This window comes from Amia ocellicauda, chromosome 20 (assembly GCF_036373705.1).
Source record: "Amia ocellicauda isolate fAmiCal2 chromosome 20, fAmiCal2.hap1, whole genome shotgun sequence".
Taxonomy (NCBI): Eukaryota; Metazoa; Chordata; class Actinopteri; order Amiiformes; family Amiidae; genus Amia; species Amia ocellicauda.
Genome location: NC_089869.1, coordinates 4213483 through 4285571, shown reverse-complemented (window position 1 = coordinate 4285571; position 72089 = coordinate 4213483). Strand labels below are relative to the sequence as shown.

At 36.4% G+C, this 72089-nt stretch overlaps 1 protein-coding gene across 1 annotated transcript; it reads right to left on the bottom strand.

Annotated features, from left to right (window-relative positions):
• Positions 1-31273: 31273 nt before the first annotated feature.
• Positions 31274-52449, bottom strand: LOC136715919 (kazal-type serine protease inhibitor domain-containing protein 1). The gene is made up of 5 exons (XM_066693330.1): positions 52228-52449; positions 48495-49114; positions 35725-35885; positions 33870-34017; positions 31274-32237 (listed from the first exon to the last, which is right to left on the bottom strand). Exons 2-5 carry the CDS (start codon positions 48997-48999, stop codon positions 32143-32145), a joined length of 909 nt encoding a protein of 302 aa, XP_066549427.1. The 5' UTR covers positions 49000-49114; positions 52228-52449; the 3' UTR covers positions 31274-32142.
• Positions 52450-72089: the final 19640 nt, after the last annotated feature.

Genomic DNA, 72089 nt, shown 5'->3' with positions numbered 1-72089 from the left:
TCACAGCCCACTAGCATGGCAAAGCAAATGGGTAAAGACAGAATCAAGTATGATACTTTCAAAGAAATCCAAATATCCGGCACATAAGATAAGGACCTGAGAACCTGACATCTGAGCCTCCCCCTCGCTGGATGGAAAGAAAATCCTGTCATGAAGCTGGATGTAAACATTCCTCAAAGCCGTGGATGTAAATGTAATTCTGCGACAAGCTCACAAAGCAAAACAGCACAGGATGGGCTGCTGTGTGTAAAGTGATCCTGCTAAGTAAACCCCAGCAGGGACAGAGAAGTATTTTAGTGCAAACAGCTATTGACAACAGCTTGAAAGGCCATCCCATGATACTAGAGACGCTTAGAGACGCTGCAGCCACAGACATGAATTTGCCTAATTTTATTCTATCTTTTAGGTGAGTGAAACTGAAGACTGATTAGATGCACAGGCCACACAGCGGTTTTATTTATCACAAGGTGAAGCCCGTTCAATATCTTTTAGGCTATGTCACATTTTGTCTTCCAAAGATGAGGCAACACTACACTTGTACTGAATTCAGTGTGTAGGTCGATCAGTAGGTGTATGGTGGGTGGTGTATTTTTACTAGAGGGATCAGGTGTAAAAACAATGTGTGTGCACATGATTGACTTGATCTGCCACCTGTTTTGTCTAGTCATTAATAAAGGGAAGGGTGTAGCTCATCATTTAAGTGAAGCTGCATGAGTGAAGCAGTAAAGAAAAGATACAGAAATAATGTTACAGCTATCATTAGCCAACAAATCCACCCAAACCCATCAACAAACATGACCTTGCAATCTGCCCTCTTACAGATGAATCTTAATGAACCCCTCTCTCTGCCCCAAAGCCACGCTCTGTCGTTACTTTACAGAAGTAATTAGCGTGTGGAGGGCACTGAGGTTAAACAAACAGGAGTGGTCCCCGTGTTGGGCAGCTGCTTTAAAGTAAGGAATAGAGACCGAGAGATAGAGAGAGAGAGAGAGAGAGAGAGAGAGAGAGAGAGAGAGAGAGAGAGATGTGGATAAGCAACACAAAACTTACTACAGCTTGGTGACTTGAGGAATTTCAGGTCAGCTCAATTTCGCGGCCTTTCTGTAGTCTTTGAGGATCAGGTGGCTTAACCCTTTGTTCAGGGATTCATTCACCAACCAGTCATCACAGTAGAGGAGGGGTTGTGAGAAAGTGAAGTTACATGGTCTAGCTGGTTAACTGGTGTGGAAGTTAAAGAAAAAGTGTTTGCCTCTTGTGGGGTCTACTTTTTTCATACTGACTCCCATCCCCATTCATACTGATGTCATAAACATGAATAAAATGAATTAAACTGGGTTTAATTAATATGTTTCTGTGGAAAAAGAAACAGGAATGGATTGCATTTAAAGTCTTTCCTTTTGGAATAAATCCGTTTCACACACATTGCAGGAAGTTTTCAGAAATATAAAAAGGCCTACAAAGGTTTCCTCAGAAACACTTTTGCCCAGTAAAAGTAGTACATCTTATACAGGGTTAATTCTACCCAATTACAGTATTTATATCACAATATATTATTATTTTTAATGAAATACTTTTTGGGGGGAATCGAACATTTCTTCAACATTTTAATCTCTTAAAACATATAATTTATCATGGCTGGGGAATAATTGTAGTTCGATGTAAATGTATAGCAGCATAAGTGCAAAGGCAGGAACTCTGTGCAGAGAAAGACACTTTTCTAGAGGTTTTATATATAACATATTTGATGCTTTAATTATTGCAATGACTTGCAAAACATCTCAAATAACTACATTCTGAATTAAAAATTAAATACCTACAATACTTCACAAAAACTGTATAGTAAAATTGAATGTGTTAAAGGATTATACATTTTAAATTCAAAAACTCCCATGTATTAACACAAAATTTGAGAAGAGATAATGCAAACACTTTTTCCACAAAATACAGCCCACACATCAGAGAGGTGACTCAGCCGTCAGCATTGACATTTTTACAAAATACCCTTCAGCTTTTGAAATATATGCAGATAAGAGTGTGTTGAATTACATCAAAAGAAAATAAAGCAAAAAAACTGATTTTAAAAAATATTTTTGCATAAATAAATACAGATACACACAGTCCCCTCTGTTTACAAGAATGTACAGAGATATTTCAAAACCTTATATGACAGCTATGAGGCTTTGTTTCTCATTGCATCAGTCTCAAATGTAGTATCAGCTTCCACACAGATGCATTGTTGCTGTCTTTAAAGCCTACTTTTACATTAAGTAACTTTAGGCAGATTGAGTCAAGTGTGGTAAAACCTCCAACTGGAAGCTAGTTTGTACCTTTAAAATAGGAACTACAATGTTCCATCACTGTAATTTATGTCTGCTATCCAAAATATAACATAAATAATGTGTTTTATTTTAAAATATTACATCAGTTATTTTAGTAGGAAGTTCAGATGTATTATGTTCAGTTTTCTATATTCCATTTGCTGTCTGTGCTTTGTAATTATTTCCATTTATTATGATGTATTGCTGGTGTCAGTAAAATAATATATACGGCTGCCTTTATTGGTAATTGCTGAATAATATTTAATTTGTAATGTCTACAGCAGGTGCCCACAGGCTATCAAAGCCAATATATGTGTTTTTTATATATCAAAACATGCTATTAAAATGGCACTTTCTTATGTTTAACTATTGCTAGGTCGTACTGAAAGCTTTTTTGTGAAGAATAGCACACTCACATACATTATAGCACAAACCAAGCAATATACATTACATATTTTAATATTATGAAGGATATTCTCTAAATAATATTAACCAAAGGAAAGCATACGAATGAAAAATGATAATATACAGAAAAGTTGAAAACTCCAAAGTCACACAGACAAAATTATCAGTCAAGGTTCTGTGTATCTGAAGCAAAACACATTCTGTTCAAGGCCTTGATGTAACTTAGGTGACAGTCTGTAAATGTCTCATCTTATGTTCATTTACAAACTTCTCAATTACAAACATGACCATAAAACAAAGGGATATTATTAAAACGCTTAGCCTAGTGACTGGTGTCTAAGTGAATACAATTTCTGGAAGTCAAGCACACGTCCACTCTTTGGATTAAAATGTTCTGCAATGCAAGGATCTATTTTACTTACAGTGAGATTCTCAATTGATTTGGATGTGGAAATCTAGATGACATTGATCTGCTACAGTTAATGACAGTGTATTGTGGTAGTGAAAAAAATAAATTGTTGCAGTCTGATAAGAACAATTACATGTGAATGAATACATGTATCATTTGGTAGTGTTCTTCATTACAAATGGGACCATGTAGATTCTGAGCTACAGGGTTTGTGCCAACAAATTATTATTATTATTATTATTATTATTATTATTATTATTATTATTATTTTTATTTATTTATTTATTTATTTATTTATTTATTGGCAGACACCCTTATCCAGGGCGACTAAATTACTAAATTAGTCTTGAGTTTACTGTCACAGGGTAGACTTTTATCAAACCATCTATCGGAAAAGAAAGTGGATAAGCAAGGAGAGCAAAGCAGATACAGCTTTTGTGTTCAATAACGACTCTGCTGTTCAAAGTCCCAAGGAAGTCCAGAGGTAAAGTGCATGTGGTTTAAAGCAGTTTTCCCAAATTAAGGGTTGGCTGTGGTCCTCCAAAAGACATACATGGATTTTGTATATCTGTGTCAACAAAATAGTATCTTTGTCCTGGCTCTGCTGTCTTTGTTGGCCTTTGAAATAGGCCACTCTCAGTCCATTTATTCTTCATTTGAAGCCCCATCAAGTCACAGAGCACTACACTGATTTTGGCTGACTTCCGCTTTGAGGACAAAGAAAACCTCGCCACTGCTCCACCCCCTACCCTCTTGCTTTGTTGCACTGTAATGTTAGAAAGACGCCACACTCAGGGGTGAGAGGTTAATATTGATAGGGCTACTGGTACATGGTAAAGAAAACAAGCAGCTTTTCAACAACTGATAAGCTAATCGCCAAGAGGACGGATAAGTCATTGATCACAAAAGAATCAAGGAAAAGGGAATCAGCAACAACAGTCATTAAACAAACTATCTCAGCAGGACTTTAAGCTCTGGGAATACCCTGGGGCATCTCTGTAGGAGAGAGTGCATTCTGGCTTCTGCTTAGATACTTAAGGGATTCCCTTTTGTTTCATAGAATACAAAACCCTGATCTGCATGGCTTTCATACAGTGTATTTTGAGAAATTATCCCCACATTTACATATCCCAGGTCTTTAATAGCCTTCAGCAATTACTCATATTATTTATAAGCATACTTTTGTTTTCTCTTGCTGAGCAAATGTGATCACAAATACTCTGTTTTGTGCACCATATCAGATTGATGATGCACATGCATCTCTCATGCATTTCTCTGAAAACATGAAAAGAGAAATCAATATTATTTTATTCTGGGATATGTGTCAATATCAACAAGAATCTAAGCTCTCTTTTATGCATTCTGTTGAAGGATGGGAAAACAATAAATAAGAATTCATCCATACGTCCATCCATTTTACAAAACTACTTTAACCAGTACATGGTCATGGTAAGCTTAACATGGAAGAGTGTGGGATAGGGTACACCCTACATGGGAGATCAGTACATCACAGGACATACACACACAACGAAAGTGGAAAGTTGTTTTTTTAAATTTGAAATAGGCTTACTTCTTGTTAATGATGTTTAGTACCAAAAGCAATGCATTTCTCAGCAAGTGTCATGAGGCCATTATAACACTAGCAAATTAACTGCAGAAGTATAAAGGAGAAAAATGCTCCCCTTCCACTTAGAATGGCTCTAGGAGACAGCCACAATATTTTTTAACGCATCTAATTAAATCTCACCCTCACACAGGCCTGGTTGGCTGCACTGGGAACTCCACTCCATTTTCCCTCAGTACCACCACCCTTTAATTAAGGGTAATGATATCTATAATGAGGGCTTTATTAACTTTTTCTCCTGAATTACTGACCCCATTAGCTGTTAATGTCACCCAGCGACTTTCCTGCAATCATCACTTTAATCACAATGAACCCTATAGTTTAATGCATGTGAATGTTGCTGGGAGCGGAAGATTCAACATAGTCCAATAAGCCTGGCGTTTATCACTATCCAATGCAAAACAGCTTTTGTCAAGAATTACAACATTTGTATATATTATATTGTATTAAGCAGAAATGTGACACGTTTGGATTTGTAATAGCAAACTTGACTGAATTAAATGGTGTGAGTAGGTTGAAAATAAACTCTTAAAGGTAATTATTTCTTTAACACTGAATCAAAGAAAAAACTCAAAGGCTATCTGTTCCAAATGAACCACCCTCATAAGAATTCTGATTATCTAATTTAATAATTACTCTTAATTTATCTTTTTTAATCATCTTGAGTAATGTTTCCATCCAGATGTCACTTACCCCCTGAGGTAAACCTAAACCTTTTAAAATGTTTTCTTCATATAAAAAGCAAGAAGGATTAATAACTAATTGAGATACACATAACGATTTTAAGTGTAAGCTGTTCTGAAGAACAGTGTGTGGATTTACTCTGGGATTGTGTGAGCTGGATTTCTTAAATTGACTCAGCCTTCCACTCTCTGACTCAAACCAGTGGTGCCCAAGAGCAGTCCAAGAGGGCCATAGGGCAACAAGTTTTATGGGCAATAGTTTCGGTCCTCTGAACTTGGTTGCAAAATCATTAAATAATAATAAAAAAAAACATTTAATGAAAATAATGTGACAGCAAAGCAAAACAAAATGCTGGGGGAAAAAGATACCGAGTGCATCCGAAGAGTCAACTTGGCACCACAACTAATGCAACAATTAGTTAACATACAGAAATACAAACATATTTTCCTTTAAAATATTAAGCATTCAGCATGGCAGGATTATCATGTTTATTATGGAGGGGGGAGGTTCATTCAGCACCAACTTCAATTTGGTAATACAACAAACAAACCAAAACATAAATAAATAAAACAGCAAGTAAAAATTAAGGCCTTAAATATCTTATCACTTATAACAAAAGGCCATGATCCGGAAGCTGAACTTTGTCCCTCTCAAGCCATAAATATCCATAAAAGACTGATTTTGTCATTTACTGTTTGCCGCATCCTATCTGGGATGGAAACTGGAAGAACACACTTGAGAAAGAATTTACAACATCCAGGGGATGGAGATCAGCAGCTGGTGTTTTACCCTTATATGTTAAAAGCCACGGCAAGAAAGACATACGTGATGGAGGCCTAACAACGCCAGAGCCTATTTCTCTGTTGGCATTATTGCATCTTCTCTTCAAGAAAATGACTCTGTTACATTTGTTGAAATATAAACAATTCTTTTTTAAGCTTGGGACTTTGACCTGCTGTAATTTTCACATGTATTTTTGAAAGTCTGCATTGCATGGCAGCTTTACCCATTTTGAAGGACAGTTGCTGCCAGGTGTTAAACAAGGAAGCTGGTATTGGAAGCTGAAAAGGACAGTGGCTTTCTCAAAACTCAAGCTAATTGATGTAATTGATAACCTTAAACTTTTGATCAATGATAGAGGATGCATTTACAGTTGACAATGTGGCGAGATCAATAAGACTAAGAGGTATCTTCATATAATGGGCACATTTAGTATTTTCACACCCAATACATTCTTTGCCATGCACCATGTCAATAGTAGCTTCTGGATTTAACATTACACAACCAGGTTGATTGGGATATTATTTTGCAAATCTGTTGAAACATTTTCTCTTTCTCTTATAACATTTTACCTGTAGTAATACTTTCCTTTGGAGTCCTAGAAGCAGACTCCTTATTAGGCCCCAGATGACAATAACATGAAACTAAGAGGCCTTTAAATAATGAAGCATGAAAGATCCTCTGTAAATCAAATACTTGTAATAGGTTTCTTACTGAACATTTGGTTGTCCTTGTAATTAATTCGAGTTTGTTTGTATTTTCTAAATAATCCAATTGTAGAATAAAGATGACAGGAATGTTCTGGAGACTACTAAATAATATATATTCCTACATAAACACATGGACACACACACATACACACACACACACACACACACACACATTATATATATATATATATGCTTTCATAAGCCCATATATTATTTTCTAAGACAATATGTAAGACATCTTCAGTTTATTATTATACCATATGACATTATATGCATGACATTTTTTCTTAAGTATTTTTTATACATAAAATTGCAGTTACCGTTAAAATGGAAATCTAAATAAAAATAAGACTAACAAATAGATTTAAAAATCAACTGCACTAAAATTCTTTTGTTTCAGGGAATTTAAGATTGTTTCCAAAACTATTCTAGAGAATAACAGTCTAAAGTTTTTATGTGAAAGTTTTGCAAAAGATTTGGAAATGGAAATTTCAGTGAAACATACTTAAAAAAATACTTTTCAATAAATATTATGTTCTTATATTTTACAATAGTATTTCTTACTTAACAAATAAGATATCTTGATAACTTGAAGAAATTAACATATTCCTGTAATTTACATAAATAAGAACACAATCTCTGAGGTCAAATTAAGCCTTTTGCTGTCATGTAAGTCAACTTTCCTTTTTTTGGTTTGATTCTGGCAGCAATTGATTTCCCCTTCATGGCTACAGGCGTGCGCTTAATGACATCTCATTAATTCTCTATTATAAACACTGTCAGCCTCTGACACTTTGCAGCAGGCCCTTTCCCTTCAATAAACTTTATTCACAAGTCAAGTGGCAACAGAATCTACGGTGACACAGCAATATCTTCCAATACCCCAATGGGAGGTTTCTTTTATTTTATAAATTGAACACAACTTTATAAGACATCACCAAAACACAAAAGCAGTCAATTTGAAAGAAATTAAAATGGTCTCACTATGGGAAGTCTTGCTTGCTTAGGACAACTGCCTGTCTGCCTGACAGGTTGAAGATTGATTACCTGGCCTGGTTTTGTTTATAACTTGATCAGCCAAATTAAACCCTTGACTGTGGGGGCCCATCTGAGGTCTGGCTTTGCAAATTCAATTTCAAGGCTCGTTCTTGCTACCTCTCTCCCTCCCTCTATCTGTGTGCATGTCTCACAAACAGGCAGGCTCACTCTCGCAAAGAAGCAAGAGAAGCAGACATACGGCCTCAATCCTTCAGCCAGCTCTTTGGGGAATTGTGTATCAGGTGATCCCGCGCCACCAAATGCTTAAAGGACATTAAGTAAGACATATTAATGTACTAAAGACTTAATGAAGTTCAGGAAAACATGAAGGGGGAAAAAAACTGCTTACTTTATTAGTTTACAGCGGATTAATGGGGATAATCATTAAAGTGATGGAGATAGATTACCCCCTTCAAGCTGCTCTTTTCTTTAGCTCGTCCCAGCAAGAGACAGCGGGCACCCTGGCGATCTGCGTATACCGACTTAATTAAGGGCCTTAACTCTGCCCAATCTAAGTGAGAATGAATAGACAAAATGAAAAGGCATCTCCAAACCAAAGTAGTTGCAGATGAAATTTGGAGGAGAGGCTGACAGTTGCGGGGTTGCTCGTTAATACCGGGGGATGAAAAACTCTGAAATGTACAGAATTACGGACACGTACGAGCTGCAAACGTACCACGCACACAAGTCGCAAAAGATATAAAAAACTAACGCTAACAAACGTATGGCATGACATAGATTGCCCACAACCCCAGTTTGATATTTACCCTTCATTTTTGAGTGGAGCATTCTATGCCAACACAGTTTAAATATAGGTAATTATTTCTAAACCAAATGTAAACACCAGTAGCACAGGCCACCTGATAGAGGCAGTGTACTCAATATGTCATCTAGAACTGAAAGTGAGCTTCATTTATATGAAACAACAATGCAATGACATATTCCATGACAAAAACTCAAATTCAAAACTTTGCCAGACCAAATACCAGCAAGTACTTGTACTGATACCAAAATAAATGGACAAATACCTAAAATAAAGGAGATTGGGGAGATGCACATCTTAAAAAATATTTATGTTTTTGTTTCGTATCCAATTCTGACTCATTACTCATTAGAGCTCTGAAATCAACTTTTGACTCTAACGATGATGGCTTGAGGTACAGTACTGCAAAGCACCAATGGTTTATAAAATACACATTAATTACAATTGAAACAACATTAAATCATATTCAGGATATTTTACTAAAAAAAAAATATATATATATATATATATATATATATATATGTCATACACATTGTCAGTATTTAAGGTGGTGTGTTGAATGGTTTTGCTTGCAACTGTGCCAGTATAAGAGTTAGTACTAATACAGCAGTATTAGTATGTTCCATTTTCCATTTTCTATGTTCCACAATTGATACATAGGCCTACATATACAGTGGCTCTCAAAAGAATTCACCCCCCTTGGAGTATTCCACATTTCATTGAAACATGAAAATCATGAAATTGGAATGGATATAATCAGAAGTTTCTGCCACTGATAACATAAATAATTGAATGCATCACCCCCTTTGCTATGTAACACCTGATTGAGCTGTGGTGAAACCAATTGTCTTTAGAAGTCATATAATTAGTTGAATGGTTGAGGAATTAGTTGAGTCCACCACCTCTGCAATTAAGGTGTGTCACATGATTTCAGGTTAAATACACGTGTCTCTGGGAGGTTCCACAGTTGGTTAGTACAATTGCTAACAAAAACTACATCATGAAGACGAAGGAACATTCAATGCAAATCCAGAATAAGTTTCTACAAAAGCACCAATCAGTGGTGGGATATAAGAACATTTCCAAGGCATTGAAAATCCCCCGGAGCACAGTAAAGTCCATTATTAAGAAATGGAGAGAATATGGCACTGTGAATCTGCCTAGATCAGGCAGTCCTCAAAAACTCGGTATCTGGGCAAGAAGGACACTAGTCAGGGAGGTCACCAAGAGGCCTATGGCAACTTTAAAGGAGCTACAGTCTTCCATGGCTGAGCTAGGAGACACTGTGCTACTGAAACAACAGCCCAGTGCTTCACAAAAGTGGCCTTTAAGGGAGAGTGACAAAACGAAAGCCATTGTTGAAAAAACTCACATCAAATCTTGGCTAGAGTTTGCCAGAAGGCATGTGGGAGACTCTGAGACCAAGTGTAGGAAGATTCTATGGTCTAATGAGACCAAAATAGAGCTTTTTGGCCTCAACGCTAAGTGCTACATTTGGCAGAAACGCTTAAACCACACATCATCCTGAGAACACCATCCAGATGTGCAAAGCTGGTATAGACTTATCCACATAGACTCATGGCTGTAATTGCTGCCAAAGGTTCCTCTACCAAATACTGATGTGGTTGATTACCTGTTTTTGTAATCCATTTAGAACAATTTGCAGATTATATTTTTCACTTTGACATTATGGACATTTTCTGTGTTGATCAGTGGCAGAAACTCCTGATTAAATCCATTCTGATTTCATGTTGTAACACAATGAAATGTGGAAAAGTCCAGGGGGGGTGAAACTAGCTGGAAAAAGCTAATCTTGCTGATTCAGAGGAATTGCAAAATGAGGTTTTCCCAGCTAGTTCCATCTGTGAACTCCTATCTCAATAGTCAGAATTTAGTATCCTTCAGATACAACATAAAGTTCTCAGGCGGGAACTTTGTCATATTAATATTACTACAGATCTGTGCTGTGCATAGTGGAACTTTCTTGAAAGCTTTTAAAATTCTATCCTCTTGTGAGTTTTCTTGTCTGAAAAACCCAGGTCTCACAACAAAATAAAATGAATGGAAATGGAATAAAATGAACAGGAAACATTTGTATTTGTATTTTTTGGTTGAGAAAGTCGAATTGGAATGATGTGTATGATTCTGATGACCTTGCTCACTTTTGCTGTAGAGTAAGTGCTCATACTTGGGTCAAATTATGTGTATTTATATGCTAAATAATAATAATAATAATAATAATAATAATAATAATAATAATAATAATAATAATAAAAACTTATAATATAATTTAATATAAGTGTAATATGATCTGTTCTTGATATATATATATATATATATATATATATATATATATATAAACTAGACAGGAAAGGTAAATCAAAGCATTGGAAGCAGCCAGTCTGACAAGTGTGTTTATCTTGACGATTGATTAAGTCATTGGTCATTTTCTGTCAGTGTAAATTTGAAGACTGTATGTTGGCAAACTCTGGGCTTTCTTTCACTTTTATAGCTGTAAATAATAGTGCTGTGGAGTGGCAAGATTTCATGAAGAGCATTAAAAGAACGTGAAGGTCCAATTCCCATATTGGTTTGTATCAGTACTGATGTATTTTCCCAGACTTTTCAGTTATATCTGACATCTGTTGCATGTTCAACAGTATCTTCAGTTTGAGGTACAGGTATTTGTAAGGAATATTCATGATGCAATTGCCTTCTGCAAATTCAGTCCAAGGTGTCTTTAAGACGTGCCTTTTGCTACATGACATTATCCAGCAAAACCAACCATAGCTAAATGAGTGAAGCTACTTAAGTACTTTTTAAAAATTACAGTTTTTTCCTAGCTTAACCATTAATCTTCGGATACACAAACATAAATAACTCAATGGACAATAAATTAATTTCTATTCTCAGTGATAAATTCTTGTAGCAATCGGCCCAAAACAATTATAAATAGTAGCTGTCTTCACAACCCATTCCTCCATTTCACTGATTCATTAAAGGATAACACATACCTACCCAACCCACTCACTGTATTTTTCCATCTGAAAATAGGCAAACCAGTTACATACAAAGCTATGTTCAAACTGTACTTTACATATTATATTTTAAATTGAATGTCTATCTACAGGACATACAATAGCAATACAACAAAATTCAACAAAATAATCATTTGTAGAATATTATCTGCAGGTTGATACCACTTACGTCATATCAAACGCAAGAACAGAAGACAGAAGGCCTGTCATGTACAGGTGTATCAGTGACCCAAAACAGACTGCTATAGGTGGGCAAATTGATCAGCAAGAGCAACTAACGTGTCAATGGTTGACATGTATAGTACTATAAAAGGAAGAATTAAATGTTTTCCTAAAATCAGTTTTGGCTTTCTAAAAACTCAACTGTGCGAAATTCTCTGTCCATATATGAACACTTTACTAATACTACTAATACAATTATTTTGGTTCCTTTAAATATATGTCACCAATGTTTTAGTAGAGAGTTTGACAACATTGAACATCAGGATGTTTGTTTAAATCAGGAAGGTCTATGATTATAAGACTATCCTATGTACAATAGAATCCACTCACATGTTTTGGATATCTATTGATTTATATATTCACAAAAGAGTGGATGATAGCTCTTACTTTTGTTAATGTTGCTTCATTTATAGATTTATAACCTGCTCAAAATGATCTTCAATTTGATAAAATTAGGAAACAATTTACCAGTGGAGGTTAAACCACTTCCTAAAACAGTCTGAACTGTATATCTGAAATATGTAATGTGTTATGCAGTTGTTACATGTTACAGCCCCTGGGAAAAGTGAACCAGTAAACCCTTTTCTGTATTTATTTACACTACTGGTCAAAAGTTTTAGAACAACCCCATTTTTCCATTTTATATTGAAATGTAAGCAGTTCAAGTCCAGTGAATAACCTGAAATGGTACAAAGGTAAGCGATAAACTGCCAGAGGTTAAAAAAAATGTTTAGGTTACCAAAAACTGAAAAATAATGTACATTTCAGTTATATACTGTGTTACTACACCCTCTTAAGCATTATTATTATCACACAGCTCCTGTGCATAGAAGTTACACTGTATTCCTACAATGGGCACATGGTTTGAAAGCTTATTCTCAGTGCATTTCATTATCAAACACATCCGATTTAGTTTCTGTGTCACCCGCCATCATTCAGAGGTAAACTCTCATTTGGATTTTTTGCAAATAGGCCTGTTTTGTTCAGAACAACAATAAAAACGATGTACAAACAATTAATCCAGAATATATTGTTCAAACACAGAAGTTCAGATACAATTATGTAAAATCGTTGTGTGTTAGTACACTGTAAACAGAGTTTTCCATCTTGACATTTTGAGCACTCTATGGGTGTGTGTTGCTTCTACCAAAACGTGGATGGTCTTGTTTTGATCAGTAGACTGTTCGGTTCCAGAATATGTCACAATTGTCAAAAATGTTTGAGATTTTGTATTCCTACTCAGACCAAGTAATATGGTCAGATGAGTCATCCTTCACCATATTCTGGGCGAGTGCATTTGTGGCGACACCAAGAGAGCGGTACAGGCCTGACTCGTAGAAGACTCCAGAGACTCGTAGAATCTGTGCCAAGAGCATTGAAGCTGTTCTGGCGGCTTGTGGTGGCCCAACACCTTATTGAGACATATTATGTTGGTTCTTCCTTTAATTTGTCACCCATCTGTATGTATGTATTTACATATTTGTACATTTGGAGAGCATACATATAAATCAATGCTTTCTGGTGTTGCAGAAAAAAGGTCTTTTAAAAATGATCAGTTTCTAAAATGGTTTATTCCTTAAAGCTCTCAGCTTGGAAATTGAAATCCTTCAAAATATGAATATTGTTTTTCCTTGCTATGAAAATATCCCTTATAATATTACCAACAATTTTATTGATTTATGTTTTTACAGAAACTGTTACCCAGCTTACACAGTGAATTTGTGTTCTGCATGTTTGTGACTGTACTTTTCCTGAGGTGGGGATTAGGGATGCACTCTGTCTCTTATAGGCCTCTGTTCCAGTGCTATTGGCCAGCCAGCCAGGATATTACATCTCTGAGACAGCAATAAAAGTGTCATCCCATGATGCGTGCAGCGGCTGAGTTGGATTCAGTCCGCGGAGAGGTTTAATTATTGTTTTCCTTTTTCCTCCCCAATTGAAGATGGATCTGACTGTCAGGAGCCGTGACAGATGAAGACAAAGCACAGGTATGGCTTCTCATGAACCTTGGCCCTCATGCTATTTGCCATCGGTGACGAGAACAGAATAAAGATTCATAGCCAAATTAAGGCAAGTGCCAAATGGGCTGCAGACCAGAGATTTTGTAGGGTTAGATATTTTACCAATAGAGGTTGAGGGAAATGATGTGTTGCAACAATTTTAAATACTCTGCAAAACCAGTATATCTTCCTACACTGCATCAAGAATATTCTGATATTGGAGGCCTGCATGCCATTTTTTTCAGTCACCAGGAGAGTTTCTTTAATTAAATGCCGTCGTTTTACACAACAAGCATTAAAGGAAAGTAGAAATATTGTTGCCCAAAGCTCAAGACTTACGTCTTGGGAGGAACATGAAATTATTTCCCATGGATTATACACTATGTGGTATTGTCCAAATATAACATGTTTTTTTAACCTTTTGACAATCTGTTGTTGTTAACTGTAATGGGCTAGGAAGTAAATACATTGGTGTTAACAATGGTACCAATAAGAAAACCAGGACATAAGACTTAATTGTATCTTTAGGCTCCCAAGCATATTTAAAGAGATATCCATTCTACACTAGCAAAAGCACAAATACACAAATAACTAAATCAAAACAGCAGACAGAGCCAAGACAAGAACGAAAAATACACTAGAACTACATACTGCCTAATAGATCAACCCAGAAAGGAAATTAATAAATGTGAATCAGTAATCAGAAAGTGTTTTGTCAGCAACATCTCTAAAATGTGGTTGTCAGTATTTTACATCATGAATATTGGATAGCCAAACCCTTTCTTGGGGGTGGGAAAGTGGGATCATTTATGTCCCCACATAAAACCCAATTGTATCTTTCAGATTGTCATCCTGTTATGAATGAAGGCAAATAACATTATGTGATGTAAACTGTTAAACATGTCATTATTTTTGTTTTTTTATTGTCCAGTCCTTCAGACGTCTGAAAATAACACGTTGAGATTTTGCTTGACTTGGATGTCTTCCGTGGATGTATAGAAAAAGGAAGTGGTTCAAGAGCTTCACACCCTTGTGATGAAACCTAGGCAAACACAAAACCCACTGACATCTGCAACTCCTGCAAAACAGTGTACATTATATAGCATTGAATTACATCTATGCTCTCTCTTGTTTTGTTATTTTGTTATTCTGTTGGAATACCATCTATTTTCCACCCCTTCCCCCGCTTCCAGCTCAGACAACAGTGGCAAATACTGAGTCTTTTATCTGAAAAAAACAAAACAACTATGAGCAGTGTAGCGCTCTTTACAGGCTCTAGTAGATACTGAGCAACCAGTATTCTAGCTCTGCACAGTCAAGGTCTCATTTACTATAACTTTCCCAAAGACAATTTGTGTTTTAACATGCATAACCCCTGGAGACCCCTGTTCTACTCTCATTGCAATCTACAGAAGTACAGATTTGACCTGAAATGTATCTCTGGGACCACGGGCACATCGATGCAGTTATTATACAGCTCACAGGAGGACGTAGCAATAAACAATAATGTGGAATCCTGTGGCAGTGGAAAAAAAACAATTCCTCATGTGGGAGTTTGACATGGTCTACACCATTTACCTTTCCTGAACTACACCGACCTCCCTATACATGTCATTTTATAAATACCACAGGCAACTCCACTGCCCACCCACACATTGTAGCGTGAAATCACTTAAGGAGGACAGTTCTATATTGATGTATGCGTAATTATAATGTCTCCGGGTGCAGAGCAGAATTGTGGAATGGGAATAGGAAATGTAGCATAAAAGTCTTGCTTTCATTTTCATCATCATCATCATCATCATCATCATCATCATCATCATCATCATCATTTAATTGTAGTAGCAGTATCAGACTAAACTCACACAACAATTGCATTAAAATTGCCTCAGATTTGGCTCACAATAGTGTATAACATTTTACAATCATCACATTGGTAAAAATGCAAAAAACAAAACTGCTTGTTTTAATTCTGCTGTTCAAGTCCAGTCAGGTATTCCTTGTGTAAATGGCATTTTACAAAGAGCTGTCAAAGTGAACATACAGTATAGTACCCATATACATATGTAGTGTGAGAAATTGGAGTTTCTGTCTTGCTGATGAGTAACCAGTAACATAAGCAAACAGCAGTGCGATGGGAACAGAAGGGAACACAGGTTTGGATGTCCTCATTTCTCTGATCTGGGGGCAAAGGTGTTGACTTTGATTCTCCTCAGTGTGTTTTTGAGCAGCATTAAATCAGGCTGCAAGCTGTAAAGAATCAACCGGAATTAACATTCGCAAATCTTATGTCTGAATTGGCAGTTACAGTTAACAGTGGCTCTAGTAAGTGTTTGTTCTCTGCTAATTGCAACCATTGTAAAGAGAATGCAAATTAAATAAAGTTTGCACCACAAACTGGGTGAAAATACAGCCTTCAACAAACAGATCCTATTCTTTGTTGAAGAAAAATCAAGTATAATGGCATATTGTGTATAATATATTACCAAATAATAAAATAATCTCTTCTTTACTATGGCTCTTGATCTTGCAAATGGACTGTTTTTGTAAGTGTGGGTAATGAACTGCTGTCTCTTCACCTGAGCATTCTTATCAATGTGTCTTATCACATTCAGGAAATATTTACCTGAGAGACAAATTACAGATGGCAGTGATCTGTGAAATAAGATCAGGTAAGCACACCAGAAGACCCAAACTCTGACAAAGACAGGCATTCAATAGGAAACAAACTAGATATCTCACACTTCACACTCTGTCCCCCATCCCCCTCCCCAAGAAAGCACCATTAATCAATAAGATAACTAATGGCATAAGTTTAGAAAATCTGGGATTGGAATTCGAAGTGATGTGACGAGCAGACTAACCAACTGCAAACTAGATTAAGTGAAAGGAAACACTTAAACCATTACTTAAGATAAACTATCAACAAAAGAACCGTACTGACCTGTAAGTCTCTCGTGAGGTACAGGAAACCCACATGGTTATCTACATAATGCATTCTACATTGATTTTTTAGCAGGTTCACTGACACTTGAGCCAAGTTACAATTGTTATCTTGTACTGACTTTCACTTAGTTTTGGGGGAGCATCAAAACAGAGCTGTACAACGATTAAGTAGGAGAAGTCAGTAACGCCTTAGATTGTGTGGCCCAATTTCAGGGGCAGCTCTAGAACATTTTCACTGGTGTGGATGTAAAATATAATGGTGGGGCTGAGATGGGTGGAAATTGAGCCTTCAAATCACAAATAAAATATGGGAAATTAACTAGGAATGATTCCATATAGCAACATAATAGAAATCTGTCACTTTAAACTATAGATCTCCTCTGTTGCAGAAGACTGAATTATCATTATATAAAACATACAACATGTGTCTACAACAATTCAACACCAACAATTCATAATGGCATTTCATCACAATCTTTTCATCACCAGCGACAATTCATCACCGATAAATCATTATGGGACAATAAATCACTGACCAAAAATTGTGATGAACAGATTTTTTGTTAGAAATCACTACTCATAACCACCAATTAAGGTCACAATATATCATACTCTGTGCTAAAAACAAACTGTGGTATAATAAATCAAATAACAGATACAGTGCATATTCAATTCAGTATAAAACCTGATCTGGTTAGATTTAGGTCCTAAGGATTCCAAAACGCCTTTTATTAAAACCTACAGTTACCCACAGCAGTTTTAGCCTGTTTTTCAACTCTTTAATCTCACCCCTTTTAATTGATAACTTCGTCTACATCCTTGCCTGTAAGCAGACTTCCTACAGACAACTATCATGCCCAGAATGCATCACTCTGTTGGCGTGTTTACATGGGGTGCATTCACGTCGCACAGATTTTTGTCATTCTGCACAGAATCTGCGCAGAATATGACCATTTAGCCAAAGAATGCTTAGACTTTCCACAGAATGTGTGTAGAATTAACGAAGTCTATGTGATGCACCCCATGTGTTACAGATTTAACAAAAGGCTGTTTTGGAGTCATTGTAAGATTCACATTTATTATTAGTATTTCGGTGGGTGTTTTTTGTTATGTTTACTCTTATTTTTTGTAATGTTGGTGTGGCTGAGGGCTTTTCAGGTATTTAGCATACCAAGTCATACCCTACCGCTGCCCCTGCTCAATTTAATATTCAGTTGAAAATCTTGATAATTAAAGTTCACGAGAATGTTAATGTAATATCTATCTATACCACAAATGTAGTCGACTTGGAAAAACAATGGCTCAGCCATCTAAAGTGGGTGAGCGATTTTGTACATTTTGTAATGCTTTTTAGTATAGGTAGATGATACATTATTATTCTATTGATATTTATTTAGCAATTCATTGAATGTTAATAAATTATCAACCAAATATCTATTTCATGAAATAATAAAGCTCATTAATTATATCCTAGACAGTTCCTTTTGAGAAAACAATAAGAAGAACTGGAGGAGAAAATTAATGTGGTAAACTTGGAAGAATATAAAGATCAAATGTTTTGTAAAATTGTTAAATATTATTGTATATTATGTCAAAGTCGGGGGGATGGGGGAGGGTGAGGACGATTAGTACTATTTATAGCAAGTGCTAAACATGTATTAATAATATATATATATATATATATATATATATATATATATATATATATATATATATATTGTATATATTGTATATGTGGTGGTTTTCATTAGTCTGGACTTCATAGTACTCATTGACAGGAGTTGAGTGGTCCCACATTTATTTAGACACTGTCTGAAAATGTTCACTCTTCTCTGCCCAGAATGCTGTGGTAGCTGTATCTGGGAGAGAAGCAAGAATGAAAATAAAATGCCAGCCTTCTAAATGTCTTCAGAAAAAAAAAAGGACAGGCCCGAGCGCTTGATAAACCATTACCGCAGACAGGCCCATAACTCAATGAGATAACTCAGCGTTTGTGTCAAAATGATTTAAACCAGCCCAGTGCACACAGGGCTTTCCTCACTGAAGCTCGTGGTTGGGGCTTGCTGTCACAAGGGCCCGCAGTCGGGCTCAAAGTGAAGCCCGTAGCGCACGTTGACAGTTTGCTCCTCATGCTGCTACTACCCAGGAAAGAAGTCGTCCACTCCAGAGTCTTATCTCCAGCTCAGCCTGCCTGCCAGCACCACACCAGGCCTGGACAAAGAGCAGGCCCTTCCCCTGGGGAGGAAAACATCATTTTCTTACAACTGGAATTCAGCTTGATTTGGTAATGGCAGGGTAAAGGTCATTAAGGTCCATTATCACTTGTGTGCATGAACCGTCATGGGACATAAACATTGAACAGCCTAAAAAAATATTGGTGTTTCTTTTTTTGATTGCCTAAAATCTGTATTTTTTTTATTAATTACATTGATTTATTGATGTATATATGTATATTTTTTTTTTGCAAAGACTTAGGTAATCTCACATTCATTAAAGTTACTAAATGCTATTAATACCTCATCATATTTAGTATGCTAACATTATGTATGGTTAATTGTATGCAAAAGATTTAACTGCAGGATAGCTAAATTGCAGGTTTTCTGTCTGTCTATTTGTCTATCTGTCTTTCTGTCTGTTTATCTATCTATCTATCTATCTATCTATCTATCTTCCCATCTGTATTGTTAACCACTGCTTTTTATTAATATATATATATATATATATATATATATATATATATATATATATATATATATATAGTGTTTAATCAGATTTGTTCCCTCCAGCAGTTATAATTGTCATTGTCAAACCTTAACTGGACCCAGATATCCTGCCCACTCAGCACTCTTTGTGTCAATCTGAAATACTGCATCATTTGGCAGATAAGTGGAGAGAAACCCTCAGTTGCTCTGCCAAGTTGTGGACAGACCACTGGTGATTAACAAAGTAAAGTGGCACTTCTTAATTTTAATTGTTTCCACTTTCTATATAGATACACTTACACTGTGTGATAGAATGAAGGACAGCCACACTTTTATGAGTACTATGTACTCTAAAGAAGCAAGTGACACATCTAATAATGACCCTGACTATCTGATGCCTGTTGAAGCAAACTACTACATATATTTGTTTTAAAATGGCGTTTTTGTCTTTAAGTATAATATACATTATAAAGTTTTTATTAATAATAATAATATGTAAAAAAAACAGTAGTTATGTTGTAGTTACTTACCATTTAATAAAGCATTAATATATCACTAAAAATAATCCAACATAAACATGATAGGATGCTTTTAAAGCATTATTTTCTGTTTTTTCAATGTTATAAATGTATTTCAGGAAGTATGTGTCTATATATATGTAATGAAAAAATAAACCATAAACCAATACATGGGACACTTTGTAATTCTGTTGTATTTTTGTTAGCAGTATTGCTTGGTATTTTACAATAAACTATTAGAGATAAGTGGACATTCTCATTGTGTGTCAATATGGCTTTTAGAAATCTTTCCATAGACACTATCATATGACTGTATGTCACAAACAGATTACACAATTCTAACCACCTACAAAAACAAAATAATCTAGGAAATATTAATTTTAAGACCAGTCAAAAAATTCAGTGCACTCTTTCCAGAAGACAGAATAGTTTGACCCATAGTGTTAACAAAAAAACAAAACAAAGTGGGCTTTAAACTGTATATTGAATTTACTAAATCAATCATACAAAGCAGACACAAATGTAATCTTCTCAGAACACTACAGTAGGATTGTGCTGCAAAAGGCATATGTTTTGAGAGGATGGATGACTACAGCAGGACTCCAGCTCCAGAACCCACCTACCCTTGCACACGCCAGGACTAGAAGGGATGTCAAAGTGTTGAGAAGATGCTACCCATGTTTACACTGGAGTGTCCAGTGGGATCTGTAAGAAAGACAAACATCCGCTTCTGTTTCCAATCCCTGCCCTGTTCTTTGTCAGGGTTCTCTAAACAAGATTAGCTGTCAGTGTTCCAGCTTCCTCTCAGCATCAGCTGCAAGAAACAGACGTCTGTCCTTCAAGGCAGGATGTCACACATTCAACATGCTATCACACTCAACATAACATATATCTTGTTGGATTTCCCATTCCACATTCGCAGTATTTGCTCTCATTCAAACACAGAATCATAAATATGTAGAACATACATGATTAGGTGTGTATATAATTTCTTAAATGTTTATATTATATCCATTATATCTATATTATATCCATTTCCCTTTTCCCCTTCCATATTTAATCTGCACAGGAAAATAATGATATATAATGATATATATACACAGTGGCTCTCAAAAGTATTTACCCCGCTTGGATTTTTCCACATTTCATTGTGTTACAACATGAAATCAGAATGGATTTACACAGAAATGTCCATGATGACAAAGTGAAAAATATAATCTGCTAAATTGTTCTAAATTAATTACAAATACAAAACAGAAAATAAGTAATCACCCCCCTCAGTCAATATTTGGTAGAAGCACCTTTGGCAGCAATTATAACCATTAGTCTATGTGGATAAGTCTCTACCAGCTTTGCACATCTGGACAGCAATTTTTGCCCATTCTTCTTTGCAAAATTGCTCAAATTCCATCAAGTCCATCTTTACACATATTCTCAATTGGATTGAGGTCCAGGATATTGAACTTTTTGTTTTTAAGCCACTCCAGTGTGGCTTTGGCTGTATGTTAGGGGTCATCCAGGCCCTGATGCAGAGAAGCATCCCCATAACATGATGCTGTCACCACCATGCTTCACGGTAGGAATGGTGTTCTCAGGATGATGTGCGGTGTTAGGAATGTTCCTTCATCTTCATGATGTAGTTTTTGTTAGGAATTGTACTAACTGTGGGACCTCCCAGAGACAGGTTTATTTAACCTGAAATCATGTGACACACCTTAATTGCACAGAGGTGGACTTCATTCAACTAATTACATGACTTCCAAAGACAATTGGTTTCACCACAGCTCAATCAGGTGTGTCATAGCAAAGGGGGTGATTCTGTTTTGTATTTGTAATTAATTTAGAACAATTTGCAGATTATATTTTTCACTTTGACATTATGGACATTTTCAGTGCTGTGGCAAAAACTCCCGATTAAATCCATTCTGATCTCATGTTGTAACACAATGAAATGTGGAAAACTCCAAATGGATTGAATACTTATATATATATATATATATATACACCGATCAGCCATAACATTATGACCACTGACAGGTGAAGTGAATAACACTGATAATCTCGTTATCATGGCACCTGTCAGTGGGTGGGATATATTAGGCAGCAAGTGAACATTTTGTCCTCAAAGTTGATGTGTTAGAAGCAGGAAAAATGGGCAAATGTAAGGATCTGAGCGACTTTGACAAGGGCCAAATTGTGATGGCTAGACGACTGGGTCAGAGCATCTCCAAAACTGGAGCTCTTGTAGGGTGTTCCCGGTCTGCAGTGGTCAGTACCTATCAAAAGTGGTCCAAGGAAGGAAAAGCGGTGAACCGGCAACAGGGTCATGGGCGGCCAAGGCTCATTGATGCATGTGGGGAGCGAAGGCTGGCCCGTGTGGTCCGATCCAACAGACGAGCTACTGTAGCTCAAATTGCTGAAAAAGTTCATGCTGGTTCTGATAGAAAGGTGCATTGCAGTTTGTTGCGTATGGGGCTACGTAGCCGCAGACCAGTCAGGGTGCCCATGCTGAGCCCTGTCCACTGCCGAAAGCGCCTACAATGGGCATGTGAGCATCAGAACTGGACCACGGAGCAATGGAAGAAGGTGGCCTGGTCTGATGAATCACGAGTTCAAGGTGTTGACATGGCCTCCAAATTCCCCAGATCTCAATCCAATCGAGCATCTGTGGGATGTGCTGGACAAACAAGTCCGATCCATGGGGCCCCACCTCGCAACTTACAGGACTTAAAGGATCTGCTGCTAACGTCTTGGTGCCAGATACCACAGCACACCTTCAGAGGTCTAGTGGAGTCCATTTCTCGACAGGTCAGGGCTGTTTTGACGGCAAAAGGGGGACCTACACAATATTAGGCAGGTGGTCATAATGTTAAGGCTGATCAGTGTATGTCATCATCATCAGCTGCAGCAGCTTTACTAGATCCACTAATGGATGATATATGTATATCATTTATATTTTCCAATATTTTCCAATACATAAGTATAGCATATCCACTATAGTTTTTTGCCCTTTACCCAAAATATAATTTTAAGAATTTCAAATTTGCAAATGAGAAGGGGCACATCAGCCCATATTATTTGTTTGCTGTTTAATCAATCCTAGAATTTCAGGATTTCTGTAATTTCCTGAAGTATTCCAGCGAGTCATCTCCATTCTTTCAGGATGATGTGTAAACATGCATATCAACACACACAGTAGCCAACATAATAAAATAGCTATTTTCATTGTAATTTAACAGTTTTAAGGACAAGAAAACAACTAAAACAAACTAATATAAAGATTGCTACACCTGGCAATTTCCGAAGGAAATTAAAGATCTATATTTAATGCTCACACACAGCAGGCTAATATGAGTTCCACAGAGTATATGAGGGTGGTATATCCCAGGTAATTACATTGCCATAGAGAAGAACCAGCATGTGAGAACAACACATTGCTTTATATTTTTATTAGAGCAATATCATAGTGAGGAGTAAATTGACATTTAGAGTATAAATTATTGAAAGAAGGTTGAATTTTGTCCTTGCGCACTACTCAATAAGCATTATTATATATATATATATATATATATATATATATATATATATATATATATATATATATATATATATATATGATCAACACAAAGATCTATGGAGAGATATATGATTGAAATAAACCAAGACAAAAGTATGTGACATCATTGAAAGAGTGAAAATGTTAAAATGGCAATGGACCAGACTCGTTGAAAAAAGAACAATCCAAAGATAGACAAAAAAAGACCAGAAAGAAAACCACAAGGAAAATGAGAAGAAGAAAATCAGAAGCTTTGCTGACATGAACTGTTCACTCACTATACATCAAGTGAAAATATCTTGGGGAGGCCTTCGTCCATATATATATGGACTTTATATATGGAATTTGCAGCCCAGTTGTATTTGCTGGATGTAAATAGGTGTACACAAACAGTGAAAAAACAAACAAACAGGTGAATAAAGGTCTTTACTGAATGATTAATTTGTATCTTTATTTTTATAAATTCTAAGCATGGGATGGAAAGAGATTAAGCTGTCAAATACATATTGGGATAATTGAGGCAAGAGATAAGGCGGATTGCAGTGTGCTCTGGTACCACCAGAGGGTGCATTCGTTAATGAATACACATAGGGTACCACATGTATAAAGTGCCACGCCTAGCTGAGTATGGAACTGACAAAATAAAGCAATGAAGAAAAAATAAATAATAATGCAGTGAATTCTTGATGGAGCTAAAATGTAATTTCTACTTTTTAAACTTAATCATAGTATTTCAAAGTTTTTATTATGTATTAGTATTAATACTCATAATATAATATGTTTTAGGGCTCTCAGTTCAATAGTATTGGACTGTGGCTAACAATACACAAATAAACTTAGTTTTGTTTCATGTGTTCATGTGTAATGATTATATTGTTTATTGCTTTGTACTCTTACAACCAAGCCTTTACCTCAAATTAATTAATGAAAGGCAGTAGTAATGCAATATAAAAACAAAGACAATTGCACATTCAAACAACAAAAACAAAAGATAAGTCCAACAAGTTAACCAGTGGAGCCATCCATCACAATTTCTATAAAAGGCGACTATCTGTTTGTAAAACTGAATAATTTATACAGTCAATGCATTATTGAACCAACCAATGTATCATAAGATGAGCTTGACATTATTTATTAAAAACTGTGTCTCAACCGTTTTCAGAATGGTAGCATTGCATTCAGCAACCATAACATTTTTATTACACTATTTGCATTTTGTTGAATAATAAAATGTGTGTCAAATTATGGCAGCTGTTATTAAAACCTGGCGTCTTGGCATTAAGTGTTGTTCTCCTTGGAAGTGGTAGATCATAAATTATATAGCTTCTGTCTCAGAGGGCTCTTGGTTTCAAGTGAATGGGGTTTTATTTCACAGATGAAGTAGCTGGTAATTACTATGATAAAATGGCTTTCCATCAGCAAAACAAGCAATTTCAGCAATGTTGTGTTTCCTGTTAAAAATACTGTAAAATACAATTCCTCTCACAAAAACATAATAGCACTTCTAAAAGGGATCACCACCTCATAAGTACACAATAGTACTACCCTATAAAATACTTACACATTTTGCCAAAGTTTTCAATTTCCCTGATTTTACAAGAAACAAAACTCAAAATACATGTAATTAAGGAAATGAAAAGGATGTCCAAATGTATAATCTTTTGTATAGTTTTGAATAATTTGAATAGTCAAATATGGAGTGAAGCACCAGTCCAAGACAAAAACGTTGCAGTGCTATAGATTGGTTTTATGGATACTATGGATTTTGAAACATTCTGCTGAGTTTCACAGATGACAGTAATGCCTTCATGCACCCAGAAGTATTTAAAAACATAATTTTATTGAACCAGAGATACATACTAAGATTGATTAGTCATATGCAACAGACAATGGAGTCACACGAAAATTGATGTATTACATATTTTGTTAAATGTATAATCTCAGAATCTGCAAAATACATTATTTTTCTAATTTCTATATTTCTCAACCATGAGCTGACTAATTATTATTTATCCAAAAATCATGTAAGCAATTGACTTGAGTTAATACAACAAAATGCCATTTTAGAATTATAAATAGACAATTAACAAGGTATACTACATTGTGGCTAAAGTTTCCAACTAGGTTGTTATGACAATGTATCTAAAAAATAGAATAAATGAGAGATTCAGAAGTCTCTGTCTTTGAAGTATTTGGGAAGTGCATTTATGCTCATCAGTAGGTGGTGCTATAATGTCTTCATATCCCAGAATAAATCCTCAACGAGAGAGAAATTTGGGGATTGAAGAAAACTTCTCCACTCCCATTGTTTATTAATTAATTTTCAGGAAGGCAAAGCAGATTTCTATCTATTTCTTAAGCTTCTATCAGATGACGAATCATGTGATAGAGTCAAATACCTCATATTTCCCTGAAGAAAAATACTTTAATCTGTCAGTATGTTTGGAAAATTCAAATTACAGCCCCTTCAGTTGAAAACTAAGAACAAAAAACACTTTTGTCTTTAAAGATAGCAAGTTTACCAGATGTCCACAACATGCTCAAACAGATTCCAATGTGTGTTAGAGCTGTCGTCTCCAATTAGTTCAATTAACAGAAGCGTCTTAATACTGAGAATGGAGCCGACGGAGGCGGAATATTTTTACACCAGAGCAGTGGATTTTGGATATGACATTAGTGCACACACAACAAATGGAAGCCAAGAAGTATGTAGGCCCTACTAGACAATGAAGGAACATATCTGTAGTCTAACATGCATATGCTGAGATCAGCCCATTGTAACACTGAGCCAATTAAATAACTACTTTAGAAGGATCCCATGACCTTGTTGAACTGAAACAGTAGGTAATTTATCTGTGATTTTTTAGCTTCAGGACAAGGGGTGAGTCTTTGATTATTTCATTATTGTTCCTCTGGTTTTCTCACTGCCTTAGCAGACAAATTAGTCTCTGAATTTGTTCCCTTGATCATGAATCTGAGGAATTAAAGAATGAGCTGTCGGACTTGAAATTCATAATGTTCACTGTGTTTTGGGGTTAAATAAACCACCTGCATTCAGCTAATGAACAGCAAACACATGAGCACCAGTAATGACCATAATCACAGAGCACCTTAAAATGCATGTATATATATATATATATATATATATATATATATATATATATATATATATATATATATATATATATATATGAAATAGACTCAGCCAATATAAAATAAACAGAAAGATAGTATAATTTATTTTCTTAGATACAATCAAAACACTTGCTGTCTGAGTTTCTTTATTCAACCTACAATTCATATATCAATACATGTTTTAAGCTTAAAGGAGAAAAGCAAGGTTTGTGCAGGTAGCAATGCAGTAGCTGTGCATTTTGGGGAGAGCTGTTGACATTGGCCAGTACTCAAATATACCGTCTCTGTCTAGCTATGCAAGCAAGCTTGGGTGCCAAATCAAACTTTACAGTAGTATTCTCAAATTCGGCCCGGCAGAAAGCTAAAAAGAAAAAACGCCCCCGAGCAGTGTTTTACATTTTTCTGCAATGGAATAACTGAAACTAATGTCAATGTGTATTTTCATAAATCAAAATTCAACTTACCTCCTGAGCCAGTGCAGCTTAAAAAATCATCAAAGTAAAAGGGTTTATTTTTGTATTGCCAGCATGGGCCATTTTCTTTCTACTTTTGTCCTACATTTTGATCGTTCAGGTCCAATTTAATGTCAGCACTACAAACCATGTTATCTCAATGTCTTTATGATTGTCTTCCTCCTCAAAATCCTCTTCATAATTCTCAATCTACTGGCCCTGGAGAGTTACCTCCATCTGGTCCCTCAAACTGCCTTCCTTCAGGGATCTTGCACATTGTCAGATGGAGAAGCAAATCAATTTGAACCAAATTGACATCTTTTCATGACACAAATGTGGTATCTCTTCCTGTATTTAGCTGAATTCTGGCTCATCCACAGGTCTTCTTTATAGTGCATTGTGAGACACTGAAGATTGGAATGGTGTTCCTTTTAAGACTATATCTTTTACTGTTATTATATATCTTGTTAGTGCATCAGCAATAGGACCGCATCCTTATGAATGTAGACACTACACGACATTTGTGCATTTGTTTACCTGTCACCTACTGTTTTCTCTTGGAGCGGTTTAAACATGGTTTAATCTGTCTGTACCACCCTTCTCCATTGGATCCATTGGATTGGATACAAATATTGTATTTTTTTTGTGTTCATTTTAAGCATCTGTGCAAGGATTTATCACTACTGTTTCCATTCATATTGATAAATATGAAATATTAGAAAAATATTACCCTTGGCATTTTAAACAATCCCTTTTAATCTGGTGCTGTCTTTTAGTTATGTTCCTCTTTCTGGCTCAGCCACTTTTTGTTTCCATAGCTACACATTTGTGTATTTGTTGAATGTGTCTTTGAAGTAAAACTTAATTGCTTGCAAATTTGCTGAAAGTATACCATAGATAGGGGGTAACTATGTAAACAGAACGGTTGCATTTGATCTTGCTCTTTGAAACAGTGGTTAATAACATTACAATCCTACAAGAGATAACAGTTTCATTGATTGACTTGTGATTCTCTGTACATATGCAGTGATACCATGGTAGAGAAACAAATTACATTACTCTAATTTATACAGGACAGATAGTTGAGGTATGTATCTCCAGTCAAAGACACTTCATCAGGACTACTGTAAGTACTTAAGAAAGTTAGTCCACCACAACCCTACCTTACTGAGATTATACATATTTTGATATTTTAATTATATATAACCAGCTCACAAAAGTCACAAACTAAAAAAACTCTATTTTGAGTTCAGCAGCATTAGACAGGTGTATTACGTGATAAGTACATAAACACAGATGCTCTGAAATGTACAAGCCGCAACGTTTCTTTCATTGGGATACATACGCCTTCATCACACTAATGTGGCCATTATGAGCTCTGCCCTTTGTCTTCATTGATTCCATGTAAGGGCATCCCCTTAATCACTCCTATTACTCATATGCTGCACACTTTGGATGAAGTAATTAAGTTGATCTCTTTTAATAGCTTTATATTCAGGCTGTCTAAACTGTTTACGGCTCCAGCAGGCCAAAACACTTCAGCTCTGCTATGAGTGGGCACGGCTACTCAGATCGTCTGCCAGTTAGACGCTGACTGAGAGCCAGCCTTCACGAACAGCTGTGATAATGTAAACCGTGGAGTCAGGCTGTTTATCCATGGACTGAGTTTCCCATCTAACACTGCAACTCTGGAGGGAAAGAGGACCTGGTCTGCAGTGTATGATAAATTATTCACAGTGAGCAACATATTCATAATATTCCTGTCTGTGGGCTTCATGTGATTTGCTGCCATGTGTTTGCAGGATTTGTTTCTTAGCCCATTTCTCCCTCAACTCTGATCTCTACTGCACCCTTAAGCCAAGTACTTTGGTCTGTGTTAGTGCAAGATAAGAACATGGTATAAACACCATGCTTCTTAAAAGTTAGTAACTAAGTTAAATGTAGGCCTTCCTGTATAGGCTAACCTCTGTGCCTTAACATGACATTCATGTTCATTACAAGGGGAGCTGTAAAGCTTAAGAGGATCACTCAGGATAACTCACAATTCAAACTGTGCCATTTTAAATAGATTTTGGTAAATCAGTTATTTTGGTTAGCATGGATTTCTGCCCATATGGCAAAACAGTTAACACACTGTGATTTACAGAGCCTTACAAACATTACAAATGCATTATTTTCTCATAGATCATCAACAGGATAGTTTCCATTTGTGTTCTATTTGTATCAGAGACATTTTGTTTTAGCAAAATACAAATACAAATTACTATTTCAGAGGGTTTTCACCAGTGTGAAAATATTCAGAGATTTAGAATTTCTTGAGAAATTTGCAAGACTTCAGTATGGACACCAAATGAGCATGATGGGTCGAATGGCCTCCTCTCATTTGTAAACTTTCTTATGTTCTTCTTATGTTCCTATGCCTCATGGACTGGGAATGGTGATTGTTTTTTTTAAACATGCCCAACTGAGATAGTCCTATGCCAGTCAGTTGGTGCTGACACTAGGGTACTGTATCTAACCTACTCCAATATTTATTATACTGTTATATACGAAAGTGTGTTCATTTTTTTTTTTTGTGTCCTTCAGACCACCTCCTGAATTAGTTTTAGCCCCTCAATTGGATTTATGTTCCTTATCTGTGCAGCAAATTACATTCTCACAGCTTCTCTGAATGTGCTCACGATCATCATTTCAACTATGGAAACTGGCCAAAAGAGATATACTTTTTTTAAGAACTATAAGGAGATTGATTGCCCATGTCCTTCCTTTAAATGTGAAATTACAGGACAAAAATGAATGAAGTGAAAGTTAATTACTCCCATTTGCACAAAGCATTGCAGTTGGCTTTACTGTACTTACACAGTCACAATTACAGATGATCTCATTCTCCTTTCCCTTTGTTTGTGAGTCAAGGATTTGGCATAAGCAATGTGTATAATAAAATTTGTGTGAGTAGCTGAGATAAAGGAGAACAGGATCTCTTAGCCCTGTCTAGCCACTAGGCGACACTGCCTCCCTAAACTTATTTTGAATTCTAGACAGAAGGTCAAGAATTAAACTAAGTGATTCCACAAATGTCAAAAATGTTCTGTATTTTTTGGGACCCCAGGGGCAGGAAACCTAGTGTAAATGAGAAGGGCTTTGGAAAGCACATTCAAAAAAGTCAGTCATCTTCATTAGCAGAACTTCTTTCGTATAGGATGCATTTCCACAGGTATGCAGTCTACCCTATAATAGTGATACCTTGTGGGGAACCTCAAAAACTGTTGACATCTTACATTCTTAAAACTTAAGTGAAACCTTACCAAAACCACATATGGCTTTGCACTTACAAGAAGCTCAAAAATATCTTGCGGTAAAGGAAAACTGGAGTATCGATGTACAAACATCTTTTTTGGACTGATGATAACTTACAGAGCCAAATCAAAAAACGATTACAAAACAAGTCAGCACTGTTTTTGTGTGTGTTAATTTCTAGTTAACAGGTTTGATTCTGAAGCCAATTGTAAAAGTCTTGCCTTATAAACTTCAGGAGGGAGAACATTTTGCTGACTATAACCCCTCCCCCTTATGCCAACATTGGCCAACACAGCAGGAACGTCCAGTCTTGGTAGAGGTTTCTCCTATGTAATGAGCACATATCTAATACCTAATAGACCACTATTACCTTGTGTCTTTAACTGTAAGTCATGTACAAAGATTCAGAGAAAAATATTACAGTTTCTGACACTAAATAAAACAAAAAATACAAACACATATCATAGTCAGAAATGGTTAATATTAAAATATTGTATACATGTATATAGGCCTACACTTTCTAAATCCCCCCCACCCAAGAATTTCTCTTATGAAAATAAATGTTTGATAATACATTAAATTCTACAAAAAATCTGAATGTCAGCAAAACATTAAAGAAATGCTGCTATACTATAGAATTAATTCCATATATTAAAACCATATGCTGACTCTGGGGTATGGACACTTTGTTTATTAGTACAATATTGTTTTATGAGTAAATATTTACAATATATAGCACATCTTTAAAAATGAGTTATACACAAAGTTGATACAGATCAATCAACAGCAGCCAATGCTGCAGAGTGATTTCTTACAGACAGATACAGGATATACAAGGGAAACAATAAATATTTTATAGACATAGTTTCACTGAAAATGGTCAATTCACTTCCTGGTCACCATTAAAGCAAAATGTCAGGTTATAAAGTCTAGTTTTTCTGCAACATAGTAGGAAACAGCAGAAGGAAGTTTTTGACAATTCAAGTTTTGCCAATTGTTTAGTTAGATATATTGCAATATTTGTATTTCCTCAGTCTGTGAAAAAAAATGTCTAAGATAATACAAAAATAAAACCTAAAGGGGGAATGTTAGAATCACTTTTTTTAGAATCCCATCCATTGCTAATGCTGTCCTTTATTAAAACACATAGTTGTTGAGTGTCAACTATAAGAGTTTAATTTGCTCAGCATGCTAATGAGATTTTGAAGTTTCCATGAGGAACCCATACTGTACAAACTTCTGTATTGATTTAACATGCATCAATTAGTTAATTCACTACTTACACTACTTATATATGTCAACCACCAGAAACAATTAGGGTTAAACTGACTGCAAAATGCATTAGAAATACTGAAATTGTACAGAGATCCCAGGGACATGTTTTTCTTTTTTTTTTGTACCAAGGAACTTTAAAGGGATGGCTCTATTCTGCTATCATGTATTCACAGATAAAAGACTAACTAAATAATAGCATTTCCTAGTAAAACCCAACCTGAGAAATACTGGACCTGGAGGACATGTACATAGAACCTGAGCAGAGGTGATTTAGTAATAGTCATCAAAGTCTTCTGAGTCTGAGTAATCTTCTGTATATCGATGATGAGATGTCGGCAGCTGCAATACAGTTGAATTCATCTGATCTGTAACACAAACAAGAGATGTGATTCTCTGAACATATTTTTCAGCAAGGGCAGCAGAACCATTTTTAATTGTTAAAAAGCTAGACACTCTCAAGCTTCTTGTAACAATCACCTTAAGGAGACAAGCTTAAGTAGGTTTAAATGAATTAACTAATTCATTCATTTTGAGGATATGGCAGGATTTGCTGGTAAAATCAAAGTAATTACGTAAACCAGACTTTTGAGCACTTTTGTCAATGAACTTTCAAACTAATATGAGGCAGTTTCATTAAAGGTTGTCTAACCACCAGCTGAATGTCATTATGAATGGTATTGATTTACAGCCGTTCCTCCTGAAAAGACCCCTCCAAGTCAAAGCAAGAAAGGATTGAGTCAATTTAAGTTTTTTAATGAACACTTCACCTTCAAAGATGCTTTGAAAAGTTGACCCTGTGGTCACTGGGATGTTAAGCTGTACAAGTTCATATAACTGGTGAACTGAATCCAGCTCTAAACTAACAGAAGAATAATTTTGAACTTTGCCCTGCACTCAGATAAGAGCTTATGCAGGGCTAAATGGATACTGTGCCATTTTCACACCGCTTAAAAACATTATAGAGATGATTTATCCATAAACAAGGCAGGCCTGGGCAATGCCAATTTGAATTCCTGCAGGTTTAATTGATATCTTTCAATAAGCAACCTCATTCGGATGTGGAAAAAACGGGCCATTTGACATCTGCTCCAAATATACACAATTATTTCAGTAAGACCTGATGTGGAATGAAAACCAGGATCCTCTGCAGAATTGGTTTTGCTTATCTTTGTTCTAAGGGAAATGAGAGAGGCTGATCTACCTGAAAAGTGAGGATAAAACCAAGGCAAATGCAATTTAATCTACAGAGGAAGCGAGCCAAAACTTTAGGTTTCAAAGCAAGCAGTCTTTCCCTTGTATTTCATATAAGAAAATATACATTTTTATGTGAGCATGTAAGAGCTTGACCGTTTATCCACTTTTCTGATATTTGTTGTGGCATACGCAGATGACCTGCCCGAACTTTGTGTTGCTCCAGTCAAATATATTATCTCATTTAAGCCAATATTGTCTTAACATTGCAACATGAAAGACAACTTAAGTCAGTTATATATAAATTAATTTATTATGTTTGCTTGGCTGGGGAAATTCAATGGAAATCCTATTACTCTGTTATCACATTCAAAAATTGAGTCATTTCAGTGGTAGGATTAGATTAAGGAATAGTGAATCAAACTTTCTGAAACGGCATTTGTGTAACTGGGAAAACCATATGAAATAGTTTTTCAATCTCAAACTGTATAATTTAATGGGGTTTGAGGATACAAATAGAAGCTTCTGAACAAATTATAAGCAAAAGCAAACAATGAATAGACTCCTTTCTAATTGGGTTGTAATTGGATTCAACTAAAATGGACAACTTGTCATATGTGGCAAACAGCAAGACGTGCGCTGTTATCTGTCTGTTACCCAATTTTAAAACACCATAGAGGAAAGCTTCAGTAAAAAACATTAAGGTTTTCATGACACATCATAAACACTTGCATATATAAATGAATACATTACTACTGAGGGAATATACTAACTCGCAATGCAATTGAAACTGATGATAGGCCTACCTGGAGTGATCACTGTCAGACTGGCAGTTGCGGTGACTTCTCCATGCCTGTTTCTGGCAAAGCAGTGGTAGGTCCCCTCATCAGCAAGGCGAATTTTCTGGATCTGAAGCCAGCCCGAGACCTCATACTTCTGTGGGCCACCCCTGAACTAAAGGTGGAAAGTTACTATATTAGTTTACGTTGTTAAAATCAGGCTTTAATATGTTAAGGATTCTAACATGTGATTCAGAAACACTAAATTTATGATCCAAAGTTAATCTTATTCATACCAGTGTTTATGAATTGTATTCTATCTTTCTTTAGTCCTTATCTTCTTTTAAAATGTCTGCTCTTACTATAGATTTAGTAATAGCAGGTACACATTCTCTATTGTACTCTATTCTCTCAAATATGTATTTTAAAACATCAATGGAAACAATGTAGCGGGATTAGGAACATTCCGAAGAAAGAACAATAAACAAAACCTCTAAAAGCTGCCTTTCTTCAGCAACATCAATTTCATCATCTGAAATAATCTGGGTGTTGCACATCTGAATTCAGCCTGTAGGAAGTGATTTCCCCTTAGTGGCAATAAATGAAAACAGTGCAATAAAGTTGATATTTTAGGCAGAAAATTACACTCTGGAAAAGCAGACATCTGAGTCCTATTATCAATAATGTTGTGGTCGTAAAAACAAGTAGGTGGCACTTAAGCTAGATGAAGGAATTTGGATCATTCAAATTTTATGTGTGTTCCTCTATGTGTGCTTTCTATTCTAAGATCTGCATAATTGGCCTTTTCAGTCAGGGGTGGAGTGCTTGCATTCCAGTTCAAATGTAATTCCACAGACCAACAGTAGTGTTTACATTCACACTTTGATGTCACATTTCATTCATCCACTCATCCACTCATTAAGCACACAAAATAAGGCAAATAAGGGCATTGTCAGCAAAGTATACCCATCCCATATCTTTATCCCTTCCCCTAACCAGACTGCAAGATGTACTTGCTTCTCAGCCAACTCACTTTTTTTCCATGTGGAATCCTGGAAGTCTAACTGCATACATTAAGAACTATATAGGTTACTCTGTATATTTAAAGTGTCCTTAATGACACCAATAAAGCAAACAGAGATTAATCTAGCAAACTGAAAACATGCATTATTACATTAATAATTTCTTTAAGACACTGTGGACACAGAAACTCTAAAATATTATTTTGACTTATTAAAACAAATCTGCTTAGTTTTCCACAGCAGATCATTTATTCCTTGGATTTATTAGAAATATGTATCATACACATTTTTTTTTTGAAAAAACAAGACAAAAAACAAACAAGGAAAGCAAAAACTAATTCTAAGCCTCTTTAAATTATGAATATTTGCCCCCATAAATACATATTCCTTTTTAAACAGTATTCATGAGAGAAAATTGAGGTGTAAAGTAATAATAATCATTCTATGACTTTAAAAATGTTTTAGCAAGAAGTGTTTATTGAAACCTAGCTCATTTATAATGTTTCTGTATGTCCTCAATGTAGGGTTACTCCTATTGGGCAGTTCTGGATTTGATAAGGGTAGTACCCAATTCCAATATGGAAATGTATGTTTGATCATACTATTCATACTGTGTAATATAAAATAGTATTTAAATTAATAAAAAAGGTTAAATTTACAAATTAAGTTTTGTTCACAAGACTGGAATTGTTTGCTCTCCTCGTTGTCCTCATCGTTGTCTGAGTTATCAGAGAGGGTTTTCTTGCTTGCTGCTTGAAATAAACCATGGAAATACTATTGAATGTCATTATGTTGTGGCAAACCTTTTTTTTTTTGCATCCCCCTACTATCACTGTGAAAACATGGCACCTGTCAGTTACCTGGACTGAGATATGGGGATCATCTCCAGGGAGAAACATTTCCATTCCATCTTTCCTCCACTCAATGGAGGCCATGGGGTAGGCGAAAACCTCACAGCCAAAAATGACATCCTCCCCTGTCACGTTCCATATGTCGTAAGGTGGTGATATGATGTTGGGGGCTGCATGAAGGTATAAAGCATCATTAGTAGTGAACAGAGAATCATAACAATTTTTTTAACTATGTTACATTTTAAAATCTATATAATTAATTTAGGCATGTTAAAATACAACCTATGTAAATACACTATTTGCACTGAAAGAAAACACAACAGTATACATATATAGATACTGGCACTGAATGTTTTTCATCATGATTTATTTGTAATTGTTATACTGTGCCGACATTTTTATGGTGTTATTAGAAGGATTAATCTCAAACAGACCTGCTGACAACTGAAATTAAAAACAAGCAAACAAAAGGAAACACACCACATCAAACTATTTTGTACAAAAGGAACTGTAAAAGTAAAAAACAAACAACAAAAGAAAAAGAAGAGAAGAAAGACTTGGGTCTTTGGTATGACTTGGTTGACTTGTGTATTTTCTCTTCAAAGGAATACAATGAATTTAACCAGCATCTGCCTTCTAGTCCCACAAATACGTTTTCATTAGTAAAATAAAACAAAAATGTACGTTTCTTTGGATGTGATGAGATTTCTGTCAGAATGGTATATTACAATACTACATTGTCTTATACATTGAGAAGCTTTAGATGACAGTTTTCTGTCTATTAAATACAGACAGAATCAATAATGCTGTGCTTCAACTGAAATAGATTTTCTCTGACTACACGCTCACTACAGCATGTGGCTAAAGTTTTTCAAGAACAAGTTAAGTAGGTATCTTTGTAACACAATTAGTAATTCCACTTGAACAAAAATGACATATCATGTTTTCTCAGTATATTGTATAGTGTATATTGTATAGTGTATTTTAAGCTCTTCAGAAGAGAGATATTTTCAAGGTCCAAAAGGCTCTGTAAGGTCTATATGAGTCTATACATTAATGGATTGGTCATGGTGACAGCTGTGTGTGCAGTCAGGAGAATCAGCATTCCCCTTATAACTCCTTATCTGCCCTTCATTCATTGCAGAGGATCAGCTTTTATCTGAAGATCCCAGATCTGACTGTCTATTTGAATTTTCAAAAAGAGGATCCATTCACAACAAGCCATGCCCATGAATATACACAAACAATATATGTGTTCATCTGTCGAAAGAGACACATAGCCACAGATTTTCTGAGAAGGTGTGAAAAGGGTATTTTATTGTTGATCCAACTGGTATTTTAGGGAAAGGAATCTTGTGATGTGAATACAAAACCACAGAATATCTGGCAATCTGGCAAAACAGCAGTGCTCTATATAGGTACATCAAAAGGGAGGGGAAACCTTTCCTTTTATAACATGTATGTGAGAAGTTATGAGTGGATAGCGGCAGCTTATATAATGTACATGCTTTGTATTATTCTGTTGAACAAAAATATTAGCATCTTTTTATTCAAAAGGTATACATTTTACAGGTATGAATAGCCAAGATTTGTAAATCAATGATAGTATAGATAATCTTACTATAATTTTAAAAAAGATTAGACATTTCCTCAAGCTGTAATATCCTCTTATTAGCTTTAGAATGAATTGAGCAATAAGTGTGTGATTTGTCGCTTAAGGGGACAGACCTGGATAACAGTCAAACATAAATATTAGATGGGCTACAGTTTCAATATGGATTTAATACATTTGGATGAATTGGAAAAAAAAAATGAAGTGAAAATTTAACTCCCATTGTAATCTACATATAAAAGGTATAAGCTTTCCCAATTTATTTATAATAAAATTATAATAGTATTTCAAAGATATTTGGTTACATAAATAGCATTTTGCTTGAATGCAGCTTTGTATGAAATTGTTCCTTGTAATTCTAGGTTAACAATACGGTAAAATTTTACAATAATGGGCAATACTTCCTCATGAATTCCGATAGTACAACACAGGACAAACACATGAATACATGATGTAATTCTTGTGAACTCAGATGAAATTCATTTGTAATTCAAGTATGTGAATTCATCATGAGTCAAAGCCTCTTATTCATATGGAATTCATTTTTTATAAATTAAGTTGATCATATATATACATCATGTCTTCACACATTAATTCATGTTTTTCACAACCCCCTGCGAGCGAGTAAGAGGGTATGAATTCATTATGATTCATGGTTATTAAGGGTCTTCTTTTCTCCAGTATGTTCCTCATTCGTAATTCCTTTGCAACAAATGGTGTTAATCACGTGTACAAATCGGGACTGGCTATTTGAATAAAAGCAAACAAAATATATGGATTCATCACAATTTTGATTAAAATGTCGTTTTTCTTGCAATTATCGGCGTTATGCCAAAGTAACGTTTTCTTATAAAGAATCATGCTTATTTACAAGCTGATCACATGCACTTCATGTTTACAGCCAATTATTGTAAAGTCATGACTTATTCATGTTATATCCTAATGAACACTGCATGAGCAGACCATTAAGTAAACTGAAATATGTGGGTATATCATGCTATGTTGTAAGGGCATACAATTATTATTATTTTTAAATGTTATATACATGTAATATTGTAGTGATATCTGCTGTATGCTATATGTGTGTTCGACACCAAAACAGCAAATAATCGGACCGAGTCGTGATTCCTGCAACAGGTTTTATTTTTGAAAATAGCTTCTGTACTGTCCTGCCGGCGGCCACGGGGCCTCTATATATACCCTCCCCAGGACGGGCCCCCCAGTCACGGCGCCCTTGATCCCGCGCTGCGCTGACTCATGAACCGGGAAATGAGTATTTCCAGATTTCTAACAGTAATAATCTCAGTATCATTAACTAACCCCCCCAACAGCCCCAGATATATTTAAAGGTATATTTGACTGATATTTCACCATGAAAATCTTGCTGCCCACCGCCTGCTTGCATAAACTCCTGTTATATTCTCTTAAAATGAACACTAAGCATTAGGGATGTGCAGTTCGCGAAACGATTCGTTCTTTTTGAACGATTCATTTTGGTGACCGATGAGAATCGGATCAGTGACGCACTGAATCGGCTCTCTTGATTCGCTGTGAGCAGCGGCTGCGCTCAGGAGCCGCAGACCCGCCTGTCGACTCTCGTTCAATGACTCACTGACTCAGTCCGGCAGATTCGTTCGTCCTGGCGAGTCCTTGAATGCTATGAAGCTGAAGACCGTGTGCGCCATGTTGGTTCCAATTTCCCTCTTGCTTAGTGCGTAAGAAATAAATATGTATGAGCCAAAATGACGTCAGTTACATAATCCAGACCGAGTATAGACTACTGTCAGAAAATGAGATTAGACGTTTATGCAATATTTACTGTACATAATGTGTGTGTGTATTACAGTCCGTATTCATTGGGTACGTCTGCAGAACAAAACAAAAATATATAATAAATCGCTATGAGGTCTGTTTTTTTAATGTTTTATACACGTAAAACATTTTGCACAATTATTATTAATACTTGCAAGTCATCTTGAGGTAAATCAACAAAATTACCTGTAATAATAATTATTAATATTAATAATAATTGAGATACACCTATGCGTAAGACATTTATTTAACAATAATAATAATAATAATAATAATAATAATAATAATAATAATAATTCTTTGCAGACGCACTTGTCCAATCAATATATTAAATTTAATTAGATTAATCGTGTTGGCTAAATAATGTTAATGCTTCAAACTGTTGTTATCTCCGGGATTTTAAATATATATTTGTTACAACTGTATTGAACTGTAACTGTAACAGTCAAATATAGACTTTTCCTCGCTTTTTTGTGGTGTGCAGTGAATGACTCGTTCTTTCTTATGTAACCAGTCCTGATTCGGGCTGCATTGGTGTGAGTCATGAATCAGTGAACGAAATGAACGAAATGAATCGATTCACCGAACTGAACCGAATCAAATGAATCGAGTCACTGAAAAGAATCACTACTAAGCATTCAAAACCAAGGTCCCGCCTCCTAAAGCCAAGTAACCAATCAGAGGAATCATAAACGTTCTGCCCCCGGAGCAGTTCTGACCTATGAGCAGAGTTGCTTTTGTAAACATCTCTTCACTGATTGGATAATTTACTTATGAAAGGCGGGACTAAGCACTGAGAGCTTTTGACTGTTTAGAATGATTTAAAAGAAAACCCCTGGTAGGAAGCAAAACAGGAAACTGGAAACTTTATGCAGGCATGTCGGCAATAGGAGCTCCATGGTGAAATATCAGTAAAATATAGCGTTTCATATATTTACATTTAGCATAGAATTAATACTGGCATAATTTTTTGAGATATCTACATAAATATACGTGCAAACGTTTTTTTTAAATCCTTGTATTGTTGCTGGTATTTTATTGTGATCTTATTAACAGTTACATTTTTCATTGTTTTCTTGTTTTACTGTTTATAATGTCTGTAAAGCGCTTGGGGCACCATCAAAAAAGCGTTGAATAAATAAAGGTATTATTATTATTATTATTCTTATTATTATTATTATTATTTAATTCCGTGGAACACGTTGATGACCCAGTGGACCCGTGTGTGACTCGATTCATAGACACATCGGGGCACCGTTTGTAGTAGTACATCCTAAACAGCATGAAACCCCTATACACGCATTTCATTTCAGTATACATTCTTGCCCCTAGACTAAGGACTGTACTATAATTGTTTGATCATGTGGGTGGTGTTCATTAGGAAATACCATGCATAGTGTATGACTTTATTATAATGGTCTGCTCATGCAGTGTTCATTAGGAAATAACATGAATAAGTCATGACTTTAAAATAATTGGCTGTAAACATGAAGTGCATGTGATTATCTTGTAAATCAGCATGATTCTCTACAAGAAAACGTAACTTGGCTTAACGCCGATAATTGCAAGACAAAATACATTTTAAAATTCAAAATTGTGATGAATCCATACGTTTTGTTTGCTTTTATTCAAATAGCCAGTCCCGATTTGTACACGTGATTAACACCATTTGTTGAAAAGGAATTACGAATGAGGAACATACTGGAGAAAAGAAGACCCTTAATAACCATGAATCATAATGAATTCATACCCTCTTACTCGCTCGCAGGGGGTTGTGAAAAACATGAATTAATGTGTGAAGACATGATGTATATATATGATCAACTTAATTTATAAAAAATGAATTCCATATGAATAAGAGGCTTTGACTCATGATGAATTCACATACTTGAATTACAAATGAATTTCATCTGAGTTCACAAGAATTACATCATGTATTCATGTGTTTGTCCTGTGTTGTACTATCGGAATTCATGAGGAATTACATTTATCTTTCCACAAGAAGTGAACATGCCATGAGGGGGAAAAAAACAAACTTGACCTTACAATCTTCCATCTCTCTCTTCCCATTGAACCACTCAGCTACCTAAGGGAAACATAGACTTCTTGTATATATTCTTTAAGAAGGGTCTTGAACCTTTTTTGAACAAAAATAAGCATGCTCGGTTTAGGCATCACTTTGGAAATCTTTGTTACCAAATGCTTACATGTTGTCTTCATGAAAAACACACTGGCATTTACCTTTAATGATTCATAGCAGTACTATGAATTAGTGACTTCAAATCTCACCAGAAAATGACCCACCACTTAATAAAATATTTTCTACCTATGTCTGTAGAATTTCTCTTTTAGATTGTTTGACATTGGAGTGTCTAACTCCAGATCATGATGTTTTCATTCCACAGAACTGTTATTTTATTGGTTTAATTGAAGCAGTTTCATGCTTAAGGCATTTCTTCCACAGAACTTTTTTCCGAACCTTAAATCAGATGCCAGGTTTAACAGAACAAAATGAATATATATATATATATATATATATATATATAATTAAGTATATACACTAATGGACTGGTCATTGGAGCATTCCTGGTGGGCTGGTCAACCTGTGTGCCAGTTGACCTCGGGCATGATACAAATCTATGGAAAGTAAAATTAGTCATACTAATTTAGTAATTTTAGTCAGTATTTTAAGTTCCTACGTTGTACTGTTCATTTTGTCTGTTTTTTTTTGTAAATCCTAGGAGAACACATGTAACAAAAACTTATTCATTGCCTTGTTTAATGATGGTACTGTAGACAACATGGATTTAAACTTATTCCTATTTCATTAACACTTTTATTTGCGCAATAATATTATTGCAATAATTTTAGCCTGATATTAAATAATGAACAATATTGATGATACATATTACACATGTAATTGTTAATATTGTTTATGGCTACCCATAAACATTCTATCTACATTTTCTTGCAAAATGTGGACTGGTGTACCCAGTAGCTGTGATGCAGATCGGTGGTGTTATTAGGGGCTGAAGTGTAAACGGCGGGGCAGGTAGTAGTGGGCCTGTCCGTGTCAAAGTCCAGGGCTGTTTTTTGGTCCCAGTCCACAGGTAATAATAATAATAATAATAATAATAATAATAATAATAATAATAATAATAATAATAATAATCCTTACACTTATATAGCGCTTTCTAAGACACTGAAAGCGCTTTACATGTTGGAGGTCCCAACTCCACCACCATCAATGTATAGTACCCACCTGGATGATGCGATGGCAGCCATAGTGCACCAGTACGCTTACCACACATAAGCTACTCATTGGGGAGGTGGGGAGAGAGATTAATGCCAATTATATCAGGGAATTGATTAGGGCTGTAGTTGGAAATTTGGCCATTTCTTTACGACAAATGCCCTGGGATTTTTTGTGACCACAGGGAGTCAGGTAGGGAAGTATGTTATATAATACATTAAGTATTTATTGATACAAAAAAGACATAACCCCTTGACTCCTAGAAAACCAACTCGTAGCCAAATACAGGAATATATATAGATATAGTAGATATTGTTCCCAATGGAAAATCTGGAGTTTTACATTCTCATATAAATTTACATTCCCTTCAGCCATAGGAAACCAACAACAGACTAAAAAGAAAGGAAAAAAATCTGCAGGGACACACAGTTTTGCAGCCCTATAAATTACTGCTGTTCTTCTAATAATTTACTTCAAAAATGAATGTGAATTCAGGTCAGTAATATTTATGTTGCATAGAGGCTTTAGAAAGAATGAGAGAACTGAGATCTTGCTCCCTGGAAAGGCATTGTACTGTAGTACATGTTTTTTATAGTATCAACAGCTAACTTAAGAAAATAAGACAAGAGAAGAAACAAACAGGGACAAAACAATCAGATCCATTATCGTACAAACAAGTTTATAAATATATACATTTTGAATGTGCCAATGATGTTTATTAGGGCAACAAAACAAGAGACAAGGGAGACCAGCTGTTACTTGTAAAGAGAGTGACTGCTGCTGCATTTACAGATTCACATACACTGAGCACATCAAAAAGTTAATGAAAAAATGTGATGCAAATTACACTAAAAGGCTAGTGCTTTACCCAGTGCTCGGAAAAAGTTCCTTCTGCATTGTATTCTTTAATTAAGTCCATACCAAGCCCCCCAGGTCCCTCTCCTCTCCCATGCAAATACATTTAGAAGGATTTAAAACATGATTTTTGACCACCACTGCTTGCTCAAAATATGGAATCCCAGAGGGTTTTCGGGGCTTTGACATTTTTCCACATCATTCACAGTTTGGAATTACATTTTAAGTAAATCAACCTTCTACATGGATCAGATTGTCAGCATTTAGATACCAGAGGGAAGCAGTTATCTGCACTATCCGTTGAGGACAAACATTACTCCGCAGTGTGCCTTGCCCATATTTTGAGGGGTATATTTTGGTATTTACAGTATTTATGCTACCTTTTTGTTAATATTTACAGCCATATGTCAAATTAATAAGGTATTTTTAACTGTTATAAATCAGTAAGTTTCCTAAATGGTCAGCCTGATTAATTATCTTTATGACCATGTTAATTTTAACTGCCATCCCTTACTGAATTTGCACCAACAGCGTAATTAAAACTTAGGAGTGGTCCTACAGCATTAATATGCTTCTTTAAAGTGTCAAACATTTTCAGTGTAAGTTTTTTATTTGAACATATCTTCTGTACAAACGAGTTCCAGGTTACGACAGTCTCAACTTACGACTTTTAAATTTTATTGTTCATTATTAATGAGAACGAGGAGTGATGTTTAATGGTTATATTATGCTATGGTATCCACAGATGACAATATAACTACAACAAATAGCAAATACAGTAGAGTTGATTAATGCATATGTTACCTTACGACCTTACACACATATTACGGCTACTTACGATCATATATGCTACCTTACAAATGGTATTGGACCAACATACAAACCATTTTAAATTCAAGAACTACAGCTAAAAGAAATGCTATGTTCCTATTTTGTCATTGATCATTCAACTCAAGAAGCAGCAAAATAGATTCAGAAGAAGACCAAAGGCCAATGAAATCCAAAGGTTGAACAAGATATACAAGTACTAGTAGCTTATTTAAAGGGCTGTTGTATGGACTCATGTGGTATAATATGTATACATAATTAAACATACTGTTCACAATGTGCAGAATAGTAAAAGCATACTAATACTTGATGCCAGCAAGATGCCCTAAACCAAGCTGGAACCTAGCCGAATCGGCCTGGTGCTGGTTTGAGTGTTTTTCCACTGCACTAGCTGAGCTGAGGTTACATTTAATGATGTCACAAGCTCACCTACTTCAAAAACATGCATATGTTTGGATTAATCATTGTTGCTATGGCTCAGTTTGTAATTGATAAGATATAAGCTTTTAGTATTATGAATAAATAAACATATCTATCAAGAGAAGATGAGTTAAAAATGTTACCGGACGTTGGAGGTTAAAGACTGAACTTACAGATGAAGAACGGCTATCACTTGAAACAAGCTGTAACATTATTTTATTTAATCCCTTTATGTACTAGATCAATCCTACAATTTTTTTAAACTAGTATAGAAATTGCAGCAGTAGTTTGTTAAGTATTTGTAATGTATTTAAGCCTAGTAATAGGGTAGACTGATGCTACGTGATGACGAGTTAAATTAAGTCCTCCCTCTGGCCTGAAGATTCATGGCCTGGTTCGGGGTTGGCTTGACAGAATTGCTAGTGAGTAACATACTGCACCATGCCATCCTGGTTCAGGTTGTATATACCAGTGGAAAAGGTGTATTAGAGACATTCATCTATACATTTATAGATCATGCAAAATCCAACCTTCAGAATGTTAAAGCTTCAGAAAGGAGAATCTTACATCTTAGAGAGCTGATATTCATTGTTTAGTAAAGTAATTCCAGTTTAAAAACTGTGAAGTAACACTTCCAAAACATATAAAACTAGAGTTCCAGAACTTGTTACCTAGACTTCATAACACAAAGCGATCAATTTAATTTTTAAAAAATACGGCACTCACTAAGTTACCAGTCCTTGAAAACAAGTCCCCTACAGTGCATCATTGAGAAAGTCATTAAAACAAAACAAAAACATCTGCAATAGTTTACATGAATTGTATCGTTAATTGAGAATGATACATTAGATTGAATAGAGTATTTTACATGTTTACAGTTATTATTACTCATGTAAACACCAATACCAGTTGTGGAACATGGCATAAAAATAATAATATAAAAAGGCTAAAGTAAACAACTACCTATCAGCTTTACATGAAAAGCCATTAAGAAACATTTTCAGAGTTTTTTCTCTTATGCCTGCAAGCTATTGTACAGATTTGGCATTCTGAAAAACTACCTTTTCTGTTTTTTGGATTAGAAACTATTGCACAACTATTTGCAAACAAAAGAGTATAATTTGTACTGTGAATGCTTTAAGACTGCTTTGTTTAAGTAAAATCCCTTTATAATAACATTTAAATACAAGTTTGTAAGGTGTGATCTTAATGAACTGATCAATTAGTTTTAGTTTTTGATGTTTGTTATTTTTTTTTTTTAGGGGTGGGGGGGCAACTGAAAACAATCTGACAGGAGTAACTATGTTGAAACATGAATACAAGTACTATGAATCTTAAGGAATGAAAAACACTAGTAGATTGTGTGAGTCATTTCGATGTCCGTGCGTATACAAGATTTATACACTTTTTTGTGGGTGGGGAGGGGGGCATAGTTGTTTTCTATGGTCAAACATACAGCATCTGCTATTCACTGTAATACGAGACTTATGCCTGGATTTCCACTGTGTTAATATCCCTCTGGTATTTCTATCAAAAAGGTCCTCTAGCCATAGCACAGCTGCTTGAAATCAATTTTACAGAACAAATTATATATGTGGTGAAAATAAAGGCGACCTAAGAATCTATGCATATATTTTGCCAACTGTGAAAATAGCTGAATGTTTCTTTCTAGTTGGCTCATTTTATTTGCACTGAATTAAACTGATCCTGTGAGCAAATATAACAAACAGTGACTTCGTACTTCTTTAGCTGCAGCACAAACTATCAGGTTAGCCAATAAACATGTCTCACTATTTCAAGCACTCTAGGTAGCTGCCTTTAGTTAATTTGGAGTGTAATGTATAGTGTGGTTACTGTTAATAGAAATACCATAATATAACTTAAATATGCCATTCACCAAGCTCAAATGACTGGCCAAGGTTAGCTAGAAAGTTATTGCTGGTCAAGAAGTAGACATCATGTCACAAAAAATAATAAATTACACATGCATTGATGGTTCTGAATTTAATAAGCAAAAATAAAATGAATGGGTATTGCTCTGGTTTTGATTTCATGGGCACATTATGGGATATTTGACCGTCAATCCATAGTCACTAAAAGCAACTTAATAGGAATGTATTTAATAACGAAGATGTCTATTTATCATGTTGTCCTTGATTATAACTCAATATGACCTTAGAAAATCTTACATACACATGCTTTGTTCACAAAACCATGGGTGTTAAATTGCCATGTGAAACAAGTCAAGTCCCATTCAAGGCAAGAAATAACCACAAATGTCAATTTAAGAAATACAATTAAACAAACATTAACAACAAAACCAATACAAAATAAATACATCTGTTTGCAATATGCTGCAGTGCTGTATGTTGCCTTAGTATCATGTATACCCTTCCTGGACAGCTATCACAGCAATGCTCATTTGATATTTTAATGTTATTTTCCAGCACGATTGTCAGCTTGTGCTTTCAGACGCAGCAACTGTTGCTGAGCCAGTTGTTTGTAGGATTAAGGGTGTCTTGTCTGCAGTCTTTGTTTTGGCGGTGTTCCTGAGAGATTAGAATAACACTTCCATCTGGATTGGTATGTGAACCCATGTTTTCTCTGTTGTCAGAGAACAAGATCTGGAAATGTCCCCTGAGAAAAAAGGGACTGACAGCATTTCAGATCTCTCACATTATCTGCCTTCAGATCATTTTATTTGATTGTTAGACTAGAACTCTTCAAGTTTTCCTTCTGGGCTACTCTGCTGTTCCATGCCTACAAAAACAAAACAAAAAATCCCTTGCTTATAGATGGGAATTATATTTAATTAATAGGATAGAATGGATGAATGAATACATAGAAAACAAATATTATATAAAATAGTTTTGACCTACTAAAATTTGAATGTCAACGCCCTTAAAACAACAAATAACTCTCCGAAGGTACTTACACTTACAGGCTTTTGTGCCTACTGCACAAAGATGTGTAACATGATATTTTGCTTATTATGCAAAACAACAACAAAATCTTGTTGTCATGGTGATTACATATTATAACTACAATTGCAGCATTTTCACAGCATTTTCTGGGCTACAATCATTTAAACCATAAACTGTTTCCAACACTGATCAGTAAAAGTCATGAAGGCTTTCAGTTTTCAGGTTTGCAGGTTTTTCAGCAGAACTTTACTCCTCAGCTTTTGCGACTCTTTAAAAATTAGAAGAGGGAAAGTGAGCATTGAATGATATTCATTACAATACTGGCTGCTGCTGAAACCTTTATTCCATTATGCTGCCAATTACATCACATTGCTAACTATCCAGCTATTCTGACAACCTATGGCTCAAAGAACAATTACGGCCTATGGCAGCTACCCATAGAAGCTTGGCTTTTAGATGGCTTTTGAAGGCCCTTGGGTTTTATAGGGCTGTAAATAGATGTCAACTTCATGGGCATTTACAGTTCAAGTCAGGAGAATGCAATGGGAAATAATGTATTCAGAAAGATGTAGGTTATTTTTATATGGCTTATTTATTTCCTTTAACAAATACAAGTGTTTTTTTGCCACAGTTTTGTTCAGAGGGCTTCATAAAACCATCAGTTGTTTCTAATTATAAGAAAAAACTAGCTGACCATCATCATCTCATCCATATCAGGAGGTTAGAAACTCATTTCAATTTCTTTACAGCTGCAGGTGCAAGTCATTAAAAATGCCACCCCAGTCCCAGCAAGGCATGTTTTCAAACCACAGAGCTTACATGTGGTTTCAAGACATTATTAGTTTTACTCCATATAACCCCTGACCAACATATAAGTAAAGCTCTAACATTATGGTCTTTAAACAATGTGCCAAGTTTGTAATATGAGTGACATTCATCTTCCTTGGCATTTTGTGGCACTTTATCATTCTCATCATGTGTGTCCTAGCTGTTCGAAGGGATAAATCAATTATGGCATCAATTAAATATATTTTCAAAGAGATCAATACTTATGTTCATAGTTTAAGTACCTCACCTGCTTCGCACGGCCCTTCATGGGAAAGTTTGAGCTTCATATCAGGCCTGGCATTAGCTGCTTCCTGGAACTTGCAGATCTGAGGGTAGGTCTTTCCATCTGAGCCACACACAGCTTTGTTGGAGACGCAGATGCACTGTGGCTCGGGCACCTCCCCCTCCCGCAGGTCACCCATGTCCAGCCTGCACTCCAGATTCGCCCCACACTTTCCATAGAAGTGGTTAGTGTTGTCCAGGTCGCAGATTTGCCCCTCCAGGTTGGCACATTCCCTGCAGCAGTCACAGTGGTCCATCACCACCCCGGCCAGACACCCGCGTGGAAGGGGACAGTCCTGTGGCTGACAGTCTGCACAGCTTTCACCTTCCTCCAGTAGCCTCTGCCAGCCACGCTGCAGGTATTCTGGGACACTGGGGACTGCCCAGGCCAGCTGCTGTGGCAGAGCCAGGCAGAGCAAAAGCAGTGCCCATCCACTGGACACGTGGTGCTCCAAATGTTGCATTTCCATCAGCAATCCAGTAGCCTCATTCGAGAATAATCCATCACTTCAAACCCTGCCTTTCTCCGCTGCTTTGCTTCCTTCAAGTCAGCACAATAGTCAATGCACCTTCATCACTCGAACCCTTTCGAAGATAAGTAAATGTGGGATTGTCAGTGGACACTTTTTAATTATTATTTATTAGCACTTCATTTTATCTTAAATGCCAATTCTAAAACACAAATTATTAAAGGTTGCATAATATAATAACCTGAAGGCAGATCCATTCTTTTCAGTCTTTTGTTCCAAAATGTGCATGTCAGTTTCTATTCTTTTCAGACTAGGCTAGTATTGTTCTGTGAGTGGACAACAATACCAAATGAACTATGTTATTATGTAGTCAGCTGCAACATTGCAAAGGCACATTTGAAGTTTATACATTTTTGTACAAACTCTTGCACTAAATACGATTAAGAAAACAATCTTTGTTGCTTGGTAACTGATAACTACATTGGGGAGAAAATGAAAGATGTGCTGTGCTTTTGAAGATTGTTTTTTTCCCCCAGTGTCAAAGATTTCCTAATTTGTACACGTTTTAAAGTACCAAAATTCAGAAATGGACTTAAAGGTAAATTACAACTTTAGGTGCGAACAGTTATTGCATGTTAAATCTGTACAGGAATATAATGTAACTTTATGAAATACAGCAATATGTGCAAACCCAATAAAGCATTCACAGTCCAAGAAGAAGAAAATGATCATATTGGTGATTTGTTTTTGCTTTGTCTTTTTATTGTTGAACACCCCAGATTATAGAGAATTATAAGAATTACAGATATGGTCCTGACTGGATTAAGATGCTAATTTCTGAGAAGTTTTAAAATCTGATGATGATGACAATGATGATTAATAATACTACTTATAATAATAAACATACTTTGATTAATGTTCAAGCTTAATATAATAATTAAAAAGTTTGAAATAAAGTGTGTAGTATGTGCAGCTTCCTGAAATGAATCCCTTAAACACAGAAAATAAAAAAATTCTGCACACGAAAATAATGCTTGCTGTAACATTAACTTACTACTAAAGTAACAGCCACGAAAGCCACATAATCGACACACTGCTTTAGCGTCGCTGGCTGCTTTCCAATGTTTTCACATGACTTGCATTTTCTTCTGCTTGTATACCTGTCAAAATGGTCTTTCTGAATGAATTAAAATATTTAAGACATTTTTGTTCTTTTTCAGGTGAATTCTTTGTGGTGCAGGCTAGGTAAAAAGCCATATAATCAGCTAATAGATTGTGGCAGGTGAAAAAAAAATATCCACATGACTTATGGTACTGTGAACATTTACAACTCCCCTAGTGCTCAAATCTTTTCACCTTTAATCCCAAGGAATAGGTTTCCCCAAGATTAAACAGTCTAGTCTAATCCTGTTTAATGCATATTTTTCACTGTCTTTGACAATGCAGGTCATGCCACTGTGTCTAAACTGGGACATTTACGTTAGCTTCACGTGAAAACCCCCAAAAAGTGTTTTTGATTTCCTTTTCAGGTCCCGTGGTATTTGTCCTACATTTTTCTTTAAAGTCTGTCTCGCTGCCTCTCTTAACTGTTATTGCAGCCTGGCTTCTTCTAAAGGGAGCTTTGCTGTCTTCCTGTCTCCTTCCAAACCATCCCCATCTGTTGCATCTGTGCCATGACCTCTGACCCTTATTCCTGCTTCATAAAGCAAGTATTTCAATTTAGGTAATTTAGGCTGTTCTACCCAGGAATTTCACAATCTCCCCCAGTTTTACCATTGGGATGTTTCCTCTTACTAGACACCAAATCACATTGATGGAAGCCAATAAGTCAGAATTCAAACCAATACACACATGCTGGTGATGAAAAAAATGAAATCTTTAAAACATTCAATATAATTACTTCAGCTACAAATGACCAGAAGATTCTAAAATAATCCAGTTAAATTAATGTGTTTCTAATAATTAACTTAATTAATTCTGCATTTGCCAGGGAAGTTATTCTTAACATCCACCACCAGACATTTGACAAAGGAATTAACTTAAATTTTTTTAAATCTTTTCAGCAAGGAAACATGGGAGTGTTTAGGCTAAATGGATTTTTAAACAAGTTCCACACTATATAATCACTATAAACTCATTGAATTTCTCTGTTGCTTTATGCAAGTTCATGTGAGCATCTCCATGAAGTATTAGCAGATATGTTTTGTTTAACTGGAGTGTTGAAGGTAGAAAATGTGTGGGCTACTGCTGACTGGGAAAGCTCTGTCCAAAACAGCGGGGACTTTCCAGCACCACAAGATTAACTCAAGGACACGTTCAGTAAAACATTTCAGAAATTCAGATGATCAATATGACATTCTAAAATTAGCACAGAGGCCAGTCAAATTCCCAAATATGTGGACAGTGTTTGAACTCTTGTATTGAAACTTGCTTTGAAAATGTACAGCATAGACTGCGTGCGTGTATGGGCTCTAATTTGTTATAAACTAAGCTACCTTTGCTTCCTTGTAGAGATTAATTGCACTTTATTAATTTATTCCGGTTATGTTCAGGGTCAGGTGGGAAACTATTCTCAACTGGTTGCCATAAGGCTGCAATATGTTCCTGTTTACAAAATGCAGTAGTTCAAAGATTCAGAATAATTACTGTATTTAAAAAATAAAGACATAACATATATATGTGAGCAACAAACTCTGTTGTCTTTAAAGAATACATGCACTGTAATATGAAACATTTGCCAGTATACATTTAAAACATCTAGGTATAACATACTCTACTCTACTCTACATTCACTTACATTAACAAACATTACAACATTAACACACATTACATACAAACGTAAAAAGACAAATAAAGTAGGCTCCGCTTAAGTTATGTCTTGTGAATTCTTGATTTAGTGCATATTTTTAACAGATGTCTCAACTTTCTTACTATTTGCACATATGTAACTTGACATGATTTCAATTGTTTTTATTTCCTTTTCTCCAACACAATTCCCCCATCAATAATCTTAAATAAAAAACTGAAATTATTTCGCTTTTTAAAAACATCCAAAGATGTGCAGCTGGAAAGTCAGTTATTCTGTTTTCATAGTTAATACACCTTTCAATTGAATTGGCAAAAGGCAAAATAAATAGAACAATGACACCAATAAACCACAGAAAGACAGATGTAAGTGCTTCAGTGAGAGTATGCAATATTAAACTCAGAACAGCAAGTGTTGCTTACCAGTTCAATCTGCTGTGAAGCTGTCAGCTGCTGAAGCTAGCAGGGTTCCCTTGCTGAAGGGAGGTTGTCAGTCTACTGAACAGAAGCACCGCTCTGCCTGTATGGAGCACCTTCCCACTGACTATTGCTACTCTCAGCCCTCTCTCAATGAAGACTTGTGATGTCAGAATGAAATGTGATTCCCTCCTTGCCTTTCTCTCTCTTCCCTCCCTCCTTCAGCCATTTTCTTGCTCTCCCTGTAACCTCTCGACTTCTTTTGTCTCTCCTCTTTTCTCACCCCCTTTCTTTTCACTTTTGTCTTTGTTGGACTCACTCACCCCTCCTGTCAATTTCCGTCTGATTTCCTGTGTTCTTTTCCTTTATGTGGGGTATCTTTTTTGTTCTTTTCCCCCCTCTAAGGCACCTCCCTTTTCAGGTCTGTTTCTTCAGATCAAAGATGCAAAGCTCCAGGCCATGAGGGGCCTTCTGGTTTCTATTCTATCCAAAGCTTAAGAATGATCCTGCTTTGCTGAAACAATTGCCTTGCTTTTAGCGTTCATCTCAGGTCTGAAACAGCTGACAATGTAGATGCCTTGTGAATATTCTTAACTGTGGTCTACAAGGAGCTGAGCACAATTGTTTTTGTGCATGACCCCTTCCATTCAACTTCCCCTTGCGAACAGTGAGAAAAATTAAAGTGGTTAAAATATTGTTGAAATTGTATATTTATTCAGTAATTTACAATGACTCCCAAAATAGACTTTCAATAAACCTAGCTTGATACTGTTGTAATTTTTCTCTCTACATTTTTCTCTCTTCTGCCTTTCCTGTATTCCTCAACTGCTTCAACATCTCAACAACCATAATTCCATTATAATTAAGCTACCAGATAGCTGGAAATCTCTTAGAGTAATGGTATATCTCTATTAAAATATGTAATTCAAATTTGAATGATCTGTTGCTTCCTGTTGGAGGTCAACAATGGGCAAGACAGTTTGGTAGCTTTAAAACATGTAAATAAAACTTTAATGGGAGCATCACACTATTAGCTATTTTAAGGAAAATCCAATATACACAGTATGAAATTGCATACATCTTGGCATATCTATGGAACTTCTATGTCTTCATTTTAGTCATGTGTCTTGTCTTTATATTTTTGAGAAATGGCTTTACCCTCTTGTTGGGACCACATGAATTACAGTATGTGAGATTTGATAGACTGAAGGATCTGGTCCTCATCTTCAATATAGGAAGGAATTAATCCACATTATCCCAGAGGAAAAACAGTTATTATAATATTGTACTCTTTAAGTGATTATTCCATTATGAAATTGAAACTATACATTCAAATTGATGAGGGCTATTGAATCTCTTGAGTAGACCAGAGGGATAATAGCCAAAGCGTATCCTTATAGCTTTAAGTAAAAGTCCTTATATGAGGCACAGCTAAATTGCTTCTTTGCTTTTTAGCATGTTTTCTAGTTTAGACAATGTAAGGGTTATAATACATAGCTAACTATAAACAGCAGCAATTTTGACATGAACTGCTGCTTTGGATATTTTAAAGTCTGGCCTTGTAGCAAAGGGCGTATCCCATCTTTCCACCCTGAGGTTACAGTGCCATTCATTTCTCTAAATCACAGGCTGATGCTGACTGAAATCTCAGTTGTTAGGTTGTCCCAGACTATTAACTGTCTGCAACTGGATGTAGACTCTTATTATGTCAAACACCTGAAGTTTAATAACACGGCAGGTAAGTCAGCCTTTAATACGTGAAGAGTTAGAAAGAATCAAAAAAATATTGTTGGGCTGGCTCCTGTCTTTTATTGTAAAGTTCCTTATACTGTAAAATCAACTGCAAGTGAAAAATGAAGTGAAGTGAAATCTGGTTTGAGTTAATCATTCCTGAAAGTGTTTATAACTTATGTTCATAATTGTGGAAAGACATGTGTAGCTGCCTGCCCAGAACAAGTATAATTTATTACTTTGCATTGCTATATGATGTGTTTTTTTGGGGGGGATTTACAACTGCACATTTAGTTATTATTATTATTATTATTATTATTATTATTATTATTATTATTATTATTATTATTATTATTAGCAGCAGCAGCAGAGGTAGTAGTAGTAGTACTAGTAGCAATATTGAAAGGAATATAGCCACCCTGCTGTGCGACTGTACTGTGGTTCATTCTTCCTCCCAGTTATTTTAACAATGAAACTGGATTCCAGTAAAGCGGGGGGGACGGGACCTTGGCTGCATACTCCCTTAGAATCAATAAACCAACTTTTTCCCATCTCTGAAAGCTGGCACATTCTTGTCTCCTAATTAGATGGAATCCTATCAGATCATGCTCACCTCATCTGGCTTTGACAGGACCGACGGAGTATAATAATTGAGATGTGGTGTACTCTGCTAAGTATGGCAGATGATTAAAAAGCCAAAAAGTTAATCCTGCTTTTGGTTTGCCATTCAGTGGGATTAATCCATGAGGGTCTTTTTTCCCTTTTATACTGACAGACCCATGGCAAAATAAGGAAAGGGGGTCACAATTTCATAGATAAAAAAATGTTGGCTTTCAAAAACTCAAAAAGACTTGGACAGTCTGTACTGTACCTCCCACACCCGGTCTGACCCCCATCTCCCCCACAAATTCAGGCATTGGAAAGTACAGACCAGAGTTCAGGAAGCCCAAGGCACATTAGATGTGCTTGTGCAAGTTCTTATTCACGGGCCACGGCATAAAGGCCTGCCAAAGAAAGCACAAGACAAAATGTTGCTGTGGTGCTAACTGGAAAACAATGAGGAGCTGCTTGGATCTATTCTAGTGAAACCCAGAGAGGCTAAAACTAGGTTATGACCTCAGCTGGTCGCCTTGAAGTGACAGCAGTGCTTTTTGGGGATTGGTTTGAAACCATTGCCTCTGAGTTTAATGTGTAACTCAGACCTCTTTATTTGGGGCTTAATTTACTTAAAACAAAAAAAAGGAACAGATGTGAAACTCTACATGGAATACCCCCTGAATATTACAAAATATACTGTCTTGATTTGGGCCATGTTATATTTTATGGTTATTTTTTGAAATACAAAAAATGACTGGCCTGTGCGTGTGTTAACAGCCTTAAAAGCTGTATGCATAATCTGTTTTTTGAAGGGCCATATTGAAACCTGATGACAAATATTATACAAAGTATATTTTCTTTTCTTATAAATAATTAACAACTCATCTTACAGATTCTTCAGGGATATTCTGTGGTATAGTATCGTGTAGGTCATTCAAGGTGTGAGAACATAACCAACGACTATTTTACTAAACTTATATAAATAACTTAAAATAAGGTTGATAAAAGCTGCACAGTGATGAAGGTATGCTACACAGATAAGAGTTTTTCAGTAAACATCCCTCTGTGTGGTCTTCAGGACTTTGTCTAATGACAGACCATCTTGTTTTATTCTTCAACAAAGCATCCCCACAATTATTCATATTCCATTCTGCCAAGTATCGTTCTATAATTAGAAGTGGTCCCTGAAGATGGTAAAATTTAAGTGTCCGTGTTTAATAATAACAATCTACACATTTCTTCAGAAATGGTTGACTAGAGAAATATAGGTCAGAGCTTATGACGCTCATGTGTTTAGAGATCAGACTGTACAGTAGATGAACTACTGTAGGAAAATCTATAACTTTGTTGCACTTGCACTGTAGGGCACATCAAGACATATTTATTTTTTATAACTCCTGTAAATATTTATCATTACGTCACATTTTTGATGAATATGTTCAGTGGTGTACAATTTGACATCAGCACAGTCACTGAATTATGTTTTGGAAACTGGCATTTAGAGAAGTAGAATTAAAGAAGGGACTGTTTGGTCAGAAGACACTTCACAGGAATCATGAGGGAAGAGTTGAACCAGCCTTCTGAGGAATTTATGACCCCATGTCTTTCAGAATTAAGTAGAAATCTGATACAAAGAAGAATGTGAATACCAATAGATGTTACTTCACAATAATGAGTTGGCTCCTCTGTTCAAAACTATTAAATCAATCTTTTTTTAAAAGCTAGCTGCCTTATATAAACATCATCCTCTTTACTTTACTTTAAAGTGTTAATGCCAATATGTTTGACTTGAAAATAAGGGATTACATTTATAATCTCTTAAAATAAACAACCCAAACAATGTGTCTATTACAAATCGGGAAGAGTTTAATTTAACACATTTTTTTGTTTTGTTTTGTTTTGTTCCTGGGTAGTAAGTGTTATTTCCTAATTGCTTATGCCTCAAAAGTATAGAAAATGTCTATTATTCCACACAAACTTTGCTTTTGTGACCAGGACAGTGATATTCTGAAATGTAACTATTTCCAATGAAAAAATTGGCGACTTTGTGTCTTTTCATTCACATAAAGTCCGAAAAAAACAACATCTGAATCCAAATTAACATGTATTTATACTAAAGTAATACAAAAATGACCACAAAAGATTTAAAAGTGAATAGTTTTTCTAGATGTACAATTATACTGTAAATGGTGTTACATAGTGTTATTTAATATCCTTTACAATGGTTTTAAACAATGTAACACAATATTGTACTTCATGATAACATTACACCATTCAAACCTGTTTTCTGATTTTATTTATTTCTTTGACTGTATTCCAGGATACCCTGGGATACTGTTATTCACTATTATTTTAGTCTTTTCTTTAGTCTATACGGTAACATTTTCTGTCTGTAGAGACCCAAAACATAAGATTTTCAAGCCAAATTGTTAATTATAATTGCTGTAGTTTAGTTGGGTGGCATTATCAAATTCTGATGGTTAAAATTAAAAATGGTTAAGTTATTACACTGTGAAAGGAACCATATCAAAACAGTAACATCAGTAGTACATTCAACATTGTTTGAACCTCATTTAAAAATAAAATGTCAAAAGTTACTTGCACTGGGAGAAGGGTATAAACACCACCATCCACACAACAGAGTACATAACACGGATTCATTGAAAAACATTTGGACATGTTTTTGGACATGTTTTTCTGTAATAAGCCTTTGAATAAGTGCCAGACTTTAAATCTATAAAAAGTCAAGGCATTGTTCAAGCTTCAGTGCATCTAGCAGAAGAAAAAATGTCCAAACATTTCAATGTTATTTATTTAGAAATTGTTCTGTATATTAATATACATGACATAAATACCTGCACAAATACTATAAGTATCAATATATGTGAGGCATGCAAGATCGTAAACAGAAATCAGGCATTGTTTTGTTATTTTGTTTAAAATGTGAAATTGGATATAACCCTTCAGAGGAAATTGCCTCACAAACTAATGATTTCAGCACAGTTCTTTGTTCTATTTTTTTTCAATTGCTTCTGTAGTTATTTATGGTCTACAAAGGGCAAAGGCTTTCAGCAGGTCAGCAGCCACAAATCTCCTACTTTCTCCTCAGTGCCACATAGTGATAGCTGGTCAAATTTAGCAAAGCACTTGTGGTGTTTTGAACAAAGTGGTTGTTTGAAAAGTGAGATTGTATTTTTAATTTGATATGCACAAACACACACACATATATTTCTTTCTGTTAGACCAGCTTATTATTTAAAGGTTAATTTCTTGACTATTTACAGCTTGACATAAAGGGCAGGATTAAATAAGAAATGTTTGGAATATGCGAACGTGAAAAGTTGCGGAAACGTCTCGGGAGGGAACTCTTCTTGCTGAATTAAATCTAAAATACCAGGATCCTCGAACGGGGAGGATAATTATTTAGCTAATCATAAAAGAGAAACTGGAGGGCGAAAGCCACAGATTGTCCCTGAGAGAGGCAGCGATGGCTCATGAAAGCATATAAACACAGCAATCTGATGTTCCATGCTTTAAATCGAAAGCACTAATCTACCCGCTGATACAAAACTACAAGCCTGTACTTTATAGCATAATAAATAATAATATAGTTTTGATCCCAGCCGTGGATACGGTATTGTGATATAAATGACTTTATTGTAATGTGATTCTGTATTATCATCGTTTGAAACTGAACAGTGATGTGTACTACAAAATACATAATTTTAATATCACTCGATGCCATTTACTGTAAGAGGCAATAAGTACAAACTTCTTGCTCAGTGTCTCAAGGGATAGTACTTAACCTGACAGTATAATTCTGCAGGTACAGCACACCTGCACACTCATCATATCTCTCCAAAGAATGTTTGTACTGTGACCACACTGACAAACGATGTAATGCAGAAACCAATATTCAGTGTTTAAACATACATGTTAAATATATGATTGTGTTACACAGCTATTTACACTTGTACTATTGTCTAAATCACATATCCTTACATAAATACTCTTTACAGTACACCTTATAATCTGGGCTGTGTTAACTGCATAGGCTACATAGGCTGCAGCCTAGGGCCGCACCACCTGGGGGCCTCAGCGAGGGAAGTACAAATGTTAGTTATAATGTTGGTTGTTTAGTAATCATGTTTCTCTAAGCTTTTGTTGTGCAAATATACCCATACCTATTGTTCCATCACGAAAATAAATAATTACTATGAACACAAATAGCATTTCTCACCATGCTATCTTTTCTACGTTTGACCTTGCATGGGTCTACGAAAATGTCACATCCATGTCACATGAGAGTGTGCAGGGCTGGCTCGCCCATTGAGCAAGACGTATGGGCGGTGACGTCTCCAAGATTGCAAACCTTTCAAGACTAATGTTGCTTCATGTATGTCCCTAAAGGCAAGTAACCAGTCAGATTGATCACATATGTTCTGCTCCCTGGAGCAGTTCCCTCCTAAAAGTGTTGGTTTACAAAACCTTGCTTCACTGGTTGGGTCATTTACCTCTGTTTGAAGGTTGGATTGAGCTGAGTGAGGTTAGAATTACTTTAAAGAAAATGCAGGGAGAAAATAATACTGGAGTTTGGAAATGTTGTGGAAGCAGCGATTACCTTCAGATCTTCACTGTGAAAGCATGAAATATTAGTAATACACCGTTTTACAGATTAACTCAAAATCCCAAAATCTGACGTTGCTAATTATTAAAGTTTTTACTTTTTTTTATACATGTTTTCTAGTGTTACACCAGAGCTTTTTTAAAAGCTTAAAGCACAGTACCGAATAATGAAAATGAAGACACTTGTTACATTGTTTGTATGGTTAGTCCTATGGTACATGCACTTGTAGTTTTCCTCTGGTATTTGTAAGTACTTAGCCATAAAGTATTCTAAAAGTTTAATTGCTTTGGAGATTGTTATTGTTAAGTGAAGCAACAAGTGTACATAGATCCAACCACTACTAGATTTAGGAAGATATGATTTTTTTATATATATATATATATATATATATATATATATATATATATATATATATATATATATCCTATATGTGTATATCTATATCTATCTCTATATATATTTATCTATATCTATCTCTCTTATGTATATATTATAATAATCTGTGTCAAAAAGAATCTTGAATTTCCCTATACTTTTTTCGTAACATGACATATGTAAAGGCCCAGAGCTAAGCAGGAACAGGACTGTCATCTGCAAGCCTTTACTTACAGAGAGTGATAGCAAGTTAACAATAGTGTTGATTATGGCATTATGAATGCAATTGGAAGTCATTTACTGAAAGGAAACAAAATAAATGAAAAAGCCAACAAAATCCAAGCCCTATGTATTTAATATGTATCAGAATGTTGTTACATTTCTTTAAATATTTCCTTTTTTCCTTTTCTTTTTAAGTTGCGAAGAGGGGTGGTGGGTGGGTAGTCTTAAAAAAAATGTTTAGCTACAAGACATACAATCCTCCTGCTGAAGAGACCTCTTTAGCAAGATTGCAGAGCTCAGGCTTTGTAGCATCTGTAAATTATATCTTCATGGATTATTAAAAGAGAGAGAGAGAGGACATGATTGTTTAAACAGATACCAGTAGCTCTGGTTCAGTGGCTATTACTTTTTTTGACAATATTTTGGCTCATGCTTGAACACAAATGATTTTGTTTTTAGTTTATTTCAACCTTACAAATGTCAATCTACTGCACACGTTAATGTACATATCAGAACATTCTAGAAATCACCCTCTTAAAACAAACAGGCACATTGTTTCTGTGTAACTCACACTCTGAATAGTTTTCCAGTGCAGTGCTGTTAAAATGTTTTAGTTCTCTCTGTGGGCCTAACATTATTTGCTTAAAATGGTGATAAATCTATTAATCGTTCCCTTAAATATTGCACTGTAAGTCTGTATAGATTTAAAAGATAATTAAACTTTCTATTCTTCTACTATAAGGCCAAATTATTTTTAGCATTTTAGCATTTTGAAAAGGAAAACCATTACTGGAATAAACTTCACTTTCCTTATGCTTGTTGAAAGCATTCATTGTATGAGGTTGAACTTTACCTCATATGAAATAAACCATTTGAAGTCCTAATGGATTTATTGAGTGCATCACCCTTTTAATTAAATTTTTCAAATAGTTCACATCACTATAAAATCTGAGAATGCAGCTATTGGCTGTCCCCCAAGAAAAATTGATTATTTAATCTTAAGTGGATAACATCAAAGTTATGGTTTAAGCTTTCTGTATTATGCATTGCGTGTGTACCTAAGAACCACATATACATGTGCATGATAGCTGTTACCCTTGCGTCAACTGAATACTTCCGAAGTCCAGGAACATGTTCATATCTGAGTCTCCGAAGGGTTTCGTCTACTCATACGGGGGAATGAAGCTGGTTTTCATGTTTAAATACATTTCACAATGTTTACAATGCTTTTGATTAGATTATTGAATATTTTGAAATGGATACATTTTATGATGCTGTATTACATTTTTTTTATTTTGTATTAATTTGTTTTTATATTACTCTGTAATTTTTGTTGTTTTTAAATGTGCTCTATAAATAAAGGTTGACTTGACTGGACTTGACGATGAAATATGATTCAAATTAAAATGATTAAGCACACTTTAGAAAAAATAAAATACATGGTTATTCACAATAATCATTCTAACCATTGTTTAAGTTAAGAATTCCAGGATTTCTGTTGGCTGTTTGATATTTTAAAAATTGAAATGGAGTGCCCTGGTGCTCATAAAGACATTTATTCTATGTGTAGATGGCAGAACACTATGGAAAATCTATTCCCCTCTTGCAAGTCTACAAGCTCGGGCAAATTGTAAAATATACAAATCACCAATCAATAAAAACAAACCTCACTACACCACTAAAATTAATGTAAGGGATCACCAGAAAATGGTTTAAATACTTTGCAATGCTTATCATCCATTCCTATTTCTTGCCCATTCTCAATTGTTATTACTGCTTTTCTTGCATTTTCATGGGCTTTCCAAATCCCTCCTCAGACTATGGTAAAACAGATCCAATGAGACATAATAGTTCAAAAGCATCACTCGACCTGCCCTAGAACTAGAAAAAAATCTTCAAATACATTCATATCTTCAGATACACACTGGCTTCCCTGTTACACTGGGCAGAACACCAAACCATTGCATTCCATCCATCAACCATCCTGACAGGAACCTGCCAAAGGTCTTTTGGCCTAAGTAAAGCCTTGTTATATATTTTGCAAGTGTAGGGGCTATAGGTCATTCTCTCCATTAGGTGTGATTTAGTTAATCCTAGCCAAAGCTGGAACATCTAACTCATAAATAAGAACATTCAACATTCAGAGGCCTATGGCATTAGCCAGATGGACTGATGTTTACATGAACACATTTTTAGTAAGAGCAACAAAATTAAGCTTCAGTTTGGACAAAACTTCCTAAATTACCATTGGCACCTACTATAAATACATGCATATGAAATAACTTTTTTGGTTAATGTCAGAAGCACAACTGCTAAATAATTGGACTAACAAAGCTTTCAGTTTTAAATCAATACTACTACTGCATCTGCATCTTTAACGTTACTTTTTAATGATTACAAAATAAGCTATATTTTTTATACATGCTCATAACTTATGATGTTTTGCACATACATACAGTGAGGGAAAAAAGTATTTGATCCCCTGCTGATTTTGTATGTTTGCCCACTGACAAAGAAATGATCAGTCTGTAATTTTAATGGTAGGTGTATTTTAACAGTGAGAGACAGAATAACAACAAAAAAATCCAGAAAAATGCATTTCAAAAAAGTTATAAATTGATTTGCATGTTAATGAGGGAAATCAGTATAAAAGACACCTGTCCACAGAAGCAATCAATCAATCAGATTCCAAACTCTCCACCATGGCCAAGACCTGTCCAAGGATGTCAGGGACAAGATTGTAGACCTACACAAGGCTGGAATGGGCTACAAGACCATCGCCAAGCAGCTTGGTGAGAAGGTGACAACAGTTGGTGTGATTATTCGCAAATGGAAGAAACACAAAATAACTGTCAGTCTCCCTCAGTCTGGGGCTCCATGCAAGATCTCACCTCGTGGAGTTTCAATGATCATGACAACGGTGAGGAATCAGCCCAGAACTACACGGGAGGATCTTGTTAATGATCTCAAGGCAGCTGGGACCATAGTCACCAAGAAAACAATTGGTAACACACTACGCCGTGAAGGACTGAAATCCTGCAGCGCCCGCGAGGTCCCCCTGCTCAAGAAAGCACATGTATAGGCCCGTCTGAAGTTTGCCAATGAACATCTGAATGATTCAGAGGGGAACTGGGTGAAAGTGTTGTGGTCAGATGAGACCAAAATCGAGCTCTTTGGCATCAACTCAACTCGCCGTGTTTGGAGGAGGAGGAATGCTGCCTATGACCCCAAGAACACCATCCCCACCGTCAAACCGGGTGTTTTTCTGCTAAGGGGACAGGACAACTGCACCGCATCAAAGGGATGATGGACGGGGCCATGTACTGTTAAATCTTGGGTGAGAACCTCCTTCCCTCAGCCAGGGCATTGAAAATGGGTCGTGGATGGGTATTCCAGCATGACAATGACACAAAACACACAGTCAAGGCAACAAAGGAGTGGCTCAAGAAGAAGCACATTAAGGTCCTGGCGTGGCCCAGCCAGTCTCCAGACCTTAATCCCATAGAAAATCTGTGGAGGGAGCTGAAGGTTCTAGTTGCCAAACGTCAGCCTAGAAACCTTAATGACTTGGAGAGGATCTGCAAAGAGGAGTGGGACAAAATCCCTCCTGAGATGTGTGCAAACCTGGTGGCCAACTACAAGAAACATCTGACCTCTGTGATTGCCAACAAGGGTTTTGCCACCAAGTATTAAGTCGAAGGGGTCAAATACTTATTTCACTCATTTACATGCAAATCAATTTATAACTTTTTTGAAATGCGTTTTTCTGGATTTTTTTGTTGTTATTCTGTCTCTCACTGTTAAAATACACCTACCATTAAAATTATAGACTGATCATTTCTTTGTCAGTGGGCAAATGTACAAAATCAGCAGGGGATCAAATACTTTTTACCCTCACTGTACTCCACATACAGAATAATGCAGCATAGTAAAACATAAAAGATAGTAAATAGTAAAACAAAATGTAGTTTAATTAAAAGGTTCTGTATTAAAAATAAAATATAAATCATCATCATAATAACCATAATAATAATAAATACATGCCCTATGTTCATTTAATGACTGCACAGTTGTATCTCAAGCAGACTGAACATGATTCTGGACACCTGAAGGATTATATTTGTGGAAACACATCAGCAAAGCACAGCTCCTCTGGCACTCAGTCTCACTCCCACATGAACACCCACATCACAATAAAGCTCCAGGGACCAAACCACAAAGATATTAAGTTTCCCAGTCTGTACTTCAGTTCATATCTGGAATGGCTTTCATTAAAAGGCCCACTAACAAAGTCAAAGGGTGTTCTTTGATTTGTTGCCATAACTGTTATTCATGGTTTTACCCTTTGCAGGAAAATATGGCTGGAAGCAGTATTCAGTCATAATAGGTGGTAAATCTGTGTACAATTTAACTACTCTCTAATACTGACAATCCTTGGAAGAATGTACCAGAACTCTCTGGCACTAGAACCACTAGACACTGGTAAGTGACACACTTAATTTTAAGGTCTACAAAACACTGCATGTAGAAAGTAATTACAATTTAAATGTATATTGATTGCATGCATTTAGAATTTTATTGCAGTGTACTTAGAATGTAATTATACATAGTATGTAACATATATGTTACCATACTGGCAACAATTAGGCATAGGTCTTAAACTGTGGATCCCCAGAGATTTATTTTCTCCCATAACAATCTGGCATCCTATAGGAGTTTTTTTCTCTACTGTGCCAAATGGTTTATTTGTTTATTTTGGTTTGTTTAAGTACTTGTCTTTTTATTTATCTGTAAAGTGCTCTGTGGCTACTCTACAAAGGGCGCTATACAATATAAAAATTGATCAAATTATATACATCCTTGTCTACAGATTTTCTATTGCAAATTTCTATTGCAAATGTCCACATACAACAAGTGTATGAAATTGTAAAACATATAACCAAATAAATAAATATATAATACAGAAGTTTCTGTTTCACAATCTATTATTAATAATCAATTTAGCATAGCATGTATCCAGAAGCAAGTAATTAGACCCTTAAAATGGTGTTGATTTCCCCCAGAAAAATATACCAATTCATTATGTAACTGGAAGGATTAAAAAAAGGAAGTATAAAGTATGTTAAATTATGATACTGATTGGGTTTATTAGTAATCAGAACAAACTGTGAATTTGATATCACCTATTTTTCCATGTGTTTTTGGTAATTTGTAGCCACACAGCATGCCACCAAGGATACATGAACATTGTTCTATGGATTCACCCTGCATCATCAGACCTGAGGGTGCTGTGGTTCATTAGCTCAGAAGATGGCTTTCATCCTTACCACTAACCATAAGGCACAGAACCCACTTCTAGAAATACATTCATTTAATAGAGTTTGATTTGAATATGACAAAAGCATGGTGCAATTTAATTCCACACTGGAATTAAGTAATAATTAAAACAAACAGATGTATAAACCAATAATTGCCACTGTCCCGCTCTGTAGTTGGGAGATCAATCCCAGATGTGTCTTGATAGACTCTGAAGTGATTAGAACTCAGACTTCCTGTCTGATTTTGAGGAGGAGGCCAGGCTAGGGTTAATGCAGCTGTCTACAAGCCCGACTTGGTGAGGGACTGTCCAGGGGTTGATGTGATGTAAATGGGGTCTCACTCCCCTGCGTGTTTGACACGGGCTCACAAGTGACTTTATTTAATGAGACCTTCTTTAAGAAACATTTGGGATCCCATGCTGTGGGGGGTTGTGAGGAGATTGGCTGATTGAAATTATGGGCTATGAACAGTTTGTAGATCTCCTATATTGGCTACGCCCTCTTAGATTTTGAGATTGGGGGAGTGATTGGCCTGCAAAAGGGTGTGGTCATTGTGGCCGATGGAAATATTAGTCTCACCTAAGGAATACTGGGGATGAACGTGATTGGGCCCATTTGGAAGCAGCGGTTTGAGGGCCAGACGACCCAGTGGGCTAAGTTCCGGGGAGCAGCCGGACGGACTGAGATAGTTGGAGATGGAGGCCAGGCGAGCCGTAGCCGTGGGGATGGCTCGATTGACTTGTCATGTTCCTGTACAGATCCCACCTTGTTGCGAAATGGTGTTGTGGGCCCATGTTGGCGAGTTTTCCCACCGTGCTGCCCGATCGAGGCATTGGACGACACGCAGGAGTGGCAGGTGGAATGGATGGTGGTATGGGTTCGCCAGGGTAAGGCTCCTGTTAAATTATTAAATCTTTGTACTTACGCCATAGATGTGCCCCAACGATGGCTGCTTGCCCAGTTGTCCTGCCTCGACCCCACAATGATACATGAAGAACGTGAGGTAGTGTTTCACTATCACTCAATCCATTCCACTGAGATGGGAGGCCCAGTGGAATGGGCCCAAGGTGTGGAGGGGCTGTCAGCTGAACAACAGGACCGCCTTGAAGTGCTGCTATGGAACTGGCGATGTGTATTTACGGCTCATGATCCCCCGTCGAGGGAACATTATCGGCCCGTACCCCCGGTGATGTTTCAAGAACTCCGTGGGCTGATCCAACAGATGAGGACCCAGGGTGTCATCTCTGAGAGAAGCAGTCCCTGGGCCACCCCCATTGTCCTAGTTAAAAAGAAAGATGGGTCGCTTCGTTTTTATTTAGATTACCGACGCCTGAATTCGGTCACCCACAAGGATGCCTATCCCCTGCAGCATATCGAGGAGTCTCTGACTAGCTTGACTGGGGCAGAGTGGTACTCGACTCTTAATTTGGCTAGCGGGTACTGGCACGTGGAGGTATACCCTAGGGATACGGAGAAGACAGCCTTTGCGACTCCGATTGGGCTGTACGAATTTGAAAGGATGCCATTTGGTCTGTGTAATGCCCCAGCTACTTTTCAGCGCCTGATGCAACGGTGCCTAGGTGATCAGGTGAATAAATCTTTGATAATTTATCTTGATGATATTATAGTTTATTCACCTGATTTTAATGTACATCTGTCTCACCTAGAACAGGTCTTTCAGACGCTTCATGAATATGGGTTGCAGCCTCGGAAGTACCTTCTGCTCCAGAAGGAGGTGGGATATCCTGGTCATAGGATGAGTAAGGCGGGGGTGGCCCCTGACCCGAAGATCGCAGCTGTGGAGAATTGGGTTGTTCCTGGGATGCTGCGGCAGGTGCGGTCTTTTCTGGGTTTTGTGGGATACTATCGGTGATTCATCCCTGCCTCTGCCAAGATCGCTGCTCCTCTACATGGGTTGTAGTCCTTTAATTTATATACTGATGCCAGCCTGGATGGGTGCAGGAAGGGAAGGAAAGTGTTATCACTTATGCTAGTTGTAGCTTGCATCCTGCAGAGAGGAATAACCAGAATTATAGTTCCTTTAAACTAGAGCTGTTGGCCCTCTAGTGGGCCATTACTGAGAAATTCAAAGACTATCTTTGGGGGATGACCTTTTCGGTCTTTACTGATAATAACCCTTTGGTGCACCTTAATACGGCTAAGTTGGGAGCAGTTGAGCAGCAATGGGCCGCCCAACTGGCCAATTACTGGCTCCCCGGAGAAGGAAGCGTTGAAGGCCCTGGTCAAATGCGAGTTGTTGGGGAAAGCCCAGAGGAGAGAGAATGGGTAGGTGATAGGTGATGCTACATTGAGTGAAGAGTTCCCTAGATGGCAGCAGGAAGACTCGGCCCTCAAAGAAGTTTGGGCATGGTTACAGTAAGGTCAGTATCCCCCAATTGAAGTTTCTTGGGCATGGTCCCCAGAGGCTCGGCAGTTGTTGCATGTGTGGTCTCAGTTACAGTTAGATGAGTGCTGATTGGTGTGTAACTTGGTAAGTTCACTTAATGGGGAACAAATTCTGTAGATTGTAGTTTCTAGAGCAAAGGGGGGGCAGGTGTGGGTCCAGTACCACGAACCCACCGTTCATGCTGGCAATGCTCGCAGCCTCTCGATATTGCGGGAGAGGTATTTTTGTATGGGATAGGTGAGGATTTGAAGCGTTGGGTGGGGGAGTGCCCTCAGTGCTTCCTGTCAAAAACATGTCCGGAAGCGGGGGCCCCCACAGTCTCTATTAAAACCTCCTACCTTTTGGAGATAGTGGCCCTAGATAATTTGTCCTTGGGACGTCCTGATGATTATTATCCTTATGTGCTAGTGATGGTAGATTTATTCTGTCACTTTCCGTGGGCGGTGCCAGTGCGGGACCAGACCACCCCTACTACAGTAAAAGCCTTGTGATAGGCTGTTATACAACCATTTGGTTGCCCAGTTTTGAGTCGATGGCTGACCTGGCAAATATGTATGGCGTATGAAAGAGCAGGACCACTCCCTACCATCCGCAGGGCAATGGGGCCTGCGAGCGGATGAATCAGACCCTTCTCTCCTTGCTGGGGGCATTCGGAGAGGCCGAACAGCGTAGGTGGCCTGATCGACTCCCCAAGCTAGTTCATGCCTACAACAATGTAGTTCATGAGGCAACGGGCTATTCACCTTGGTGGTTGGCAGGCCCGCCTCCCGGTAGATGTAGCAACCAGGGCTTTATCATCTATGATACCTCAGAAGTTGGACGGGTAGGTAGCCGGCCATCATCAGTGGCTGAGTGCTGCCTAAGAATGCGGCTAAGAAGGCTGGAAGACGACAAGAACAGGATGGGCACTGCCATAATCGGGGAGCTGTGAGTACCCCCTTTTTGCCAGGAGAGAGGGTCTTTATCCGAAATTTCTGCTGCAGAGCCCAGAGCAAGTTAGCTCCACATTGGGCTCCCGACCATATTGTGGTAGTGTTGTGTTTACAGGACGGAAGTCTGGTGTATCAGCTATGACTGAAGGGTAGGGAGGGTCCTGTTCGTACAATCCATCGGCGCCATTTGAAGTCTTGCCAGGCTTGGAGGGAGATGGATGAGGGAAATATCCCGCCAGTGGCCCAGGCCAGTAGAGGATTTGTGTCCACAAAAGGCAAGCACAGACTACTGTAAATCTTCAGAGTGGAGGCTAGATGTCTACTTTTTTCATATGCCAGCTTGTATTTTACAGCATTATTTTTGTACCATAGTACTAAAAGAAACAACAACATAAATAGTTATGGATTGAAATCACACATGACATTAATTTCTTGTTCAATAAATGCAGCTGGAAATGTTTTACTCAAAGCAAACGTGTTCAATTTCCTTAGTGGGGAACATAAAAGAAATGGTGGGATATGCAAAGTAAAAAACAAACTTCACAAGTAACAACATGATTACATACCAGTTTAAATAATTATCCACTTCCCCAATCCCCAAATAAAGCTGACCAGGATAAGTTTTATTTTTAAAAATATATTAAAGGAAAATATATCTAGATAACTTGAACCTGCTTTAGGAACACTTACATCAGGGATTCCAAAATGTGATCTAGGAAAGTCACATTATCGCCTGGTTTTCATTCCACCGGAGCAATAAATCACTTAATAGAACCAAACAATGTGATCACCATTTCAACACACACACAAAACCTGAAGGATTGGTAATCTCTGAGACTGCAGATGATTAGATAGATCTTAGATGTGAATGGCGTGCTCTTATTTTACAGTTCGTAGGTTTGGACAGTTTAGAAATTAAGATGTCAAATCATGTTGTCATCCACTAAACAAACAATGTGCTGGATGTTGTCAATAGGAAAAATAAGAAGATCTATCTGTTTAAGGAATAGATTACATAAAAACAAAGCAAATGCAATTTCTGTCAATAGATAGCCGTGTAATGTCAATACCACTTCCAGTGGTGTATGTCAAAAAAGAAACCTAAAGCTGTACCAGTGCTTTCTAATCTCAATAACACAAACACTGTCTTCTTCTGCAAGGAATAAATAAAGGTACTAAGCTGCGCAGGGAGTTTCCTACACTTGCCACTGCCTCCAAATGCCAGGTCCTTATTTCCATGGGTCTCATTCCAAGCTTCTTGGTAATTGTAATCCGTTCACAGTAAATCCAGGCTGTGTCTTTACTGCTACATCCACTTCCATTCTCCCCTCCAGCACTTGCTCTATCCTTCTCACGTGTGTCTGTTGTTGTGGTGTTTAAGTCAAGTTTGAGCACCTCAATGAACAAAGCCCCCAGCTTATATAGGTGGGAGATAAAGGCAGGGGTGCAGGTGAAGATCATCAGAGAGAGCAATTAAATCAGGGAAACCAAAAACAAAGTATACATAATAACAAAGAAAACAGTGGAAAAGTGGATTAAAGTGCACACATCAAATCAAGCGAAGAAATGAAAAACACACAATAATGTAATAATAAATAAGTGATTAAGGCCAGTCACATCCTGCTCGTGACACTTACAGTCAAAAGCTTGACCTTCAGAATTGTAAGGCTCTTCTTGTAAAGATGTTTAAACATGAGTTACAAAATGAGAAATCAGCAAGCTAAAACAAAAGCTGGTAAAATCACTGGAGTGGTATGTCATTATGAATTTTAAACTCCAAAAACCCGGGTCTGGAATTTTCTCCCGGTTTTGCAAATGCTATGCCTACCAACTTCTTTTGCTTTTAGTTGCCATTTTACAAAGACCATGGAACATGTTAAAAATTGATATATTCTGATAATCAATTACATCTGAACTTCCTTTCCCATCTAAATAAGATTTAGAAAGTGTCAACAAGGACATTTAAAACAGAGATAATAAGACTGACCTACATGGTCATCTTTTATTCACCGAAGATTAAGTATACAACCTTGCATTTTGTCTATTGTTTCTTACTGGCATCCACCTGAGTGTTGTGCTTTATTTCAAAATGATGAACATTCATGAAAGAACTGCTTTCACACCAGCCTGTGCTTTCGCAGGCCAGAATGGACTGGAGCTGTAGCAATTTTCTAGTCTTTCAACTTTTTAACCTGCTTTTTCCTGTCCCAGTGACTGTGCACAAGCTTTGGAAGCTGGCAGGCTCATTATAGACCATGCCGGCTCAGTATCCCCTTGAGCCTCCCTGGAATGTTTTCCTTTTTCTCTTCTAATTACGCACTTTAACACTGCTCCTGCCCCTGCTCTTTACAGAACGATGTAATTGCCCAGAAAAGTCATTAAAATGTTTCCTCTCGTCTGGCCTTGGCTACTAGAAATAGCTCAATTCAGGTGTTTCTAAGTAAATTGCAAATGTAGGGCTCAGGGTTCTAACCATGCAAGGTTAACAACACAATCATCTATAATTATAAACCGTTAATCGTGACATTTCCAAAAGATTCTATAAAAGAGTAACTGTGGTTGCCATCACTTGACATGTGTCATTATTGTGAAGTTACCATTATGCAATATCATGCAAATAAATAGACCATCATGAACAAAAGAAACACTATGACTTTGGAAACATAAATGGGATTAAAAGTAATTTAATGCTGTCAACCATGCTGCCATTTCAAATATAAAAATTATTTTCAGGCTACCTTTAAATTATTTTTGTTTATATCCAACTGTTGCCCAGCTGAGTTTCCAAATAACTGTGCTTGCTGACTGGATCTGTCAGTGTCAGAATGCAGCATAGTGAATTGAGTCTGTGAAAAGATATTAAATAATGATGGTGTTTTGGAAAGCCAGTTTTAGCCAAGCAACAATGAACATGCATAACACGGCTCACCACCTTGCCATGTAATGTGGAATGGGTCTGTTTTTTTTTTTAAGGAAAGAAAAAAAAGGGAAAAGGAAGAAAATAGAACCTATAATCTGCACCACTTAGAGTCAATGGAAAACAAAACCCCATTATTATTTTCCCACTAGAAAACTGTCAATCACTGTGATGCTGTTTCCCACTGTCTGGGGCCAATTGGCTGTGATATAAGGCTTTCCACACCATTTTATAGCTTATATGGTACAGCTATGTGTAGTGCATGTATTTTCCCCCACTGTCCTTACAAAACATCACTGCTACATTGTTTAAATTTCTATTGCAGACAAAGAGAGCACATGAATGTAAATTAGTGGTTTGGTGTGTTTTAGTCCAAGCTGAGTCCAAACCATCCCACAGAAAAGCGGAAAAATGGTAGCTTAAGCGCAACTAAAAATATAGTCCATAATTAACAACGGATAGCATATAATATGCATATATGGAAAACTACCCAAGAGATTTTATGGATTGTTCTACAATTACATTGTCATACTATAGTCAAACTGATATGGCTAATCATATCTTAAACATTATGCCTTAGACTGTCACTTATATGTTCCTACTGGCATTAAACATTCTGTGAGCCTTCTAAAGATTATGTAAAAAGTACAGGTTACTCATGAATATCAGTCCAAATAGATAACGATTGCTTAAAAGGGCACTCAAATAACAAATGTTTGTAGTGTACGTTTTATAAGCTTTT

Excerpts from the sequence above, each read along its gene's own strand:
- LOC136715919 (XM_066693330.1), bottom strand. The coding sequence starts at position 48,999 with ATGGAAATGCAACATTTGGAGCACCACGTGTCCAGTGGATGGGCACTG. Across the intron at positions 34,018-35,724 it reads ATCCCCATATCTCAGTCCAG|TTCAGGGGTGGCCCACAGAA; the intron begins GTAACTGACAGG and ends TTCCACCTTTAG. Across the intron at positions 32,238-33,869 it reads TCTGACAGTGATCACTCCAG|ATCAGATGAATTCAACTGTA; the intron begins GTAGGCCTATCA and ends TTTGTGTTACAG.